The following is a 72,089-nucleotide window of genomic DNA, read 5'->3' as shown; positions in this document are numbered from 1 at the left end:
GGAATTTCCCAGGCAAGAATACTGGAGTGGGTCGCCATTCTCTTCTCCAGGGGATCTTCCCGGCCTAGGGATCGAATCCAGGTCTCCCGCACTGCAGGCAGATTTTTACCATCTGAGCCATAGGCTTGATCAGCTATATGTAACATATATCCCCTCCCTCCTGAAGCTCCTTCCCACCCCACCCCTTGTCCCACCCCTCTAGGTCACCAGAGAGCTGAGCTCCCTGTGCTACGCAGCAGATTCCCACTATCTATTTTACACAGGATGGTGTATATGTGGAGCTTCCCAGGTATGGCTAGTGGTAAAGAACCCACCTGCCAAGGCAGGAGACATAAGAGACATGGGTTCAATTCTGGGTCAGGAAGATCCCCTAGAGGAGGGAATGGCAACCCACTTCAGTATTCTTGCCAGGAGAACCCCATGGACAGAGGAGTCTGGTAGGCTACAGTCCATAGGGTGGCAAAAAGTCGGACACGACTGAATTGACTTAGCACCCACACTGTATATATGTCAATGCCAATCTCCCAGTGCATCCCACTCTTCTTTCCCCTCTGTGTCTACATGTTTGTTCTCTACATCTGTGCCTCCATTCTTGCCTTGGAAATTAGGTTCATCTGCACCATTTTTCTAGATTTAACATACATGCGTTACTACACGATATTTGTTTTTCTCTTTCTGACATTTCACTCTGTATGACAGTCTCTAGGCCCATCCAAGTCTCTACAAATGACCCTATTTCATTCCAAGGTCAAGGCCACTACTGTATTCCCCGTCACACTGTGTAAGGACTTGTCTACACTTGAAACGATTTGCTTAGCCTCCAAATGCCTTGCTAGAGACTAAGTTCCTCGCTGGCAGAGGCTCTGTCTGCCTGAGGCTCCAGGTGTCACTCAGTGCCCTCTACCGTATCTGTTGGGAGCAGAGCCCTTCCTGTTCCACTGACTTCTCATTTGGGCAACCTGCTAGGCGTCTAGTCTTTCACTTTAGCCAGGCCTCTGGTGCCCCTTCTGACATTCATCCTTACCTGGTCTGCTTCCACTATTTATTTTTTCAGCTGCACTGGTCTTCCTTGTAGTTCTCTGACCTTCTCTAGTTGTGGAGCCTGGGATCTAGAGTGGGAGGGCTTAGTAGCTACCCCGCCAGGACGTGTGGGATCTTAGTTTCCCCACCAGGGATCGAACCACTCCCCATTCCCTGCATTGGAAGGTGGCTTTCTTAACTACTGGACGGCAGGGGACGTCCCTCTGCTTCCACTCTTTCCCTTGAAACCATTGTTCAGTGCAGCAGCCAGAGTGGTCTTTGAAATGTAAATCAGGTAATCTTGATCTTAGAATAAAATCCAAAACCTTACCTATGGCTTTCTGGCCCAGCTGTGAACCCTGTGCACATCTATCCTCAGGTCTCCAGGCTCACGCCTGAGCTCCAGCCACCACACTGGCGCTCTCTGCATTTCTTATCACTCTAAGCTCTCTTCCACCCTGGAGCCTTTGAACAGCTGCTTCCTTTGCTCTTTGTTTACTTTAATTATTCTGGAAAAATACATGTACAAGGAAGCATAGACAAGCATGTTTATTATAGCATTGCTGTAATACAACAATTGAAAACAACCTAACGTCCTGCATCAGTAGGAGGAGCCTCCCCAACTCAGTCCATATCCTTAGTACAGTTGGTCCTCCATACCCACGAAGAGGAAGGTGATAGTCTTCAGAGTATTATGCAGTGGTTGGAAACACTGCAATACATGCTGATCGGGGTGTAAATTGGTACAGTACCTGCAGAAGGCAATGTGGCAGTATCTATCAAAATTAACAATCAAAAACCCTTTGACTGTGCAGTTTCCCTTTGGGGAATTCATTTTACAAGTATACTTCCATACAGAAAGTAATATAAGTACAAATTCTTTATTGTAGCACTCATTGTAATAGTGAACACTGAAAACAACCCAGGACTCCATCAACATCCATCCCGATTGGGTAAATAAATTATGGGGCAGTCATACATTTCCTGGTGGTTCAGACGGTAAAGCATCTGTCTACAATGCAGGAGACCCGGGTTCGATCCCTGGGTGGGGAAGATCTCCTGGAGAAGGAAATGGCAACCCACTCCAGTATTCTTGCCCAGAAAATCCCATGGACGAAGGGGTCTGGTAGGCTATAGTCCATGGGGTCGCAGAGTTGGACACAACTGAGCGACTTCACTTTCACTTTCATACAGTGGAAAACATAGTGCTGAAAAAAGGAGGAAGATGTTCTCAATACTCTGATGTGGAATCAAGATGTGGAAAGTCACTTCAAGGTGCAGAATAGCGTATAGATATGCATAAAATGGGAGAAAATAGGAATCTATATTCATATTTGGTTGAAATGCATGAGGAAAAGCTAACTGTAGTAAGAAAACTAACAACAGTGGTTACCTGTGAAACTGGTATGGGAATGGGGTAGATGAGGAGCAAGAATGGGGAAGAAAACGTCATTGCACCTTTTTACATACCTTTGGGGCTTTAACTATGTGAATATACTACCTCCCCCACCCCTACACACACAAAACAAGGAAGAAGTGGGTCTACATCTACTGACATGAAAAGGTCTGCAAGACAAATTGTTAAGAAAAACAAGCATGTTGCAAAACAACATGCGCTTATCAAAGTTTAGAAATACAAAGACAAGGGATTGGGAGATGGGCACAAGATGGGAGGCTTGATATTTAGGGGTGGCTGGCCAAAAGGGACTTTCCTTTTAGCTGTGTGGGTCAATTCTTTTTTTAGTATTCATTATTTATGAATTAACTATAAATAAGGGAATAAGAAAAGATGTCTTGTGTGGAGTACTGTCAGGTCGATGACCAGATCAAGGGTTGGGTACTGGGAGTAAGTGATTGAAATGGAGTGAAGGCAGGTTGGAACTTAGAAAGTACCAGACATGTTCAGCTAGGCTGTTACCTAGAGGAACACACATGGTACAAAGCCCCAGTGTAGTGTTCTGAGCTGGGCTGGACAGCATGGACAGCTCTATAAGAGATGAAGGATGAGGAGAACCCTCTAAAAGTCTTACTTAGAAGAGGTAGCTCCATGATTCCCATGAGGGCATGGTTGAAGATTCTAGAGCTGTGTGGTCTCCAGAGAGAGATGGCTTTTTCTGGTGGTAGAAGAGAAATAGAGGAGAAATACTGTCCAGTATGGCGGCCACCAACCACATGTGGTTCTTGAGCCCCACAACTGTGGTTTGTGCAACTGAGGAAATGAAATTTTGTATTTTATTTTGATTAACTTAAATGTAGTTGTGTGCATGCTCAGTGGCTCAGTCATGTCCAACTCTGTGTGGCCCCATAGACCGTTGCCCACCAGGCTCCTCTGTTCATGGGATTTCCCAGGCAAGAATACTGGAGTGGGTTGCCATTTCCTACTACAGGGGATCTTCCTGACCCAGGGATCGAACCTGCATTTTCTGCATTGGCAAGCAGATTCTTTACCACTGCTCCACCTAGGAAGCCACATGCTTATTTGTGTTTATCACATTGGACAACACAGAGCTAGACTGAAGCTTCTTGAGGAACTGGTTCTGGTAATTTGGGGCATAAAAGAATAAGTGGCCTCCACTAGAGATGCCCAGGGGTGGTGTAGTGGCCTTAGGAGAAGACCTGGATCCCACTGATGCAAGAAGAACAAAAAATTCTCTGAGGAAAAATTGAATATATAGGAGGTTAGATGGTATTTATGGGAATAAGGATCTAACATTTCCATCATTGCAGAAAGTTCCATTGGACAACATTCTGCTACTGAGCCCTTGAGATGGGCTGTGAGCATAAATACACAAAGACTTTGTCCCAAAAGAAGAATACAGAATATTAGTAACTTTTAATATTGATCACATGTTGAAATAATAATTTGCATATATTTTGTTATATAAAAATATTGAAAGTAATTACAAAGGGGAAGGGAGGATGGGGAAGAAGGATTAGGAGTTTGGGATTAGCAGATTCAAACAGTTATATATAGGATGGATAAACAACAAGGTCTTAGTGTTTAGCACAGGGAACTATATTCAATAGCTTGTGATGAACCATAATGGGAAGAATATACATATTTGCATAACTGAATCATTTTGCTATACAGCACAAATTAACACAATATTTTAAGTCAACTATACTTCAATAAAACTTAAAACAAGTACTTACAGGTGTTTCTTTTTTAAGATTTACTTATTTATTATTTTGGGCAGTGCTGGGTTTTCATTGGTACATGTGGGCTTTCTCTAGTTTCCCAGCCACTTCTTTTTTAATTCAGCTCCTAGAAAATTTTAAATTACACGTATGGCTTGCATTACATTTCTATTTGACAGAGTTGATATAAAAGTGCAGTGAGAAAGATTGAGAGGGGGATCAGGTCAGAGCAGGGCTGAGGATAATGGGGATAAAAGGTGCTTTAGTACATTTGGCCCCAGGTGGTATCTGGTCTTCTCTCAACTTGACAGGGAGGGCCCCTAGAGATCTGCTGAGGCCCTGGGGTCCCAGCATAGAAAGTAGTAGTATGGCTTGGGGTGTGGTCGAGGGCCTTCTTTGTGGGGTCGGCTCAGGACTTTCCCAGATTCTCTTTTCCCCGTGAAAATGTACTTCCCTCTAGTCTTAACTTGGGTGATAATATCTCTACATTCTATGCCTTTATATGGTAGAGTTCGTTCTGATTAATACCAGCCTTTCCTTAAATATGTGAAAAAGCTGCTCAACTCACTTATATTAAGAGAAACACAAAACAAAATACAAGGCAGTGTTTTTCCCAGAGCAGATTGGCTAAGATTAAAAAAAAAATTAAGTAAAAACTGTGTGGGCAAAGTACAGGATAACAGGGTTACAGGAATTTAGTTAATACACTTTTTGCAGAAGACAAATTGATAGTGTCTATCAAAACTTTAATTATTAGGTCTGACTCAGTCCTGGTATTCATTCTACAGATATACACAGTGAAAATAACCTCTCCAAACAGTATTCATTGCAGTAGTATTTATAAAAGAAATAATTGGGAATAGCTTAAGTGTTCATTACTGGATAGTGATGAAATATGTAATTTCAATAGGATTACGAGGTAATAATGTAACCTCACTACATAACAGCTGCTAAAAATAGTAAGGCAGAAATAAAGCAGATTCAAGCTTACAGAGAAGGATCTCCAAGATACATTATTAAGTTAAAAAAAAAAAGGAAAGAAAAAAAGCAAAGTGAGAACAGTGTAGGTAGCACACAGTCATTTCTGCGGTGAGTAGAACTCAATATATTTGTTCAGTTCTATGCTTATACATGTATAGATTCGTTTGAAAGATATGCAAGAATCCAGTAACAGTTGTGGTTTCCAAGGAGGGGAACTATATTATGGGGAGAAGAGAGAATATTTTTAAATTTTTCATGACGCACATATATTGGCAATCCAATAAAACTAAATAAAACATCTAATGACTTTTTAAGTACGGAATTACCTCTTATCGCAACATCATAAAGCATCTTTTGCCGACACGTCACAGTGTAACACTTGCCTGGTGCAGCTCTCTCTTTTTGCTTTCTGGGGAGTTAGATTTACTCTCTAACTACTTAGTAACTGAAGAGAAAAACGTAGGTATTTACTTATTTTTTGGCAAGTACAGTATCTGGATTGATCCATTTTTAGGTTTCCAGGACTTTGACTTCTTTCCCTTTTGTTTTGTTACTTTCTTCATGCTTAATCATTTCTTGTGAAGTTAATGAAAGTTTAAAAAAATATTTATTTTGAAAAATCAGAGTTCGCTGTTCTTTCTTTTACTCTTTGACAATCTCTTGAAATAAACATTTAAAGATCAATCGGGTGGAGACGGAGGTGGGAGGGGGGATCGGGATGGGGAATACGTGTAAATCTATGGCTGATTCATATCAATGTATGACAAAACCCACTGAAATGCTGTGAAGTAATTAGCCTCCAACTAATAAAAAATAAAATTAAATTAAATTAAAAAAAAAAAAGATCATACAGAATAGGAGTAAAACAAAATACTCGATGCAGGGTGCCCTCTAGTGGTTAAAGAAAACATTCTGGAATTCAAGAGCCCCTCCTTTTCTCAAAAATCAAGAACTTCTGTGTTTTTCTAAAAATAGAATTACCATATGTATATATGCGTGCATTCCCTGGTGGCTCAGATAGTAAAGAATCTGCCTGCAATGTGGGAGATCTGGGTTTGATCCCTGATTCAGGAAGATCGGCTGGAGAAGGGAATGGCTACCCACTCCAGTGTTCTTGCCTGGAAAATGCCATGGACAGAGGAGACCGGCGGGCTACAGTCAAAGAGTCAGACACGACTGAGCAATTTAACACTCACTTTTCATGCGTGTGTGCTCAGTCATGTCTGACAGTTCCACTCCTGAGTATGTGTCACTTCAGTCGTGAATATATATATTATATATATAATATATATATATTGGCTATCTGCTCTGTGCTATACATTATATCCTTGTAGCTTATTTTATACATAATGGTTTGTCCCTCTTAACCCCCAATTGCCCCTCCCTGCACAGTGGTAACCACTAATATGTTCTCCATATCTGAGTCTGTTTCTGTTTTGTTGTATTGACTAGTTTGTTGTGTATTTTAGATTCCACATATAGGTGATATCATAGAATACGTGTCTTTGTTAAGTTCTAAGAAATGCTTTTTATTAGTAACTCCTAAGTTCACAAAGGTTCCCTACTGCGATTTCCTCCATTAATTTTAGAGCTCTCTCTCAGACAATTAGAACCTCCACTCATCTTGAAACCACTCTGCCAGTTTGAGAGGCGAGAAGGGCATTTTCCATCCCAGTCCCATGAGCCAAATTGGATTTTCTTGTTCCTCATAATGAGTCAGTTTTCCTAACACCATCTGTTGAGCAATCATTCTTTCCCCCATTGAGCAGTGCTGACACCTTGGCTGTGTATTAAGTTCATGTGCAACAGGCCCTGCATTAGCTCCTCTAATCCACTGGCCAGACTTTCAGTTCTTGTGCCATGAGCACACTGTGTTTGTTTGTTTGTTTGCTTTTACGATGGCAAGAGGTCTGATGTTTTATTCTTATTCTTTATGCACTGTCATGTGATTTCAGTCCAGATTTTCACTTAATTCTTTCAGAACGCTTCAAGGCCAGTATTATTATTTATTTTTTTAACTTTTGGAGGTGACATTTAATACCATGATTGTGATGATCTAGGTCAGTATTATTATCTATATTTTACACATAAGGAAACAGAGGCCCGGAAAATCTAATTTCAATGCCCAAAGTTCATGTACTGTTAAATGGTGAAACTAGGATTTTAAACTAAGTCAGTCTAGCTTGACAGCGTGTGTTTTCCTTTCTACTACATGCCCAGTATATTAGCTCCTGGTATGATTGTTCTTTAAGCCCAATGAGGAGTCCTGACCAATTGGGAAAAGGGAAAAAATTTATCAACTCAGCCTCTTGGCAAACACTAGCATGTTCCTGGGTTTAATTGCCTCATTTTTTTCACATAGTATTATTAAAGCTCAAAGTTTTAAAAATCCATGTTCTAAGCTAGATTTAGGTCACATATATAATAATTTAAAAAATAAATCTCCAGGTGCTGGGAATGATGTAGTGTTTTCTAATTACAAGCAATTTAGCTCAATAGTTTAAAAGTCAGAAGCCTAGGACCTCACAGTATAGGAGACAGTGTTGTTATTACCCACTCTATTCCTTCTTTTAGCAGAACCCAGAGTTTACTCAGATAATATATGCCCTAATCAGCCAGGCGCTCCATGTAAACCCATCATGGTCATCCTACTCTCTTTGCCATCAGTTGGTTTAGGCATCAACTCATTTCTGACAAATAAGACATGAAGAAAAAGTCTGACGGGATGATGTCTAGGAAGCCTTTTTCTTAGTCTTAAAAAAATGATATATAAGCTTCCTGGAAGAAAGGAACATTTCTTCCTCTGGTTTGATGTTGGGAGCTGTGGTAGCCATTTTGTGACTGTGAGGCAAATTAGCCTGAGGAACAGGCTGACCCCCCTGAAGATGGCAGAGCAGAGAGATGGAAAGAATGTGGGCCCTTGATGAAACTGGGCTGCTAAATTAACAAGTTCTGGGAGAGTCTTGCCTCTGAGCTTCTTGATGAATGAAATAATTAAATTTCCTTATAACAAGTGATGACATTCCTGTGAGTTGTGACTAAAGGTATCCTGTCTTGTTGTTCAGTTGCTAAGTTGTGTCCAACTCTTTGAGACCCCAAGAACTGCAGCATACCAGGTTTCCCTGTCCTTCACTATCTCCAGGAGTTTGCTCAGATTCGTGTCCACTGAGTTGGTGATGCTGTCTAACCATCTCATCCTCTGCCGCTCCCCTTCTCCTCTTGCCCTCAATCTTTCCCAGCATCGGGATCTTTTACAGTGAGTCAGCCCTTTGCATCAGGTGGCCAAAGTACTGAAGCTTTAGCTTCAGCATCAGTCCTTCCAAAGAACATTCAGGGCTGATTTTTCTTTAGTTTGATCTCCTTGCAGTCCAAGGGTCTTCTCCAGCACCACAATTCAAAAGCATCAGTTTTTCAGCACTCAGCCTTCTTTATGGTTGACTGTTATAAATCTTTATGGGTGTATATATTTTGGGACCATAAAGGTATCTTGCACATGCTTCCTAAGATAAGGTAAGTATAAATCCTCAGTTATCTCTTGTGACTTTAAGTCAAGAATGTGACCCCTGTATGGGCGCCCACGTCTCCTGCCTCTACTCCGGGTAGGGATTGGGGGAGTGAACAGGGTGTGTCATACCATAGTCCCATATGTCTGCCTTCTATCCCATCCTCTCTTATCTGCAAGGAGCTTACTGTCTAATAGGGAACACAGAAAAATGACGTGACGGTGGGTGCAGACCTGCCTGGGACTAAGTTTAAAGCACACGGCTAGCTCAAAGGAAGGAGAGACCCACTTATCCGGGATGCATATCCAGGAACAGAATTGCTAAGGGGGGTTGGGGCAGGAGTGGGCTGAGGTGTCAGAGGAAGAGCCTAGAGTTAGGTATAAGAATTAGCTGGGAGCGGGGAGGGTGGGTTGGAGGAGCAGAATTCCAAGTTGAGAGGAGGTGTGAGTTAAGAGACAGAGATGGAAACAAAGGCCCTGGGGGGGTTGGGCCCCGTGGAGTGGCCGGAGCACAGAGTTATCAGGCCACAGAGAATGGGACTGAGAAGAAGGCATTTTCCTTTTCCCCCAAAGAGGTGAAGGAAAGAGTCTCCTTTTCTGTGTGTGTGAAGTGATATAATATGTGCTCCAGTTGAAGTATGAAAAAGCTTCTTTGTGAGTGAGTTAGCTATCCTATGTAGATACAGAAAATAAAATTTCATTTGAGAATTTTAGAAATGGGCCTTTGGAATGATTGTTCATTGGAGAATATTAAATGTTATCATTTTGTTTGTTGAATAAACAATAGACTGAGATAAAACAAAAGAGTCTATATTAAAAAGTAAGTTTTCTCCCACCCTAGAATCTTAAATTTCTTTCCCTGGTGGCAAGCACAGTGGCCAGGGTTTAAAAAATATACATTACCAGACGTAAAATTAGATAGTAGAAATTTGCTGTATGTTGCAGGGAGCTCAAATCCAGTGCTCTGTGAAAACCTAGAAGGTTGGGATAGGGTGGGAGGTGAGAGGGAGGTTCAGAAGGGAGGGAACATATGTATGCCTATGACTGACTCATGTTGATGTATGGCAGAAACCAACACAATATAAAATAATTATATTCCAATTAAAAATAAATTTAAAAAATCAAACAAAAATAAAGTAGATACTTTTATTTAGTTTTTAAAAAAGAAATACATGCATAAACAAACATGCATTTGGTATTAGCTATCTACTGCTGTGTAACAAGTTACCCCAAAACTTAGTGGCTTAAAACAACAAACATTTATTATCACATATCTCCTGTGATCAGGAGTCCCAGTGGCCTAGTCGGGCCCTCCAGGCTCAGGGTCTGTTACAAAGATGTCACCAAGCTGTCAGCTGAGAATGCAGTCACCTCATAGCTCCACTCTGGACTATCTGCTGTCAAGTTCCCTCAAGGCTTTGCTGGCAGGATTTAGTTCCTCACAGGCTGTTAGACTGATGGCCTCATTTCTTCACTGGTTTTTCGCTTGAGGCCTCCCTCAGCTTCTTACCTCATGGGCCTCTCCACTGGGCTCCTCAGAGCGTGGCAGCTGACTTCATCCGAGCAAATAGGTGACAAGAGCTAGAAAACTCAAGAAGGATAAGAAGGAAACCAAAGTGGTTTTTTTTTGTTTTAAAGAGAAGAACTTTATTCTTTATTAAGATACCATGCTAGAAGTTATGAAGAATTTCTGTTGGAACACATTTGGAAAATAGAGTAGCTTTAGTTTAATAACTTGCACTGCAGAGAAAATTGTTAAAGAAATTCATATCAAAGTCCAAGTATTAGTTCAATGTCCTGTATTTGATTCCATGATCTTCATAGGAAGGTCTTCTGCAATAGAATATGCTCCTATACAGCCGAGATATTTAAGGTTGCTTGATTTCCTTACCATTACTCCACTGCAAGCTTCTGGTGTAATCCCACATAGCAAGTCAGTCTTCATTGTAACAGGTCAGGACCGGCCTCGACCCCTTTTCCCCCGCGGCCTCTTTGTTGCTGGGCACATCCTCTCGCACCACGAGCGCCTCTTGCTGATCTGGGGCATCCTCTCTGAGAGTAAGCGGCTCTGCCGTGGGGAGGAGCAGCCCCGCGGGCTCGGGACAGAGCAGCCCCTCTCGCTGCTCTACCACCCCTTCCTCTAGCGCCGACCTGGAAATCTTCATAGCCGCAGTAAGGGTCTTCATAGCCACCTCGGTAGTTATGGTAGTCATAGCCACAGTAATTGTAATAATCTTCATATCCATAATAATCGGGAGGGTATCCATAACCACCTCTACCTCTACGCCCTCGGCCTCTTGTTGGAGGGGGCATATGAGGTGGACCATAATAGTAGTAATCATCATACATTTGATTCTTTGCAGCTTGCCTCTGAGCTTTCCTTTCTTTCCTTTTCTGATCTGGTGGCTTAGCAAAAACAATTTCAATATTTTCTCCTTCCAAGTCTTTGTCATTCATTTCTTCCATAGCCTTGACAGCACCATCTCGTTCATCAAAATGAATGAAAGCATAATCTTTTAATTTCTTCACTCGTTCCAGTTTCCCAGACTGACTAAATGCCTTTTCTAAAATCTCTTCTGTTACAGTATTAGCCAGGTTGCGTACAAACAGCACTTTTACCTTTGCCATAACCTCAGGATCGGGATCTTCTATAGGATCAGCCCATTCAACAGTTCCAACATTTCCCCAGACCTTGACTTTACCACTCATTAACCTACGTCTTGCCTGGGCAGCTGTTTTGTGATCTTCATATTCAAGGAAACAAAAGCCTCTGTTTTTTTTCTTGTCATCTAGTCTTCATTGTTGAGTGCTGGCTAGCTCCAGCTGTGGCAACCAGCAGCCACTTTCTAGCTGGGGTGTGTGGGCTTATAGCAGTGGCTTCTCTTATTGTGGAGCATGGGCTTAGCTGCTCCAAGGCATGTGGGATCTTCTGGGACCAAGGATCAAAGGAACCAAAGATCAAACCTGCATTTCCCATGCACTGCAAGGCAGATTCTTAACCACCGGACCACCAGGGAAGCCCTGCACATATTCTTTACTGCAGTGATTTCTCATATGGAGGGAAATATACTCCTACAAGTGGAATTGCTGGGTCAAAGGGTATGTTCCCTTCACATTTTGATAACTATGGCCAAATGGCCATCCCAACCCCAAAGCAGAAGAATTGTCTACTTCTCCACAGCTTCTTAAGGCATTGTTCACAAGTTTTAATGAACAAAAGGGAAATTGTAGGAGAAAAACTAAAAATCAAAGTCTAATAAGAGAAACAAATTGGAGTCATTAATTTTTAGTAACTAACAGTAGAACATTGGATAATTTGATTTGGATTTACCGGGGTATTGTCCTAATATAATATGTAAACAAGATTAAGGACTCTTGAGTTTAGGCCACAGTGCACCTGCTGATCATTTCTGGCTCTTGTCACTACAATCTTAGGTAACACCTCCCTCTCTGATATTTGTGTGGGTCACTCAGCAGTTAATTTCTTAGATTTCAGCCTCATTTGAGGACATGGCATTCATGAATATCAAGTCGAGTTTACACTGAATAATTATTTACTTTGGAAACGTTATACTTTCTGGCCATTTTGGTCTTTTCTATGGATGTTTCAAGCATTAGAAAGACAGGGAATGTTGGGGCCAAGAAGTCTTAGAACCCAGATACAGCTCTCCTCCAATTCCCTTCCAAGTTCTGGAAACCCTTCTACAATCAACTTCTCTCTGTGTGTTTTCATAGGGGAATACTTATTCTATTAAGGTAGATTATTCCATCAGTAAACAGCTCTAGAGGTTAAAAAGTATTTCATATATTGAGCTGAAATCAGAAATCTGATGGGGGAAAAGTCTTTGCTCCTTGTAGATGGCTCCCTTGGCTTCCTTCAGTCTGCTCTGCTCCAGGCCAATGACTTTATTCATTCCTTCTTCCCAGGAGCTGATTTCCAGATGTGCCGCCACACTGATTGCTTTCCTCTGAACACACTCCTAAGATTCAAAAAGATGTCAAACATGAGGGTACCCACACTGCCAGTCTTCCTGCTGATCCCACTTGATAGTAGGTGCACTTTGCAGACTGCTGAGTGAGATCAGGGATACTGACAAGGAGCTGTTGTGAACTCAGGAACATTCTGACAGTGTTCATAGCAGCATCATTCACAATAGCCAAAAGCTGGAAGTAACCCATATGTTTATCAATGGATGAACAGATAAATTGTGCTATAGACATACAAGGGACTATTATTCAGCCTTAAAAAGGAAGGAAATTCTGACACATGCTACATCATAGCTATAGCACAGAAGATATGCTAAGTGAAATAAGCCAGTCATGAAGGGACCAATGCCATATGATTTCACTTCTATGAGATATTTAGAGTAGTCAGATTTAGAGAGATAAGACTCCCCTGGTGCTACAGTGGATGAGAATCTGCCTACCAATGCAGGTGACAAAGGTTCAGCCCCTGGTCTGGGAAGATTCCACATGCTGTGAGCAACTAAGCCCGTGTACCCTAACTACTGAGTCTACACACCGTAGAGGATAGAGCTGGGCTCTGCAACAAGAGAAGCCACTGCAATGAGAAGCCCACACACTGAGGCTAGAGAGTAGCCCCAGCTCTTCACAACTAAAGAAAGCCCATGAAAGGCAACGAAGACCCAGTGCAACCAAAAATAAATTAATAACTAATTTAAAAAATTTATAGACACATAAAATAGAATGGTAGCTTTCTGGGGCTGGGGGGAGGAGAGGTGGGAAGTTAGTGTTGAATGGGCATAGTTTCTGTTTGGGAAGACGAAGAAATTCTGGAGATGGATGGTGGTGTGAGTTTGTACAACAATGTGATTGTATTTAGTGCCACTAAGCTGTACACTGAAAATGGTTAAAGTGGCAAATTGCATGTTATGTGTATTTTTCCACAATAAATCAAACTGTATCCTATCAATCACTGTTGCATCTCCAAACATCTGAAAAAAATAGTTGTGTATATGTCTAAGATCAATTATTCATATACTCTGCAGTTAGTTTTGGCTCTCTGCTCCGACCCTTGACCTGAAGACTTCATTCATCCCACCGTAAGCCTCTGGGAGACACGTGTATCACATGGCTCTATTTCCCTGGATGCAGCTGCTTAGACCAAGACTGAGCAGCTAACTTGAGTTGGAATACTAAGAGACTCTCAGCTGAGATTTTGGAATTTGGTGTCAGCAACTTTTTTGTTCGTCTCTGTGTAGGGCAAGAGGATATATATATTTGAGAGCATGAGGTACCATCTTCCACGTTCACTTATTCAATAAATGTTCATTGTTTGCCTATAGGTGCCAGGCACAGTAATAGGGGCTAGGATTCAGCCCCATTCCTGCCCTCCTTGAGAAGCAGGACAAGTTGGACTGAAAAGATATTACCTCTAATGTCATCTCTAATAGATTTTTGTTCTCTCTTAGATTTTGTGAGCTCTCCCTCCTTGATGAACATCACAGAATACCATGGTTTTCTCACGTTTAACTTCCCCCGCTACATTTTGTTAGCACATATTCTTTTTCAGCACCAAAGCTAGCACACTTGTTCAATGAAAGCTTGGTTGACAGTGACAGGATGTTAGGAGGATTTTTAATTGAGCACCAAGACCACTCAGAGAAGTTCCATGTATGTTCACAGAACACCTATGTAGAATAGTGTGAGAGTGTGTGTGTGTGTATGTATGCTCAGTCGTGACCGACTCTCTGCCACCCTGTGGACTGTAGCCCACCAGGCTTCTCTCTCCATGGTATTCTCCAGGCAAGAATATTGGAGTGGGTTGCCATTTCCTTCTCTGGGTGATCTTCCTAACGAAGGATAGTGGATGTTTTTATTTACTAGATGTAGCAGTGCCACCATGTGGCACAATAGTAAGTGATGTTTGCAGTCCATTGAGCCTGTCTGTAGAAATTACACACTTTTTGGCAGGGGTGGGGGGCAGAGTTGGAGAGGGGAGTATTCTGTGTGGCTTGCAGGAATCTCAGTTCCCCGACCAAGGATTGAACCCAGGCCTCTGCAGTGAAAGTGCTGAATCCTAACCACTAGACCAACAGGAAACTCCCGAAATTACACAATTCTCAAAAAGAATTTTTTAGATTGAGGAAGGAGATTTGTATTATTTCAAAATCTCCACAGGATGGGAGACTTTTCGGTCTGCTTAAAATTAGCAAAATTTGCATTTTCTTAAATTGAGACAGGACTGTGCTAAGGTCTCCATCCTGCTCTCTGAGAGCCTCTAGTAACTCCTAGCAGTTAGCCCCAGAGGTGACCTTTTAAGAGTAGGACAGATACCCTGAAAGTTCTGTAGATTCTTTAATGAGGTCTTCCCTGACTCCTTTTATGCAGTACCAAGCTTATATGTTCCTAAAAAACCACCTCTGCTGTGGATTTTTTTCATCAGCAAATAGTCATTGAATGCATGCATGTGCTTTTTCTGTTCTAGGCACGACAGATGCAGCAGTGAACAAATCAGACTAAAACTTCAGACTCTTCGCTTGTTATACTTGTTGTGACACACCTGTCTCCATTATGCCCTGTAAGTCCTTTGACAACAGAGATCTGTCACATCCTATTTCACTGGAACCACACCTTCAGCCCATTTAATTCCCCAGGAACAATTTCAGAACTCAACTGCTTCAAGAAGACTGTATTTATTGGGACCATGTCAGTTTTCTGGTAGGATCAAATCTGTGCCTGTCAGCCAGGGACAAAATACAAACACAGAAAGTTCATTTTAGATTCTATGGTAGACTGAATAATAGCCCTCTGAAGATGTCCACATCCTGATTCCCAGAAACTGTGGATCTTTTGTGGATGTGATTAATTTAAGGCTTTTGAGATGGCAGATTGTTGGGGTGGGCCCAATGTAACCACGAGGATCCTTGCAAGAGGGAGGTGGCAGAGTTGGAGAGAAGACTGTAAAGATGGAAACAGATGTCAGAGAGGAGAGAGGTTGCTAAGTTATTGGCTTTGAAGATGGAGAGGAGGCCACAAGTCAGGCAATGTAGGTGAACTCTAGAGACTGGAAAAATGCAAGGAAATGGATTCTCCTCTCGGAGACATAAAGGAGACAGGTGTGTCACAACAAGTACAATAAGCAAAGAGTCTGAAGTTTTAGTCTGATTTGTTCACTGCTGCATCTGTCATGCCTAGAACAGAGTAAGCACATGCACCCATTCAATGACTATTGAACCTCAAAAATGAACACAGGCCTGCTGCTACATTTTAGACTTCTGACTTCAGAAGTAGAAGATAATACATTCGTGTTGCTATAAGCTGCTAACTTTGAGGTAACTTCCGGCAGTAACAGGAAGCTGATATAGACTTCTGTCTTCCTTTTAATCTGCCCACTTCTCCCTGCTGTACAGAGAAGGACATTTCTACTCTGTTCACTTATTTTCCCAAGTCATGGAGGTGTCCTGGTGTTTTTAACACAAGACTGTAACAGTGTTTCTGTAATAAGGTTGTCTGACCTTTGGCATATCTTCAGGGTCCCCAAGTCTTCTATGAGAATTTAAAATTCTGCATTTTCAGTTCCATGGTTGACTAAAAATTTAATATATAATTAATACATATTAATTAATAATTCAACTTACAACCCCAAAGTCAGCCTCATCTTTAGAAGAATGCTAAAAGCATTCTCATTAAAGTCAGGAACAATTCTGGGATATCCACTAGTACCACTCTTACTTAATGTTATTCTAGATTCACTGGCTAATGTCATTACACAAGAGAAAAACAAAAGATAGGGAGAAAAGTAGGACAAGGGGAGATAAACTCATAGTTATTTGCAAATGAGATGCCCCAAAGAAAAAGTGAAAAACTATACAAATAATAAAGGAATCCAGAAAAGTGGTGGGTACAACATTCACGCATAGTAATCAATATATAAAATTACCTAGGACATGAATCAATAATGGAAAAATATCCTATTTGCAGTAACGACAGAAAAAACTTAAAAGCAACTAAGAATTAGGGTAACAAGAAACGTGAAAAGTCAACACGAAGGAAACAGAACAAAACTTGAAAAAGAAGAAAGGTATGCCGTGTTCCTTAAGAGAAAGGCTGACCATGATAGCACTGTGAAAACAGTCTCATGTGCTTAAGATCACAGCAGCTGGGTTTCTGTTACCGGCAACTAAATGAAATTATCAGAGAAATAGTCTTGTTCTATTTTTGTCTCCATAACTTCATTCTCCACCTAGCCTTTATATTACCTGGTGGGCCAAGCCAAATTCACCTTTGGACTGCCAGGATATGGGAAGTGAGTTCTCCCTAGGAGATGATGCCCTCTGCTCCTTGTCTGACTTGCCCCTAAGCACTTTCAGTCTTTTGTCTCATACACGCGCACACACACACACACACACATACACACACAGACTCAGGAATACCCATTTCCATAATACTCCTCTGGATTATCCTAGGTTTTACTATCTCGTTGAAACAATAATTGCTACACAGCAGGAGTCCCTTGGACTACAAGGAGATCCAACCAGTCCATCCTAAAGGAGATCAGTCCTGGGTGTTCATTGGAAGGACCAATGCTGATGCTGAAACTCCAATACTTTGGCCACCTGATGCGAAGAGCTGACTCATTGGAAAAGACCCTGATGCTGGGAGGGATTGGGGGCAGGAGGAGAAGGGGATGCTGGATGGCATCACCAACTTGATGGGCATGAGTTTGAGTAAACTCCAGGAGTTGGTGATGGACAGGGAGGCCTGCCTGGCGTGCTGCGATTCACAGGGTCGCAAAGAATCGGACACGACTGAGCGACTGAACTGAACTGAACTGAAGGGTAATCTTCTCAGGATCATAGCTAAAATAACCATTTTATGACCTTCAACATGTCACCAGCCTATTCTTGGGTTATATGTTTTTTGGACACCATTTTTATATACCTCTTACCTCTCTACATCTTGGGCATTGTAGCTTAAAAAAATTCCACTTCTAGGGACTTCCCTGGTGGTCCAGTGGTTGAATCTTCAAACTTCCAATGCAAGGGTGTGGATTTGATCCCTGGTTGGGGAACTAAGGGCTTCCCTTGTGGCTCAGTTGGTAAAGAATCTGCCTGCAATGCAGGAGACCTGGGTTCGATCCCTGGTTTGGGAAGATCCCCTGGAGAAAGGAAAGGCTACCCACTCCAGTATTCTGGCCTGGAGAATTCCATGGACTATACAGTCCATGGGGTAGCAAAGAGTTGGACACGACTGAGCGACTTTCACTTTCACACTTTGGGGAACTAAGATCCTACATGCTGCATGCTGCACAGCACAGCCAAGAAAGTTAAAAAATAAAATGCTAAAAAGAGATGTTTGTTTTTTAAAAATTCCACTGCTAATCACTATTGTCAAAGGAATTTTAGATAGCATCAATAAGTACATTTCTTTTGGTACAGGAGTGGAGAAATGGGAGAAGCTGTTATTGTCACTGAAATCTTACTTGTCAGGCTAGCCTTGTGGGATGGGGTGGGGTGGTGGGATGGGATGGGGTGGTAGGAGGAGGGGAGCAGTGGGGACAGGCAATCAGGTTAATCACAAAGATTCTTCCATTTCACACAGACCACACCCACTTTGGAAGCTGTTATCTGACTACTCCTAGAAGTGGCTAGGCTCTCTCAGAAGAAAGCTGTCGGATTTTTAGCTCTCCCTTCCTCCCTCCTTATTTTCTTTCTGCAGAGCCTGGCAGATGCTAGAAATTCAACAACTGCCAAATGAACACAAGGATAGGATTGTCCTTCCACCAGCCTATACCCTGAAGCCTAAAGAGCAGAAAGAAGCTGCTTAAAAATTCTCTAAGTGCCACCAAATAGGTAGGAGCAGTCCATTGGCACAAGAGAGAAGATGTTAGCTTTGGGGCAGTCATTTAAACAAATAATTATAATTAAATTATATTTATTTATTTAGGGCTGTGCTGGGTCTTCAATGCTGAGTGTGCTTTTTTCTAGCCGGGGAGTATAGGGGTTACTCTAGCTGTGGGGCACAGGCTTCTCATTGTGGGGGCTTTTCTTGTTCTGGAGCACAGGCTCTAGAGCACGTGGGCTTCAGTAGTTGCCTCGCTTGGACTCCAGAGCGCCGGCTGAATAGTTCTGTCCCTCAGGCTTAACTGCTCCTCGGCATGCGGAATTTTCCTGGACTAAGGATTGAACCCAAGTCTCCTGTATAGGTAGGCACATTCTTTACCACTGAGCCACCGGGGAAGCCCTGGTAAGGTCTCTATCTTTCAGTATGTATATTGTGAAATGCTTTTGTTTCAGCCTCTCCACTTCACCTTTTTCTCTCCCTTGGCTTAAAAGAAATTAAAACTTTTGTGTGTACAAAAGTCGCTCAGTCGTGTTCGACTCTTTGTGACCCCATGGGCTATACAGTCCATGGAATTCTCCAGGCCAGAACACTGACTGAAGTGGGTAGCCGTTCCCTTCTCCATGGGATCTTCCCAACTCAGGGGTCAAACCAGGTCTCCTGCATTGCAGGCAGATTCTTTACCAACTGAGCCACCAGGGAAGCCCAAGACATTTGGGGAGGCCCTTAAAAATATACTGGCCCTAGGCACTTAGCTTTCTATATCTAATGGGTAAGTCAGTTCACCTCGGTGCTGGGGGACTGACTGTTTTTTTTTTCCCTCTTCCTGAGGGTTAACCACAGAATATTATCTTTTTTTCCTCCTCTTTTCTGTATGTCCATTTTCTTTGAGTTGTTTTGTGTGTTTCAGCTGAATTTTTTTTTTTAATTTTTAAAAATATTTATTTTTGACTGTGCTGGGTCTTCATTGATGCTTGGGCTTTTCTCTAGCTGTCATGTGCAGGTTTCTCACTTCAGGGGCTTCTCTCGTTGCAGAGTACAGGTTCTAGGGCGTGAAGGCTTCAGGAGTTGCGGCTCCTGGGTTCCAGAGCACAGGCTATGTGGTTGTGGTTCACAGGTTTAGTTGTGGCTCACGTGGCATGTGAGATCTTTCTGGACCACAGATAGAACCCATGTCTCCTGTATTGGCAGGCAGATTCTTTACCACTGAACCCAGGAAAGCTCTGCTAAATGTTTTGATTATCACCTCGGCTGAGACTTACCACTGGACATGAGAAGTTCGAAAATGCATAGGCCTACAAGCAGGCCTGTGTGGGGCATTTGTCCACTGAGTGTGGTGAAGGCCTGGTGACCCCAGAGTCCCATGTGGCTCCCTCCCAGTAGATTGTTCCCAGACTTGCCTGTTTTTCAAGAAAAACTGGAAATCTTGAGTAGAAAAAAGTCAAGTCTCCTATTAAAACATGCTCAAAATTCAAAGAAAAAACCCTTCCTGCTTGAGCCAAACACAGCACCTCTGTGAACTGCATCTAGCACTACTTTATAGTCTCGGTCAAATGTAGCTGCAGGAAGAACCCTTAAAAACAGGTGTAAGAGTAGAGAACCGACACATCAGCAAGAATAGCATGGTTTTAGTGTGACTGTGAAAATACTAATTGCAGTAAATTGTATAATTTTCTTACTATTTATGTGTAGTCACTTGCTAATAACTGTGGATCTAATTAACAATTTCTATTACATCTATAAACATGTTTGTATTTATATGTATGATATCTCATCCTCCTTCATTTGCAGTTTGAGTAAACGGGCCATAATTTTAAGACTTATATGTTTGAAGGAAAACTGTTGTTAATCATGCTTTTGAGTTTTTAAGAGTGTACTTAATTAGGTCTTAATGAAGGCTTATGTTTAATTTCTAGTCAGGTCACATGTTTGACTTCCTTTGGGGCTTTACTGTATGAGAAAGAGAGAAGTCTATGTTCCTTTAAGTCTTTAGGAGTAAACATTTAATAAAGTAGGTGAAGTGAAAGTCGCTCAGTCGTTTCCGACTCTTTGTGACCCCATGGGCTATACAGTCCATGGAATTCTCCAGGCCAGAATATTGGAGGGGGTGGCTGTTCCCTTCTCCAGATCTTCCCAACCCAGGGACTGAACCCAGGTCTCCTGCACTGCAGGCGGATTCTTTACAGCTGAGCAACCAGGGAAGCCCCAACATTTAATAAAGGTGATTTTAATGTGAAATAGGACTTCAGGGGTTTAAGTGAAAAGCATGTACATATTTACTTCATAGTGACAAAGTCGACCTGAAGTATTGCCAGAACATGACTAGGCAGGGACAAGCCCACACTTCTCCCTTCATCTCAGCTGATGATTTCACTTTCTAATCCTAGATTGTAAACAGACAATTAAGATCTAATGTGATGAGTAGCTTGAGTGGGAAACAGGTTCCCATGGAAACAGAAGCAGAGTCTCTTCCTTAGGCTTGGTGGGGGAGGGAGGTCTGTTAAGCCTTCCTGGAGAAAGTCTATCTCCCTTAAGAATATTAAAAAAAAAAAACTGATTAACCTTCAATTGGAGGCCACGGTGAGGGTGGGGTGAGGGTGAGAAGTCTAGAATTAAAAATATCTGGGCTTGAAATTAAATTCAGTAGGACTGGAGGTTGCAAACCACCATTCTACTTCAGTATTTCGCAATGGAGCTTCCCGGGTGGCTCAGTGGTGAAGTGTGCCTGCCAATGGAGGAGACACCATTTGGCTCCCTGATCCAGGAAGATCCCACCTGCCACAACTACCGAGCCTGTGCTTGAGAGCCCAGGAACCGCGACTACTCAGCCCAGGTGCCACAGCTACAGAAGCCTGACTACCCTAGAGCCTGTGTTTTGCAACAGAGGCCACTGCAATGAGAAACCTGAGCACAGGAACTAGAGAAAAGCCCCTGCAAGGAAGACCCAGCACAGCCAAAAAAAAAAATAATAATTAAAAATTAAATATATAAAGATAGTCCATGATGGCCAAACTTACATAAAAGATATTTCGCACTTGTTACTTTCTGACCATTTCTTTTTTTTTTTTTTGCTTATTTGTTTACTACTTGTTCTACCCCCACCTGCTCACACAGAACAGGAGGAGCCCTACCTAGCTTGCTGATTCCTCAGGGCTTGGCACACAGGACTGTTAGCCTTTCCATGTGTCAGATCACCACCACTCCAACCTCCCCTCTCTCTCCCCCATCACCATCCAACAAACAAAATTCTCCTTCTTCTTCAGAGTTGGCTTAAATGCTTCCTTCTTTCTGAAACCTCCATCTCTTTACCCCATCCCCACCTTCAGAATTAATTCTTTAAGAGTTCCCACAGCTAGTGATCTTTCCTTGCAGCATCGGTTGAATTCTACAGTGTCACTTTGCTGTTCCCTTCTCCCCTCTATTCCTCATTAAATCTTAAATTATATGAAGATAATGTTTTAGTCATCTGTGTAAGCCTCTGAACACTTCGTGCAGGCTTTTACACACAATAAATAGGTAAGTGTGTGTGAGTCTCTCAGTCATGTCCGACTCTTTGCGACCCCATGGACTGTAGCCTGCCAGGATCCTCTGTCCACGGAATTCTCCAGGCAAGAATACTGGAGTGGTTGCCATTCCCTTCTCCAGGGGATCTTCCTGACCCAGGGATCCAACCTGGGTCGCCTACATTGCAGGCAGATTCTTTACCGTCTGAGTCACAAGTAAAGTCCTTTACACACAATACGGGGCTCCAAAATATTTTGAATAAATGAATTCAGGAAGGCATGAACCCTTCTTCCTCTCTTCCCCAAGTGCTCAGAACAATATTTTATAACTTTAAAAAAATCTGACCACATCACAGCCCTACTTAACTCTGTTGAAGGATGCTCTTCGTCCTTGGAATAGAATTCTAACTCCCTAAGCACACTGGTTACCTCAGGGCTCGCTTGCTCCCATCCACTTCTCCAGGTCTAGGAAAACGTGACTGCACAACAGGGCTGTCCTGATTCACGCCACCAGACTTTTATTTCCACGACTCCCTCTGCCTGGACTGTCACTTCAGTTTTCCTTGCCTGGTTTGGCTCAGGAATTACCTTCTCAAGCAAGCTTTCCCTCTTGGACTACAGATCCTATTAAGAACTTAGGTGCTCCCCTCCATTTGTGATTAGAAACGAAAACAATATCAAACCGTAAAATGTAACTTTTAAAATGACAACTTACATGATGCTAGATTTATATTTATTTAAAATATATTTTAAATATTATATTTATTTATAAATAATATTTATAATTATAATTTTTATTATAATTTTCCTATTTATAATTTTTATATTTTATAATTTATACATCTATAAACTATAAATCTATTTATAATTTTTCTTTCATTCACCCTCTCTCTGCAAGTCCCAGTTTTGACCCGAATAGTCTATCCAAAAACTCCACTGCCTGAGTCTCAGGTTGGGTCAAAGACTCCCCTCCTCTGCTTCCGGACACGACTCTCTTTAAAAGTAACTTGAACAGACTGTAAGTTTGCCTTCCCCAAGCAGGGCGTGAGCGCCAGAGGTAGCACGGATACCATCTTAATCCCAGGAGAGCCGGCCAAACCCAGCCCCGCCCCCTCAACCTCCCCGTCGGCTCCAGATTTATTTTCTGAGTTGAAGTAAAAGCTCCTCCCCAGCTGACCATTCATTTCTTCTTTAAGAAGTCTTTCCTTCCCCGCCCAGCACCTATCTAGGTTTGGGGCTGGAAAAGCAGTGAAGTAACAACCGGCCCGGAAAGGTAGTACAAAGATTCACTAAATTCTCCGGCCCTACAACAAAACCCGCCACGGATACGCCCCCAAATATTCAGTGGGCGGGCCCAGGAAATACTCAACACCGGAAGTCACGTGGAGCCGCTCTCCTTGATTTCCTCAAGTCGGCGGTCGACTATTCAGCCTTGCAGGCGCCTCTGGCGGGCTCCGCTGTGATCCAGCCTTTCGGTGCTCGACTCGCCCGTGCTGCTGCCGCCGCCGAAGGAGGGGCAAGGCTCAAGATGGCGGACAAAACGCCAGGCGGCTCTCAAAAGGCCAGTTCAAAGGTAATTTCTTAAAGGACTTCTTAAGTCAGTGGCTCTATCACTGTCGTCTGGGGACTATAGACGCTTCTGGCCAGCGGGAGGAGATTGGGGTCGGGGTCCGTGTTCTGGTCGCGACGGTAGGCCGGGACGCAGACGGACCGTGGTGCGCAGGTTGAGAGGCCTGGTGTCTCCCCTTAGTCCCAGCCTGGATTCGGCTCGAGACTGGGGGGGCCAGGACCGGTGGCGTGAGTATTTTGGCCCGAGCTTAGCACTGGAATGAAATCAGGGATTTAGATTAAAGTCTTAAATCCGGAAAACGCGCCGGGGTATTTCAGCTTGTTGCTCTCTTCAGGCCGCCCAGCGGAGCCTAGGAGAGGCGGGAATCGCTTCCCCGAGCTTAAGTGTCTGCCTCCCTTTCCTCGGCTCTTTGGTTTTGGATCTCACACGCTTCCGGCCTCCCCCGGTTTCCCTCACGTCCTCCGGGGAATAAATAATCTTTAGGGCCGTCAGTTGTGAGGGGAGGACCAATAGTGAAGGGACGCGGGGTGGGAAGTGGAGTTCCCCTTTGCGGTGATGCATCGCCAAGGTTAACGCTACGCTCTACACGTGGTTTTACCTCACGTAAGAGGAAGTATATTTGGAGGGCTCATTTCCCAGGACTCCGGATCTTCCGCATCTTCTGGAAAGAGAACTTCCATAGACTCGGAAGCCACCTAAGATTAGTAAATTGCTTTAGAGTTTACAGGGAACCGTGTGCATGTATTGTGGAAACTACTGAGCTGTGAAAGTAGTTTAGCGTTAGTTAGGTTGTGATTAGCATCAGATTCTAAGTTGCCATCTTGGACGGGTCCTTTAATCTACTTTTTGCTTTGAATTTCTCATCTCCAACACGGTATTGAAAGTAATAGGTCCTGCCCGAAGTAGTTGTTACGCTTTTTGATGCTGATCCGAGAAGTTGTATAATACTTAAAGGTTCTAAGGACTGTTACATCTTACGTGTGTGTATGATTGCAAGTAGGTTTTTAAGAAGTTACGTTTACAGTAGACGGAGCATGTCTGATGTTCAGTTTGTTCTAGGAAACGCAACCTGTTACATACTTGCTTCCTCAGTTTCTGTTAAATTGTAATCTTTATGCCGTTTGGTGAATGGTGTTTCTAATTAGTTCGTTATCGGTAATGGATTTTCCAGAGATCCTTCAGTTGTGTAGAAACTATGGTAGAGGGCTAGTTTTGGCTACTTTACATGCGGCGTTTATTTCTGGCTGTTTGTTGCCTCCCGAATACCTTTTCCCTTGGTGAGGAGGGAAATAGTTGAGTACATGATTTCCCACTTCCTCAGCCGACTCTGACAAAACCAGCCCAGGCCTGCTTACTCTTAAGGAACTGTTAGAAAAGCTAAGTGCGTGCTGAGACGCTTCAGACTCTCTGCGATCCTATGGACCGTAGCCCGCCAGGCTCCTCTGTCTGTGGGCTTCTCCAGGAAATAATACTGGAGTGGGTTGCCGTTTTCTCCTCCAGGGGATCTTACCGACACAGGGATCGAATCCGCCTCCCTTGTGTCTCCTTCATTGCAGGTGGGTTCTTTACCACTAGCGCCACCTGGGCAGGAAAGCTAGTGCATCCATAAAATTCACGGCATAAGCTTCGTTATTTTTGTTTTTCAAAGTAATATTTTAAGTATCTTCTATTTGAGGTTTTGGATACATTGAAAACATTTTAATGTGTATGTTCAGGCTTCCTTCTCTAATAATACTTCTCATGGTTGTGTGTGGCTATTCTCTATAAGTAAATTGTTAGATCTTCCAGTAATCTTTTCAGTTTATATTGCTTTTTAAAGTTTCTCTCTTTTTTTAATGTGGACCATGTTAAAAGTCTTTATTGAATTGTTTACAATATTGTTTTTGTTTTGTATTTTGTTTTTTTGGCCATGAGGCATGTGGGATCTTAACTCCCTGACCAGGGATGGAACCCTCACTCCCTGCATTATTGGAAGGTGAAGTCTTAACCACTGGAATGCCAGGGAAGTCCCCTGTATTGCTTTAGATTATCATCAGTTGATGCTGTTAAGAGATTTTCTACCGATGTCATTAAAATATCTCAGGACTTGACGTGATTTGCTCCATTAATATGGAGGGTGCATGTTGTAGTAGAGAGATTATGAATTTTGCTAACAAGATAATTGGATTCAAATCCTGACTTGATAATAAATCTTCTGTGCTATCAAGGCAGATTGCTTAACTTTTTCAGCCTTAAATTTCCTTGTTTGTAATATGGATGTAATCTCATTTCTACAGGATGGATGTAAGAATTAAATAAGTGAATATCTATAACGTACATTAAAAAACTTACTTTCCTCTCCCCTTTTGTTCTTAGAGGAAACAAAAAGTACTTACTTTTCAAAATGTCAGGATAAATTCTAAACCTGAGATTTAGAATCTGTCATCAGTTATCATAATGCTGCTTTTTATTTCTAACTCAGGTCTAGAATTTATTGGAGAGAGCATAAGATCATTTTGGTTTAATATTGCAGTATTTGGGATTTCTAGCCTTTGATCTCTGGTTTGATTTCCCTTCCTCTGGAGAGTGCAGATGAGTGACCTATTCTACCGTACAGATGGAGTGGACAGATTTTTCAGTTTCATGTTCATTCTTTGGTCATAAACTCCTGTTGATATGGGCTTGTCAATCATATTTCTAGACTCTGAGAAAAATGCTAATTTAAAAATATACAGGAAGATGTAATGTACAGCATGGCAACTGTAGTTAACACCGTGTGCATGCTATCTCAGTTCTGTCTCTGTGCGACCCCATGGACTGTAGCCCACCAGGCACCTCTGTCTGTGGGATTCTCCAGGCAAGAATACTGCAGGGGGTTGCCATGCCCTCCTCCGGGAGATCTTCCCCACCCAGGGATTGAATGAACCCTGATCTCTTGCATCTCCTGTATTGGCAGGAGGATTCTTTACCACCGAACCACCGGGGAAGCCCATAGTTAACAGTTTTAAGTATTAAGTTAAAAGCTGCTGACAGAGTAGATCTTAAAAGTTCTCATCACAGGAAGGAAAAAAAAACTCTTGTAACTGTGTTTGATAATGGCTATTAACTAGACTTAACTGTGGTGACCTTTTTGCAGTGTATACAAATACTGAGGCTTCCCTGGTAGCTCAGTGGTAAAGAATCCACCTGCCAATGCGGGAGACTTGGGTTCAGTCCCTGCGTCGGGAAGATCCCCTGGAGGAGGAAATGGCAACCCACTCCAGTATTATTTCCTGGAGAATCTCATGGACAGAGGAGGTCAAAAAGAGTTGAACATGACTTATAGCAACTAAACAACAACATACAAATAATGAATCATGTTGTAAACCTGAAATGCAGTGTTGTATGTCAGTTATACCTCAGTAAAATAAATTTTAAAAATGTGTGACAGGAATTTTTGCTATTGACAGTGACAAAATTATTTGACCTGTCTTAATTACAAAATAAAGAGATTAAATTAGATATTCTCTACAGTTTCTTTTGGACTTCCCAGGTGGAGCTGGTGGTAAAGAATCCTCCTGCCAATGCAGGAGACACAAGAGATGCAGGTTTGATCCCTGGGTTGAAAAGATCCCCTGGAGGAGGAAATGGCAGTCCCCTCCAGTATTTTTGCCTGGAGAATCCCATGGACTGAGGAGTCTGGTGGGCTACAGTCCATAAGGTCGCACAGTTGGATGCGATTGAGCAACTGAGCAGCAGCAGCGCAGTTTCTTTTAGCTTTAAAAATTCCATTAAGGGTGTATAGTCAAATGTTTTAACCTTTGTGTGTAGTTGTCCTAATGAAGACATGTCCTTTGTTTTCTGTGGAATTTTACTGTATTTACATTTTAAAGCCTGGCAAAGGTTTTAGGAATTAGCTAAGAATTTCCTGTGCATTTATTCCTGTGTCACCAGACTAAAATAGTGCTTTGGGGGAGTGGGGTCTTGGTGCCATGTTGTAGCTTTGATTTTGGGAGGAGAGACAAAGCGTCTATAATTGTTTGCTTAGAAAAATATTACGCATATTTCCTTTTATGAATCAGTTCATAAAAATTTTGATTTTAAGAGTGGTTTGCTTGGCACAATGGGGATGTGAAGAGAATGTGATATCCTCATTCCCTCTGCATCTGCTGTGCTGGTGATTCTGCAAGTATAGTGGAGTTGTGCGCCCTATTACTTTACTCTTACAGTGCTTTGTTTTTTTCTCATATTGTCAAAGCTTGGGTTAGAGAGGTAAATGAGCAAGGTATAAAATGCTGCTGGCTTCCTTGGATGCTCAGTTCTAAATTGGTGTGGGAACTATCAGTATGTTGATTGCTGATTAGTGAAAATATTTCACTTGCATGAAATAATACATGATGAAGATCCATTCATAGCTTGTGATCATTAGGTATGTATTATTGCCTGTGTACTTTTTTTGGTGGCAGCTAAAGATATATAACAATTAAATATGACCAAAAACTTCAAACAAAATACAAACCTTGAGAAATTAGCCTCTGTTGTTTGCCAGTTTTAAACTGAGTCTTCATTATGATATGATTGAAACTGTGAGATAAACATCTTATCTTAAAATATAAGGTGATCAGTTTTCTATGTGGAAGGCTGTTTTGAGGTGGAGAGAGGAATTAGGAGCTTTTGTTTTCTTGATTGGTGCTTTTTAGAAATTTTAGTATTTGTAGTGTTGGTTCTTGAATATGACTACTGAGACATGTTTTTAAAATGTCTGTCTTATTGGATTGAACTGATTTTTTTATTCCTGAAGCTTTGTTTTTCCTGGAAAATAAATCAACAAAAACGTTCGTTTGCCATGCAAGTTGAAGACTTCTGCCTCTCTATTCCTTTTTATAAAGAGCATCATTTTTGGAGAAACAAGCAAAAAACTTCCTACAGGATATTAAACTCAAAAATACTAATATTGTAAATAATTTGCCTCTTATACTAAGTAGCTTTAACAGCTTATTGTGTATCAGCCACTTGCTGGATATTTTGCGGAAATAATTTTTTTTTTTTTAAAGGAAGATGCATTTGCCAATAGCACTTGAGGCTGTTTGGTACTGTTAGATGTCTCTTCCTTGAGCAGTCAGTGTTTTTTCACTAGATTTTTCCTCATTTTAGATTAAAGGCAGATCATTCATAGTGTACTTAAAACTTTTTGTGTATTTTGGATGTAATTTTAAGGATAGTTTCAGGCTTGTTATTTAACATTATTAAATAGTGCTTGTCTCAGTGAGTTTATGAAGTTTTTTTGAGAGGTGGACTTTGGTTTGTCCACCAAAGTGGTATTCACTTTGGAGAGTGAGAGTGGTATTCAGCTAGGTAGCTGCTCCTTGTTGGTGAGTGGACAGCTTCGTATATATTGATAGTATGGAATGTAATTTTGTTGCGTGGTATTCAGCTAGGTAGCTGCTCCTTCTTGGGCAGCTTCGTATATATTGATAGTATGGAATGTAATTTTGTTGCGTAGGTACTTGTTCCAACCAGTTGAATCAGCAAGTGTATTGGGACTGTGTCACTTGGCAGATCTTGTGTTTAAGTCTGAGGACTAAAACATTAAATAAGATGACAGTTCAGTTTTGGGGAGCATGGTGTCTAGTGGAAGAGAGTCAATGTATAATAGTTCAAGGCAGAGCCATCCAAAGCATCTAAAAGTTTAGAGAAAGAAATGACAGCTGAATGGAGGGTGGGGTTGAGGGAGGCTTCAGGAATGGAGGCATTTAATTGAGTGTTTAGAACAATGAGCAGAGTTTTGAAGGGTAGACACAGGTATCAAAAGAGATGGGTGAAGTAAAGAAAATAAAAATCACTTGGAAATGGATTGCTAAATGGTCTCATTTAGCCAATTTATTAGGCTCTTGCATAGGAAATAAAAGTTTCTGAGATGGAAAGGTTAGTTTGAGCTAAATTGTGGAGGCTTTGAAACCTATGGAATAAGAGAGTCATGGAAAATTCAAGACAAGAAAGACCTTTAGGAAAACTATACTGGAGACAGTTTAAGAAGAATTTGGGAGTGAGGAGAATATAGATTTTTGCAGTGCTGTTGATAAATGTTAAAATTGCTCCAAAAATCTCACCTCAGATACTCTCTGGGAAGCTTTTCTAACGTCTCCACTCCCACTGAGATTCGCTTGTCCTCTATGCTCTTGTAGTGTAGCCACACTGTTTTACTCATCTGTTTTATTAGCTCCTAAGGGCAAGAGCTATGTCTTATTTTACTTTATATTTCTAATGCATGACACAGTACCAGTAAGTGGTTGCCAGTAAATGGGTTGAATAAAGGGAAGATCTGAACCATAGTAGTATCTTTAGAAAAAAGGGTCCTGGAGAAGAGTTTTAGTAGAGGTGGGATAAACAGAATGTGACTCAGTTTATTATGGGGGATCAGGAAGGAGTCGAGGATGACCCTAGTATAATGCTGCTGGCTAACGCTCGCTTTTATGGGCCCAGTGCTGTTCTTAATGCTTCACCTGTCTTTGTCCTTCACAACACCACAGTCAGCTTTATAGATGAAAGAACTGAGGTTTCAAAGCTGCTGGTAAGTGCTAAAAACAGGAAGTCTGATTCCAGAATCTGCTCTTAACATGTTATTACTTCCAGATTATGACTGAGAATTAGCATTCAGTGACAGAAATAAGGTCAAGAGGAGAAGCTGGTTTGGGAGGAATTTTATACATACTGGATTTGAGGAACTTGGAGACATTCAGGTGAAGATGTCCAGGAAGTTGTTTAAGAACATATTGGAACCCAGGAGAAGCACCAAGGTTGAAAATAAGAAATCGGGGTTCATTTCGGTACAATAGAAGTGTTGATATACTTCCTTTGGGAGTGATTGTTCAGCTTGCAGAGATGTGAGTTGATGCTTCAGAGGGTATGAGCAGGAAGGAGACAAATGGGATAGGAGAACAGATCAGGCAGAGTGGAAATACCGGAGCAGTGTTTCTGTAGGTAGCTTGGTAATTTGAAAAACTCAGGTGTGGGGGTTTTTCAATTGAAGTAAAGGTAGGAGCAGTCAGAAAAAAGTTTTATTTTAGTTGGTTTCATCTCTCTCCTCAGCAGCCTTCAGAATGATTTTTTTTTTTAAATTTTTTTTGCTGTCCTTCCCCACATTTGTATTACATGTCTGCTTTCTCTATCTTAAGATAAATTTTTCTTGTGTCTGCTTCTTTATTGCCTCAAACCTCCCTTATTTTCCCCTTTTCTTTCTTGCTTTTGGGTCTTTTTCACTTGGATGAGGAATTGTGCTGTGCACTGCGGAAGTTCATTAAACATCACTAATTTGGTGTTCTTCAGCAAAGACATAAAACCCAGACCCAAGACGAATAATATAGTACCATTCCAGGTTAAGTAGAGGCAGAGACATGGCTTCAAAAGTAGTGTTACATTTACTGTTTACCTGCACCATTAGCTCAAGAAGTTAGTTATTCCTTTCACTACTCTGCATCTCTTTAACTCTCCTCAAGCCTAAAAAAGTTTTATTCTGAGTGCTCTGTAACTGCAGCTGCTTATCAGTGGAAAATGTTTGGGTTGCAGTCAATATTGTCCAGTGCCATCTTGGGTTAACCAGCTGATGCGTTGTCCTATGCTGTGCTATTATGTTTAAGTCCTAGAAATGATGGTTTGGATGTGGCGGCACAAGAACAAAGGTCAGCACTTTCGTAGCTGCTCTTTCATGTGTATTCTTCTGGACAAACTTCAGAATTATTTTTGGCAATCCCCTTGTCCCCTTGCAGAGACTTCACTTTAGGATTTTGAGCTATGGAATGAAATTGCATTAAATACAAAAATAAATTTAAGTATAGTTGACTTTGTCTTAATAGTGAGTTATTTCTTTAGTTGGTTTCCAGGTGTTTTATGTTTTTTCTTGCTATTATGACTAGGGTGTTATTTTTTGCTACCTAGCGGGTTAACAAAGAGCAACTGGATGTTTTTTCCTGTTCAATTCAGTCTCTTGACTGAATTTTTTTCTTTTTTAAGAGGAGTTATTTATTCTTGGATTTTTAAGTGTCTGCAAATAGGCACATTTCAAACTGTGATTCAAAGTATGTTTCGCAGGGTTAAATTTAAATATAAAAAAAATTCCTCCCATATATCTTGCCTTTTAGGATAGGTTAGCAGGGAGAAGGAAGTGAAATAGGAGAGACACAATAAAAGTTGGGGACCAAAAAAAAGGTGGGTAGAAAGAATGGAGATGGGAAGTGGCTCAGTGCTTGGTTGTCTTGGGCTGGTTGTGCCTCAGTCCAGTACAGTGGAGGAGGAAATTGATTCAGTATGAAAATCTGATCAGCTGTTCGGAGCCTTATGTTACTACAAGATATGTGTGTAAAAAAGTACTGTGTGGACCCATAGGAATCTTGTTTGCTCTTTTCTGCATCATACAAATCTTCAGTTCTCTTAAAAATCAATGTGTTGTGCCTTGTTTTTGAAATCGAGTGCTCAAGTGAGATAATTGTGATCTCAAGTTTCTTGATTTCACTTTGAATACTTAAATATATGTAAAGTGAGTAAAATCTTACTACGCAATACCTTGAAAAATAAAAATGACTCAGTGACAGTTAAATTCTGGGCCTCCAAGTAAAAATTTCAGAAAGATATCTCACATTATTTAGTTTTATAGTTTGGCTTTTTCATCCTTAGATGCATAGTGAAAAATCAAATTTGTTATACACTATGTGTAGTCTGAAATTGTAGATCAACTTAAAAGATGAAATTTTAACAGTTGGCCTTATTAAAAAGCACTATTATTTGAAGACTGAACTTGACTGGCCCATTTATTTTGGATCACAATTTTTTTTTCTGTAAGTCATATTGCCTTTGTTTGATTTTATGAGCTGAGAAAAAATTGCTCTTAATTTGGAAAGATTAATAAGTCTGTATAACATGAAAAATACTTTGTTAGCATGATACTTTTTCTGATTATTTAAATGTTGATTTTTATTTTTAATACTTACAGACCAGATCATCAGATGTTCATTCATCTGGATCTTCAGATGTCCATGTGAGTATAAGAGCCAGTCTTTGTCTTTTTTCCTTAAAATTTAATTTCTTATTGTGTAGATCCCTACTTGATATATCCCTTATGATTTTACTTGATAAATAAATATGATTGCATTGTATGTGCCTATTTTCTTTAACCTTTTTTGCTAGATGTTTTGTGTTCTTTTTTCTGTTCTATTATTCACATAAGTTGGCCCTTTAAACCATATTAGAAACAAAATATGTATATTTCCTTTTTTTATTGTGCTTGTAAAATTTTGTGCATATATACGTGTGTGTGTTTAAATATCTCTTAAACAAGTTTTGCGTTTATACACAGTTCTTTTCACACTGCACAGTACACCTTTTGGAAATCCCTGCATGTCAACGGCTGTAACTCTAGTCTTTCTAATGACATCTTAACGTTGCATGCGGGAGGTATAATTATTAAGCTGGTTTCTTTGTTGGTGGGCCTAGATGTTTGGTTTAAAGCTTTTTGACATTTTGAATAATATTTGAACATTACCATTTGTTATTATAGCAGTGCTATAGAAGTGTGGTCTTCAGTGCTATAAGAGTGTGGTCACTGAGAATTTTTCAGGGAGTCTGAAATCAGAATTCTTTTGTAATAATACTAAGACATCATTTGCCTTCACTGTGTTGACACTTGGACTAATGATATAAAAGCAGTTGATGGGTAAACTGTTGGCACCTCAGCACAAATCAAGGCAGTGTCACCAAAATGTTCTGGTAGTTGTCATATTCTTCTCCACTGGGCACAGTAAAAATAAGCTAGTTTCACTTAAGAACTCTCTTGATTAGACAGTAAAAATGATTAATATTAAATCTTGTCCTTATGTACGGGTTCTGAGTGATGAAATGAGAGGCACTTCTACCTGCCAAAATGTGGTATTTGTCTTAAGGAAAAGTGCTTGTGGGATTAAGTTGTGAAATAAAACTGGTTCCATTTCTCATTGAGTGCTATTTTTACCTGAAGGTACAACTGATTCACAAGCTGGTTAATCAGACTTGGGTGTTTGGTGGACATTTTCTTTAAAGTGAAAGAAAGGTACCTGTTCCTTCAAAGAAGACAGCAATCTGTTTAGTGATAATAAAATTTGAACTTTCAAGTCCAAATTAGAGTTATTGAAAACTTTCTTTATTTAAGAACTTTTCTGATGAAATCAGTTATAGTATTAAGGGATGAGATTAAGGGGTCAGTAGTGATATATTTTGATAGTATATAATGAAGTTTGTCTGTATTGGAATGTTTGGGTGGTTTCTAGTTTCAGTACGACTTGTTTGATTCTTAAGAACTTATTTTCCTTTTCTTGAAGATGGATGCATCTGGACCCTCAGATAGTGATATGCCAAGTCGGACTCGACCTAAGAGCCCAAGAAAACATAATTATAGGAATGAGAGTGCCCGTGAAAATGTTTCAGATTCTCCTCATCAGAATATCTCAAGGGTAAGTATTGATAAAGGTTAGAAAGGATAATTAATGATTTGGATGTGTCCTTAATTGAATTTGGTAGTTAAAGTGTCTTGGTTTTGTATTTGTTTCATTTTGTACTATTTGAAAATAGCATTCATTATTCTCTTTGGGTTAACAGTAAATAAACTGATCTAAGGGAATGTTTTTTAAGTCATGTGTAAGATAATGTTTCATTTAAAAATTTTATTTAAAAAAGCCAAGGAGTGATTGTATGTAAAAAGGCTATTCGGTTTATTATTTGCCCCTCAGGCCAAACCTTTACTGAACCAAGTGCCAGAGGCCAGTCACTGGAAATACACAAATATTTAAAACACTTTTCCCTTTTTGGCTATGTCGTGTGGCATCCAGGATCTTAGTTCCCTGATCAGGGATCAAACCTCCGCCCCCTGCAGTAGAAGCACAGTATCCTAACCACTGAACCTCCAGGGAATTCCCAAAACACACTTGTCCTCAGGGAGCTTATGTGTAATCTCACCCTGGGAAGCAAACAGGAGCAGGTGCTATTCACTCTGCTGGTCAGTGCAGGGCCCAGGGCCACCCAGGCACCCAGAGGAGATATATTGCATGTATCTGCAAAATACTCTTGTACTCTTTTAGTCTTTTTAAAATTTCAAATAATGTTTTCTTGTCATGGTTAAATTTGGAAAATATAATAAAACAGTTATTACCAGCCAGTGTTGACATTGATAACACTTTATTTTTCTTGTTTAGTATTTGTAAGCATAAATATATATTTACTTCATTGAGGTCTATTTTATAGGAACACATTTTAAAAGACTCTCAGGTCTAATTTTTTTTATTTCTAGGAAAAATTCTGTAAGCAGACTTTTTAATGAATCATTATATTTTTTGAGTAAATAGTCCATGATTTCCTTAACCATTTCTTTCTTAGGTGTCTAAATTTAGCTCCTAAGATATAAATAAAATTGAGGACAAAAATTTTGTTTTGTAAAAATTTGTTTTTCATTGAATTTATGTGTAATTTTACCATTTGTTTAAACCAAAGAAGTTGAAACCAAAGGTGCTGAATGATGGCCAAACATTTTCCTGTCTATTTTGGAAAGAAATTAACTTTGAAATCTGTTCATGAAACCAGTAGTGACTTTTGAGTTAAGAACTGCTTTTATCTTTTCAGAGGGATTTAAGTGTAACTTTAAGGTATTGCAGTATTACCTTTCCATTATGTGTCTCACCAAGAGCAAGCCTGTTTAGTAACCAGGGGACTGATAGTCTTATAAGTAAGTCTCATTTTGGTAGATGAAAGAGGAATATTCAGATTTCAATTGTAGGTTAATATTTAGGCTGTATTTAATAAACATTCCTCTCTTTTAAAATTTTATGAATCAAAAGAAAACTTTATGAATCAAAATTAGCATTCAAATGAATGACAGATTAATTAAGAGTCTACAGTTTATTCACACCATATTTCAGAAGGAAATTGCTTCTAACTTACATAAATGAAGACTTCGTTAAAATTTCTGTTTCTCATTCAAAATTAATTGGTAACTGCATACTTACTGAAACCTAGAACATGGTATGTGGTATTTTCCCAGCAATGAAAATGAAATTATGTTCATAAATATCATTTTTATTGATGAAGAATGGAGTAATTTGCTGAGTTATAAAAGGAAGTGATGTGATTTTTGCACCGGAATTGGGAGTTGTAGATGGTAATAATTCCTGCTTTTCAAACGTGGAAATACATGCTCTTCTTCTGTATTTGAAAGTCTGTTTTCTATCACTGCTTATTTTACCCAGAAACATTTCTACTTTCCCTCCTCAAGTGCTTTTATTCTTCTTGCCAACAAGTAGGTTGAATGTGTTGTAAGCCTTAGTGTCTCTTTGTGTTTTATTTTTATTTAAAAATGACTTTTGTATGTTACTAACTCAATTAACTTGTTAATAACCTCCAGGTTATAGATAACATTGAGTTAGAAGACTTATAGGTAACATTGTGAATGTGTATGTAAAGGTGTATGCTTTTTACCTTTTCACAGCCTCTTCTAGAAAACAAACTTAAAGCATTCAGTATTGGAAAAATGAGTACAGCTAAGCGAACTTTGAGTAAGAAGGAGCAAGAAGAATTAAAGAAGAAGGTAATGCTTAGAATGTATTTTTAGTTATCTTTGTCAATCAAATGTATCTAAGGAGGCTTTAAGTGTATGGACAGTAGAGAAATGTTTTTCAAAGATTCTTGATTTCCAGGGTATTCTCAGCTCCTACCCCAGGTTAAGTCTATAACACAGGATATATTCAGTGAAGTCCAGCTTTATGCCTTTCCCCTCCATCATTTCCTCTCCTGTGTGACAGTTTTGATTATTTTCTGCTCTATTCTTCTTGTGTAAGCAAGTGTGTATAAATGTATGTTGTGGCTGCTTTTTTTTTTAGATGAACAGTATTTTGCTTAATACAGTACCCTTTCCTTCACTTTGCTTTTTTCACTTAACATTGTCTCTCAGAGATCACTGCAAGTATATTGAAGCGTTGCTTGTTCTTTTTTGAAGCTATATAGATATGCGATAGTTATTTACTAAAATTCTACATTCGCTGGAATCCCTATTGAGGGAATTAATGTTTTGGTCTTTTGTTGTTTCCAGTAGTGCAGTCAGGGTAGTGTTTTGCATTTGGGTTTACTCCTAGTATACTTTTAGGATATATTCCTGTAAGTGAGATTACTGCATTGAATGGTACATGTATAATTATAGTTATGCTAAATGGTGTTAAATCGCTGTCTATATGGGCAGGTCCATCTTGCATCCCTATAAGCAATGTTTGAGAGGTTGTTTCCCAATAGCTTTGCCAACAGGATTTTTTAAAGGTGTTTTGCCAATCTGGTAGGTGAAAAATGGAATCTCAAAGTAGTTTTAAATTTGCATTTCTCTTATAAGTAAGATTGAACAACTTTTCTTGTGTTTATTTTTGTGCACTGTCTGCTTATATCTAAACCAGTTTTTCTCTTAGAAGGATATCTGTTTTTAGAAATTCCTGTTTAAGTTTATTTTAACACTTGGGTGTGACACAAGGTACAGTGCTTTTTCCTCAGTTTGTGGATTGCCTTTTTATTTTGCTTCTGGTGTTTTTTTTCCATGCAGAAACTATTTTTTGTCATGGGCAGATTTACTACCAGTCTTCTGATTTCTGGTTTTTCAGTTCTGTTTTTTTATTCCAAGCTTAAAAGGAATTCCTTCATTTTTTTCTCATACCTACATTTTTAAAAATTAAATCTTATTGCAATTTCTCGTAGAGTATGATGTGAAGAATTGGTTCATTTTTATTATTTCTTTTAAATAGCTATCAAGTTGTTGAATACTGAATTTCTACGTGGGCTTCCCTGGTTCCTCAGTGGTAAAGAATCCGCCTGCAATGCCTGAGACGCGGGTTCAGTCCCTGGGTCGGGAAGATCCCCTAGAGAAGGAAATGGCAACCCACTCCAGTATTCTTAGCCTGGAAAATTGCATGGACAGAGGAGGGCTCTGGTGGGCTACAGCCTATGTGGTCACAGGAGTTGGACGTGACTTAGCGACTAAACAACAACAACACAAAATTTTCACATACTGTTGGATTTATTTCTATATTTTCTGTTCTGCTCTACTTGACCTTCAAGTCATACATGTTTTAGGGACATTTAGAATAGTTACATTGTCAGGGTTCCACTGAAGGTTTTTTCTTTAATGCAAACTGTCTGGAGATATTTAATGCAAACTGCTTGAAGCTTTTTCAAACTTCTAATTACTTATGTCTTTGTTGGTTTGTGAAAGAAATGTTTACAGTCACAATTAAATTGTTGTGCCTTAGAATTGTCATAAACATTAATAGAATAGTGTTTGTAGTCAGTTGTCATACAGTTGCACCCTTGAGTTGTCTCTAAACAAATTTATTTGGTGTATCCTTTATTTTTGTCCCACAGATTATTAGTAGAGGAGCAAAGTCCTTCTTAATTTCAACGTTAATTAATATCTACTAAGGATTAGGTATTATTGCCTAGTAGGAGTGCTTACTAACTGCCTTCCCCATTGGAGGGAGAGATTCTGTTTACATTATTCCTTGATGAGTTTCACCCTACGTACAATAATTTTTCTATCAAGTGATGTTAATATTTTCATGTGTATTTAGGAGGATGAAAAGGCAGCTGCTGAGATTTATGAGGAATTTCTTGCTGCTTTTGAAGGAAGTGATGGTAATAAAGTGAAAACGTTTGTGCGCGGAGGTGTTGTTAATGCAGCAAAAGGTTAGTGTGAATGTTACAGTCCTTGAGCAAACCGAAGTAGTCTTGGTTGAATGTCTGTAGGTAATGATGAAAAAAGTTTGGTTGCTTTTCAGTTTCATTTTCCTTTCTATCAGCACCCTCTAGTGGTGCTGCTTATTAGTAAAATAAATGGCCAAATGAGGATTAACGAGGAACGAGCCAGGGAAGTTTTTTAAATGTATAGTACCTTTCAAGTTTCAAGAGGGCAGAAAACATATGAAACATGTAAACATATGAAAAAATGTATTTTATAGTTCTGCTTTATAGTCCTAGGAGTGGAATTTCTGGTCATATGGTAACTGTTTGTTTAACCTTTTGAGAAACTACCATACTCTTTTCCAGAGTAGCTGTACCATTTTATAGATTTTATAGTTTTACTATAAAATGATTAAACTAGTATTTTTGAGAATAAGGTAATAGTATTTGAATGATCATATTTAGTCACAGGTCATCTGTCTTAGTACTAAACAGCATTTACTAATTTTTATTTTCAATAAAAATAGTGGGGGAAGAAAATCCATGTAATGTGAAATTAGTTTTGAAACTTAGTATTTTAAATTTCAGAAGAACATGAAACAGATGAAAAAAGAGGTAAAATCTATAAGCCGTCTTCAAGATTTGCAGATCAAAAAAATCCCCCAAATCAGTCATCCAACGAAAGACCACCATCTCTTCTTGTGATAGAAACCAAAAAACCTGTAAGTCGTACTTAAGTAAGTGACCATTTAGGTTCAGGGATGACGCTGCCAATAGTGTTTTCTGTGCTTCCACTGTAAGCAGGACTTTGGTTTCTTGTTTTTAATGCTTTTGGGAATAGATACTGAGTTTTGATGCTTAATCTTCCTAGACGAGCGATAACAAATTGGGACACACAGATGACACTCTATATGTTCATTGAGCAGTTAACCTTTGCTGTTACTCATAGTATATTGTAAGTTAAAACTTAACTATATTTTAGGTATAAATGTGAAATAATGGGATTGTCTTTTTAAGCAGTCCTGAACTTGGGTATTTAAATACATCAGCATGTGTGATATCAATTATTTGGAAGACTATGTACTCCAACAATGTGTCTGTTGCTTGGAACATGTTTGGTAATGTTCCAAGTAATCTGATAATTACCATCAGAACTAGTGACATTTTCCTTTATATATTCTTGGTGTTAGAAAATCTTTTATTTTTTGAGAGTGAAATTTTTCCTGGAGGATGGTAGGTAGATGTGGTCTTATCATTTGGAGCCAGATTTGATGAGAAAATGTGGTTATACTGAATAGTAAAACTGGTTTTTCCTATCTGACTCTGAAAACAATTAAAAAACAGTTTTATTTAATTCACATACCATAAAATTGACCCTTTAGAAGTATAAAGTGTTTTTTAAAGTATGTTGACAGTTGTACAACAATCACTAATCTCTAATTTCAAAACATTTTTATTGTCCCTGAAGGAAACTTTATACTTCTAGTTATCCCCAGCCTTAGTTTGGCAACCACCATCAGTACATTATTCCTCCTTTTGGTTGAATAGTATTCCGTTTTATGGATAATGCTGTGTATTGTTTATCCATCTCGATGGACATTTGGGTTGTTTCCACTTTTTGGCTATTATGAGTATACTTCTGAAAAGATTCATGTATAGTCTTCTGTGGACATATATGTTTTTTCTCTTAATATATATTCCTAGTGAAATTGTATCACCACTTGCTAAAATTTATTTTAGTCGATGCGAAGTTGTACCTAATTACAATTTGATTTGCACTTGCTTAGTGATGTTGAGTATCTTTTTATTTCTTATCCATTTGTAGTCTTCTTTAGCGAAGTGTCTTTTCAGATTCTTGGCACATTTTTAATTGAGTTGTCTTTTTATTTTTGAGTTCTAAGATTTTTACAGCTTTTGGAATCAGGTCTCTTACCAACTATGTTGCTTTCTTCCTTTGGGTTTTCTTTTGTCCTTTTTTGATCGTGTCTTTTGAAGAACAAAAGCTTATAATTTTGGTGATGTTCAATATATCAGTTGTTTTCTTTTGTTTTTCTTGGTATCATATCTAAGAAGCTGTTGCCTAATTCAGGCTCATGATGATTCACTATGTTTTCCTAAGAGTTTTATAGTTTTGGTTCTTATATTGAGATCCATGAATCATTTGAGTTAATTTTTGTATATGGAATGAGGTAGAGGTCCAATTTCATTCTTTTTTATGTTTGTATATTCAGTTTACCTACCTCCCTTTGTTAAAAAGACTGTTCTTCCTCACTGAATTAAGGATCCTAAAATAAGGATCCCAAAATAAAATAATAAGGATTTTAAATACGGATCTTTTAAAATAAGGATCCCCAAAACATTTTTGGAAGCAGTTTTAAGAGAGAAATTCCAGCAGGGTTGCTGTTTGTTTCAATAGTTCATTTCCTCCAAGGTGATTGTTTTGAAGAGTGCATATTTCTGGTAGTTGTTCATGGCAGTTATTTACATGACAATTCAGTTACTTTATGTTTATTAATTTTCCCGCCAGTGCTCCTCCAGCAGTATTCTGGCCTAACGATTGCAGACTTTTATTTAAGGAGAGGATAAAGTTGGTGTCTCCTTTACTTTAAGACTGCTGCTTGTTGTTTTAATAATTTAATTGTTAAATTCTTAGTTTTAGAGAACAGGAAGGACAGACAGTTGTAACAGAAGCATTCTTTCTTTTTAAATAATTAGATCATAATTGGCACAAAAATAAAAGTATATTTAAAGTGATCTGATTGTCAAACCATTAGTTTTGTTTAACCTTGTTTTGTTTGAAGTATAACTTATCATATCCTTCATAGCCACTGAAGAAAGGGGAGAAAGAAAAGAAAAAAAGCAATTTGGAACTCTTCAAAGAAGAATTGAAACAGTAAGTTTTATAGTGTTGAGAATGGCTTTCATAGGTATTTTGAGCTGATTCTTACAGATGCAGGTGTGAAGAATGTAGTCTACCAGTTTGTTTTTACTAACTGGCTTACATAAAGCTGTTTTAGATATTTTGTGGGGTGTACTTGACAGTAGATTAGCATTTTGTGCAGCATCTAGGTTGCTTGCATTGTATGGATTCAATTAAGTTGAATTTAACTAATGTCCAGAGTCCTGTTTGCAGTGGAAACAGTATAGTCAATGGGATAGGGGTGAGGAGTGGTCTATCTTAGCCAAGAAGAACAAATTTGAGTGTTTTTCATGTTGAATTTCCTTTTCAGCTTAAAAGTGGGCTTTATATTCTTTTGCTTATATGATATGTCAGAAATTTGCTCATGATTTGTAGCTGAGGGACACTTTTAGTTATTTGAAGATGACATCTGGATAAGTTCTGTTTTCAAATGTGAACAACCAAATTTTGGCTCATTATTAGTGATGATATATATTCTCAACAGAATTCAAGAAGAGCGTGATGAGAGACATAAAACAAAAGGCAGGTTAAGTCGATTTGAACCTCCACAGTCAGATTCTGATGGTCAGCGTCGTTCTAGTAAGTGACATTTATTTTAATGTTTATATTTGTGATGAACTATTCTAAAAACTAAGAATTGTTTTCTTTTTCTTCTTTTAAAGTGGACGCGCCTTCAAGAAGAAATCGATCATCTGGTGGTAATACAGTTTTTTGCTTTTCTAGTTCGTAGAAATTGTCCAAACTTTGTATTTTGCAGGTTATAATTGTTTTCCTCTTTGTCATAGTTCTTGATGATTATGCACCTGGCTCACATGATGTAGGTGATCCAAGCACCACTAATCTATACCTTGGAAACATTAATCCACAGGTAATGCTAGAAAAGTAAGGTGGATATTGGCTCATACATTGTATGCTTTTGTTGGGAAACTGCTTTGTCAATCAATATTAAAAAAAAAATGAATTCAAGAATGTGAAAGAAGCAGATTTGGTAGAAGTAGGTAGGAACTAAACTTACCTTGTGAAATTGAGCCTTACTGATGATGCGGGTCAAATTTTCTTGCTGTAACTATTGAGGACTTGTCTCCTTTTTATAGCTGGACTGCACTCTGATTGTGAGATGTTTCCCTAGGCACTGATTTTATTTATCAAATCAGGATGTGACCAGTGGTGGACAGTGTTCTTTTTAGACTGTCTCCTTCTGATATAGCCTGCCTCCTTATGGATTTCCTTTTTTCATTTTTTGTCTCCATAATAGCAAAATAATACTTCTGCTGCCTTTTATATTTTAATTCTTGCCCCTGCTATATTAACTGAATGTAGTGGTTGTTATGCATAATATCTTAAAAAAATAATACATGTTTTGGACCTCATTGCATATTTACCATTTTCCGTTTTGTCTTTTCTTGATTACACTGGTAGCTGGGTGCTGGAAAAGAAAAAAGTAATCAGGTCTTTTATTTTTTTCATTGCCAAGAAATATTTCCTCCTTGATTTTAAGTATGATTATCATTGCTGCCTAAAAAATGTTGGTAAATGCTGAACAAATCATTGTTGTAAAACAAATCATTGCTGTAGCTTACTTTAGATGCAGACTCTCAAAAGGAGGAATAATGAAGGTAAAGGTGTGTTTTTTATTTCTCCAGCCTCCCAGTGTCTTTACTTGGCCACTTCTGTAAAACAGAATGTTTCTGGAATGAAAAGGTTTATGAATGCCAATGAAGGCAGAATTTTCCCCTTGTAGAGGTCCTAGTACTTGGATGGAAAATTGTAGCATTGATAGGTCTCTTCTTATCTTGCAAAATTACTTTGCTTTTCATTGTATAGAATTCTTTTTTCTTTCTTCTTTGCATACTAAAAATATGTTACACCTTTTAATAGATGAATGAAGAAATGTTGTGCCAAGAATTTGGAAGATTTGGACCATTAGCCAGTGTGAAAATTATGTGGCCTAGAACTGATGAAGAAAGGGCAAGAGAGAGAAATTGTGGCTTTGTGGCCTTTATGAACAGAAGAGATGCTGAAAGAGCTTTAAAAAATTTAAATGGTAAGGAAGTCCATCATAGAATTCATACATTGTTTTGGATTTGAAAAGTTTCAAAACTCTAGGGGGAAAGTGAACCAGAAGTGGAAAGGTTAAACGTGGAAATTAATTCATATCACTAGAGATTCTTTGAGAGTTACCAATGTGACTTTTCTTTTCTTTCTTTTAGGAAAGATGATTATGTCTTTTGAAATGAAGTTAGGTTGGGGTAAAGCTGTGCCTATTCCTCCACATCCAATATACATTCCGCCTTCCATGATGGAACATACACTTCCCCCACCTCCATCAGGACTGCCTTTTAATGCGCAGCCTAGAGAGCGGTTAAAAAACCCCAATGCTCCCATGTTACCACCACCTAAAAACAAGGAGGATTTTGAGAAGGTAATTTAAAAAATGTACATAGGGCCGCATCTAATTTGTAAATACTAAATCTGTGGTAGTATTTCTTTTCAACAATTTTATAGAAAATGTGTGTGTAATTCTGTTTGGCAACTGTTAAAGAAAAAGAAATAACTTAGATGTGTTCCCTGCCTTTAGCCCATGGAAACCCTGTACTGGGATAATAGATCATATTTTTGTTTGTGGCCACCATTCCTTTTTTGACCTCTTATTAAATTTTTTTATTTTGTTTTGTTTCCTTTGTCCTCTGTTGTATCCAGGTTTGATTAAGTGTAGTATCTAAATTTATTTTGAGAAAGTGATACTTTGTATTGGTTAAGTGCCTTTTCAATTAGAAAGACTCTAGGAGTTAAATAGTTAAATTGTTTGGATGGCAACTAGCTAATAACTTCTCAAGATCTGAGGTATTAGAATATTTGAGAGCGTATGTGGTTTTTAAAAAGTTTACTCTTAAAAGCAAAGGGTGAGTATTTTCTTTTTATTAAACATAAAACCAACTTAATTTCAAATTATAAGAATTTGTTGGTTCTATTATGAATTAATTACACTTAAAAATGACAGGGCTGGTTTTAAAGGCTTGGGAACAAAGTAGCAAACTGTATGGCTAGAGGCAAGCAGTTAATTATTTCACAAATTAAAATCTTTATCTGATAATTCTCAGTGTAGTACCTATTTCAGTGCATTGATGTGCATTCTGGCAGGAATGTTCTGATTCTTTGCATTTGGTGAACGTTTATTGTTCACTGAACACATCCATTTGCATTTATGTAATTGCTTAGTGTATAATTACTTCAGATGCAGTGATTGCCTGCAAAACTTGTGATTAGTTGTGTAGTATTTTCAATGCATATGTATATTTTTGCTTGTTACTTGTTAACAATACTCACATATTCTATGTTTATTATCTGATGTGACTTCATATACAGACTCTGTCGCAAGCCATAGTCAAAGTGGTTATCCCAACAGAAAGGTACATGTTTTTCTTTATTATTACTGATCTAAATATAGACAATATCCCCTTCTGAATTTAAAAAAAAATAGTGTTGAGGAAAAGGTAGTATCTTGACTGAGCAATGGTTCCTTCCCAGTACTTTTTGGGGGGATATGTGAAGTTTAATCAACTTTAGTACACTTTGCAATTTTATGTCATTATCTTTTTTGTTTTTCTTGTTACCAATGTAGGAAATGTTATAGCTTTAGCAGTTAGAATGTGTTTAATAGATTTAATCTGGAGTTGCTAGTCTAATAATACTAGACTACTGTGATGGGAAAGTAGGTGTTTTAAATATATCTTAAATTTTAGGTGATGTTACATTTTGACTTGATCTGTTATTTTTTCTTGGTTCTGAATTGTCTGTGTTTAGTGTACAACCTTAGTTTGAGTTTTCTTTACTGAAAGTGTAGCTTTATTTTTTTCCTAAATGATTTTAAGAAGGAATTTCTGTTGTTTTTATGAACACTGGTCATAACTAGAATTTTTTTTTAATAAAAGTTTTTGGAATTCTTTTATTTTCCTTTCTTCCTTTTTTTCTTTTTCAACATAATGTTAAAGCGGAAGAATTCATGCTATAGGTATGCTCTTGCTCAGTCAAGCTAAGCCTTTTCCCAAACACAGAAACACAACACTGGTTGAATAATAAATGAACACAAAAGAATACCAAATTCTCTTTGACATTGGCCTTGGTGAGCAACACCAGCTGAACTGTCTGCGGCAGCGGGGGACCAGGAAAACATCATGGGATGGATTGGGAAAGTATACAGTTTTTGACCAGACATTGGTACGATCAACTCCAGTAAATGTGGTTTTATTATAACTGAGAGACAATTTTTGTTTTTTTGTTGTTGTTGCCCAGAATAAGATAATTACCATTTTAAAATAAAATAATGCACTTATATCATCTTTTTGTACTACACTGTTTCATTCTGATAGAAAAGTCACCCTTTTAAAAATAAGCACATAATCCTTAAGGATAAGTGATTACAATTCTTTAAGAATCTTGAATTTAAGTTAGCAACAACTAATTGTCAGATTTTGATTTTAAATAATCATGAAGCATTTTAGAACTTCTTTTAAACTTTATATTTTCTAAGAATAGATTTATCAGTTACAAGCCTGTTTAAAACTATAGTGGGTTTTTTCCCCCACTGGTAAAGAACTCATAGGGAAGTGTATTTGCAGCACTCAAAAAGTGTATATCCAGTATTAGTTTTACATGTGGCTCAGCTTATTTCTAAATGAGATTTTGAGTATACCTTTTGCTGTAAAGTCTTGACTCACCATTACAATGAATCCTTTGTTTTAAACTTGCTAAACCATTTTTCATCTATCTTTAATATGCAAGTTGCTTTTGACTTAATTCATAGAAGTTTCTGGATGTGTAGTATTTGCCCACCTAGTCATTAGTTTTATATATTATGATACACAAAATTTCCCTTCAGTTTAATTTGACGCATAGCAGTGGGAGCTTTGGGACTGAATCAGTACTTTACGTTGCATTACCTCCATTCCTTTAAAACACTCATTAGCCATATGGATGCTGAGAATACATTCTCATTTGGATATCAAGAACTGCATATTTGCAGAGCAGTTAGTAGCATTTGTGAAAGAAATAAATTTTAGATTTAAAATTAAGGGTTTTGGGGGTTTTAACAATATGAGGTTGAATTAATAGTTTTAATATATTGTTCCCCCGGTGTTAAACACTTACTAAACCTCCATGTGATTTTTTTCATTATATGGAGATTTTAATGTCCACTTAAGTAGGTTTGTCTGAGAAAATAATTATAATTACTATGAGATAAATTATTTTATTGTTCATGTACTCTGAAGCAGGGCTTTACAGAGCAAATGTCTTAAAAAATGTCTTATTCTATAACTATATATTTAATTTATATTCTGGCAGTTATATGAACCTTTAATTTGAGTTGGGAATGCTAAAGGTGTAATTTAGTGTGTGCCTTGTACCAAGAGCCAATATCCTTTTGCTTTTCCCAATTGTTATTTGCCAGCTTTATATGGTGGCAACTAATAAAATGAGAAATCAGAAGTAGCTGTAATAAACTGAATTATTTTTTCCTGGCATTGTAATCAATGTCTGAAATTGTGTTTGGAGTCTCATAAAGTATCAGATTTTTAAAATAAAGACTTTCTATAAACCCAGTCAACAAAACGACAACTAAAAAGTTACTTATATTTATTTTTTGCTTAAATATTGGGAAGTAATTGTTATGAAAAACGGAAAGGGAATATCATCATGTCCCGTATTTTGAAACATTTTGAAAAGAGGACTCCATTTGTTTAAGGCTTTGGCAATATAATTGCTTTATTGGTTCATAACACACAGACAGAATTATGCATGTCATAAACTATGTGAACTAGTTTGAAGTGTGATACAAAGGGATGTTGCCTCATTAAAGGTCAGATTCAATAAAAACTCCATCTGCTATATGTGTACCAGAAAAGTACAGGATTTGGATGGATTTTTTTCTTTAAATCAGCCTTAAACTTGTTAGTTTTGCATTTTTACAAACTGTAGTCATGTCTATAACATTTCAATATCACCAGAAAAGTGCTTGGCTTAGAAATGTTTTCTTTTAAAACTGAGATAGTGTGTAAGTGTTTAGATGGTTATGATAACATATAAGCTCTGAGTTACTGATTTTATATATTTGCAGCTTTCCAGTTAGTTGTGATTCATAATTTAATGTTTTGTATTTGAAAAATAAAGTTAAGTGGCATTTAGAAATTGAAATCTTTATTGCTATGAAGCTGTGTTGTGGTCTCCCACCCCCACCTTCCCTTCCCTCCCACTCCCTTATCCCCATTACCCTACTCCCTCTTAATGCACAAGGTATATTAACATATGCTCCAGATTACTTTCTTGGTATAAATTCTGTATTAGTCAGCAGGACAATCTTTTTCTGCACAATTATAGTAACTTAGGTCAAGTGTAGTTTTATATAGTGGTAGGTCTGAATCCATTTTCTTTAACTGTGTTGTTGTTGTAGGAATTTGCTCGCCCTGATACATCGAATGATAGAGTTTGTTGTACGTGAAGGGCCAATGTTTGAAGCTATGATTATGAACAGAGAGATCAATAATCCTATGTTCAGGTATGCATTTTTTTTTAATTGTGGTAAAATTTGCATGTAGTATACCCTTATAATTTACTGTTTTTACATGTACAGTTCAGTGGCAGTCTTTCATACCTGAAACTGTACCCCTTAAACAGTAATTCCATTCCTTTGGTCCCTCAGCCTCTGGCAACCACGTTTCTACTTTCTGTCTCTTTGAATACTCTAGGTACTTCATCTGCGTGGGGTCATACCTTGTTTGTATTTTTGAAACTGACTTAATTTCACTTAGTATATGTCTTCAGGGTTCATCTTTGGATGAACAGACACACACACACACTCCACATTCTGTTTATCCTCAGATGTGCTTTTTTAAAATACTTTAAAAATATTCCAAGAATAAAGTCCTGAAAGTATGAGGTTATTTTTGTAATGGGGTGAGAGGATAGTTTTAACACATTATTGACCAGAGTTGTATTATGGCCACAGGTGTTAGATAGCATTGTTTTTATCATTCTCTCGGAGGAAAATACTTTAAATTTTGTTTTTCACTGAAAGAGTCATAAGCAAGATATGGTAGAATAAATGAGGTTTATAGAAAACTACTTATCTTCTGGATAGTTATGATGTCTAACACATCCATTCACAGTTAAGTCATGTAAAAACTGCTGCTTTTGAAATTACATCTTGGGAAGACTTCTCCATTGCCAGACACAGTCCCTGACATATAAGTGTTCAATAAAACTGATCGTAAGACTCAGCATGATGCATATGTATCTTCTGAGTGTTAATATCAGTCAAGAGACGGTTTGGAGTGAGGGTGAGGATTTCTTTTCAGGGATCTTTGCTTTTGATTTTATTTAGAACTAAAGAGGCGAATAAAATTTCTCATTTGTTTTTACTTACTTGAAGGCAGTTCTGCATTAAAAAAAAGTGATGTTTAATTTTTTGTTTGTTTCTGTTTTAGATTCTTATTTGAAAACCAGACACCAGCCCATGTTTACTATAGGTGGAAGCTTTATTCTATTCTCCAGGCATGTATATAATCAGTTACTTTGTTAATTTTGAATCTGAGGTATTGGACCTTTCTAATAGCATTCTTGACACTTATTAGGGAGATTCTCCAACTAAGTGGCGGACGGAAGATTTTCGTATGTTCAAAAATGGATCTTTTTGGAGGCCACCACCATTAAATCCATATTTGCATGGGATGTCAGAAGAGCAGGAAACAGAAGCTTTTGTAGAGGAGCCAAGTAAAAAGGGAGCACTTAAGGAAGAGTAAGATTTTTTTTTTCCTTGTTTTATTTTCAGAAAGATGGTTTAATGGTCACTTTAATTAGTGGAGCAGGATGGGTTAACCTTAAAATAAAATGGGCTTTAGAATTTGTGACTATTTTAAATAGTTACATGTCTTAACATATGCATTTTCATTTTAAACATCTTGGCAAGCGTAAATATGTGTCCTGAACTTGACCTCTTCCTACTGATAAAAATTGATAATGATCTCTTAAGTGATGGCACTTTAGCAGTGGAATACTTTATATTCATACAGAAGTTATCTCAGGACCCTTAGAATTGTTGCTTCTCTGAGTGCAGCATAAAGAGGAAAAACTATTGTATGACTTAATGAAGTGAGATGGATGGCCATGCAGAAAGCTGCTCTAAGAAGTGCAGTGTGCAGCCACCATGGAAACATATTATTAGTGTTCAGCACTGCTACAGTGCAGTTAGCTTGGTTTAAGAAGCAGAAACAAATTTAACTATTGAAATGTTCAAAGGAAATTCTGTATTCCTGATTTGGGGGGGGAAAGGCTAAAATGATACTTAGCTTGTATAACTATATGCTTCATTGTGTTAGCCTATAAATCTTAAAGCTATTAATAGTTGCATTGGTGCATTGTTTGTAAGAGCATTGATAATAGAGAGTATATATAATTTGAGAGTATATTTGGTTCTAAAGATGTATGTTCATCATTACTTTTGCCCAGGGATCTGCATATACTTAAGCTCATAGATAGGCTAAATCTGGATGCCTCCTGTTTTTGTAAATGAAGTTTTATTTGAACACAGCCATATCTGTTCTTTTACTTGTAGTCTGTGGTTCCTCTGGTGTTAGAGTAGCAGAGTTGAGTGACTGAATGGCCTTCAAAGCCTCAATATTTACTGTCTGATCCTTTACAGGAAAAGTTTGTTAACCCTTGCTTTAGCCTGTCCTAATCCTATGCGGATGTGCTAAAGTAACAGACTTCAAAGGAAAGTGGAGAGCATGAAGGTTCTTTTTCAGTGTAATGGGGTAATAGAACTGTGATGTTCTCATGGACTCTTGAAAAAAAAAGACTAATTTTAATTTACTTAATTTATAAACTGAAAGTACTGAAGTAGGTAATTTATTTGTTCCTTGGAAAAGTGTTCTTCCCCATATAAGTTCTTAAAAAACCGTAACACATTTGGAGTATGTAATGCAAATCAGACTTAACACAATTTAGCCTTCAGAATTTTATCTGAGTGGGTTTTAAAGAAATTAGTTTGTGAGCAGTAACTGTAGTGGTATTTAAAATTTGTCTATAAATATTTACAAGTTTAAAAAAAATTGTATTCAGACAGAGAGACAAATTAGAAGAAATTCTGCGGGGGCTAACTCCAAGGAAAAATGATATTGGAGATGCAATGGTTTTCTGTCTTAATAACGCTGAAGCTGCTGAAGAAATAGTGGATTGCATTACGGAGTCCTTGTCCATCTTAAAGACACCCCTTCCCAAAAAGGTATGGGAGTGATTTTTCTTTATGGAACATTTAATTAAGAAAAAGAGGTAATAGCTGACTTCTGCTTTGATTGAAATTGGTTTCATTTTTGAATCAAGAACTTGACTGAAGAAATCTTTCCCATGTAGTTTTGTTTTCCTTTTGCCTGGGAAACGTAGGTTAGTTGACACAAATTATCAACAGGTTGAAATGTAAATGAATTACAACTTTTATTCCTGCCAAAGTCATGGTTGTGGTGATATGAATTTCTTAAAACTCTTCTAATTAGTGATAATTAAATTATAGCTAAACATTGGCCTTATGCTGTTGATTCAAAAAATTCAGTGTGGAGTTTTTGTTAGCTGCATTATTTGCTGTTTTCAGTTTTAATCCATTTTATGCTATCTTTTGGTATTCTAGATTGCCAGATTATATTTGGTTTCTGATGTTTTATACAACTCTTCAGCCAAAGTTGCCAATGCTTCCTATTATAGAAAATTGTAAGTATAGTGATGTAAGGTGATATGCCTAAAATAAAATGTTTAGGGGTAAGGAGCTCAGAAAAGAGTATAGAATAACTCTTGTTCAGTTCCCGACATTTCCTTTTTGGTGTTTATTTTATGAATTAGGGAAGCTTTTCTTTAAGAACTGGCTTTGAAGGGAAATTTAGAGATATCAGCCCTAATCTTAGCTCTGCTATTCCTTTTTCTGCCTTGGACAAGTTGCTTAACTTTTCTGTTCCCTATTTTATGGAACAAAGAGGTTGGACTAGATGGCCCAAAGTAACCTAGATGTAAAATTCCTTGTTAATCAAGGGAACTAGTTCTTAAGACTCTTTGGGGGCTTTTGCAAAAGAAAAATTCAGAATAATAGGAGTTAAAGTAATATATTATTTGAATTTCAGTTTTGAAACAAAGTTGTGTCAGATATTTTCAGACCTCAATGCTACCTATCGTACAATTCAAGGCCATTTACAGTCTGAAAACTTTAAGGTATGTTTATTGTTTGGTTATTTTTGCCCTAGTGTTTTAAATGGGATATGGGGTCTGGGAAGCACATTGGAGCGCTAAGACGACTGTAAGACATAACTTGGATGTTTCAGAAATTATTGGTTTAAAATTTACCACCATTTTTCCTTCAGTATTGGAAAAAGTCTGAAATTTTAAAATATGTGTAGTGTTTTGGGTGTCTGGTTTATTTTTAAACATTTTAATAAAATATTAGTCTTCACAAAAGACATTCAGAAGATGACTTGTTTTGTAGTAGTATATATGATTTGGCTGGATTAGAAGTATACATTTTAGTTATTCATGTTTAGAAAGTATATTCCGTTACTAATTTTTTTTTTCTAAACTTTGAAGCTATAGACCAACGTTAAGAAAAGCCAAACAAAATACTTTACTTATAGTTAAAAAAAATAGATATACTTCCATGGGCAGAACACTCATTAAGGAAATTTTTAGCTTGGGAAGATTCCCAATGACTCCACCATTTAGGGGATTCAGACAAACAACTCCATTAAAATTTTTTCATCTTACATTTTGACCATAGGACAGAGGTTATAGAAGAGTTTAAGGATGGGACAGAGAGAGGTATTATTATCTGACTCAGGAAGTGTGTCATCAGACCATGAAGGATTCAGATCAGAACTTGGCTACACTTGGATCCAGCTTTCATTCGTTTCTAGGCTAGTGTGTCCCAGAGTGTGTATCATTCTGGGGGGAGGGAACTTGAGCTTAGGTGACCAAGAGCAAGCAGTTACTGGGGTTTTTTTTATTATATTTATTCTTAGTGTCTTTCCTCTTTTAATTGAGAGGTAACATTGATTTAAAAAAATAATTGTAATGATAAAAAAATATTGTAATGATAAACAGTTATTTTCCTTAAATTTTAAAAAGAATATTGCTTTAAAGGAAAATTGTGATGGAAATTCAGCAAATTGTGATGGTCATTATGAGATGGTGTTTGATACATATTGTCCGGAATAATAATTCATTGTCTTTTTCCTGTTAGCAACGGGTAATGACCTGCTTTAGAGCATGGGAAGATTGGGCAATTTATCCAGAACCATTTTTGATCAAACTACAAAATATTTTCTTAGGACTTGTAAATATTATTGAAGAAAAGGAAGCAGAGGTAGGTATTCACTGTATTTGATTATCTTAAAATTTATTTCTGGGGATGCTTTGGAGGTACAGATATGAGTAACATTTCTTTGTGGAAAATATGTTGTCTGTTTACCACAAAATAGTGGATTTTTGTTGCTGGAATTGTTGGAGCCCAGGAGTTGAAATTATATAGAATTTTCTGTTTTGTATCCTTATGTAAAAATTGATAACTGGTATTTTATTTGATGACATGAAAAGATTTATTGTATATTAATAGAAGAAAAAAAAAGTAATAGAGCGAAATATGCAGCACAATTTCATTTTGTTAAACTGAAGATACCTATGTAAGTAAATATGTACCTGAAAAGATGTGTAACACAGTGGTAGCAGATTCTGTTCATCACTGTTCTGGTTTGTTTTTTTTTTTTAAGCCTCCTCAGTAGTTCTTGAATCCTTCATCTTCGTTTTCACCATCCTAATCCATCTATCGTATTTTTGCTTTCACTTCTACAAGATACTCTCCTGATTTGCTTCCCTACTTGAACTGCATGGTCCTTGTTTCAGTTTGTTTAATATCAACGTTTTCTCCTACCGTAGACCTCTGTACGTGTTCTTTCCTCTTTTTGGAACTTCTCTTGTCTCAGACCCTTTAGATCTCAGTTTGAGCATAAGTTCATTGAGCCTTCTCTGACCTCTTTAGGTAGAACCTACTTATTATACATTCTAATAATACAGTGCAGCTCTTTGTTGTATAAGTCATCCTACACTGTTGTGATTATCTGATTGCCTAGCTTCTTCTTCACTCCCCTGCCCCCTCCACCCCTCAAATTCTGCTGAGCTCTATGACAGGAGGGACTAAGGGACCAAAGCTCATTTTCACTCATTATTGTATCCTTAGTGCCTCATATGATACCTGGCGTCATTAAGTATATAGTAAATATTTGATAAATATTGTTCAGATGACTGCTTCTTTGTCAGACTGGATGATAAGAATATATTATTCTTATATCTGCACTTTGTACCTGGGAATGTGACTCTCCAGCTGGTTGGTGTATGTTGTTGTTGTTTAGTTGCTTTGCTAAGTCCTATCCAACTGTTTCTTCGACCCCATGGACTGTATGTAGCCCATCAGGCTCCTCTGTCCATGGGATTTCCCAGGCGAGAATACTGGAGTGGGTTGCCGTTTCCTCCTCCAGGGAATCTTCCTGACCTAGGGATCAAACCTGCACTGCCCCTTAGCAGGCGGATTCTTTACCATTGAGCCACCAGGGAAGCCCACTTGGTTTATACTGGATTGCAGTTAATGTTTTAGTGATAGGACTTTCCACACAAAAGAACATGTTACAATAGTATGTGTTTTTATAGGATGTACCAGATGACCTCGATGGTGCCCCCATTGAGGAAGAGCTGGATGGTGCCCCTCTAGAAGATGTGGATGGAATTCCTATTGATGCTACTCCTATTGATGACCTTGATGGAGTCCCTATAAAGAGCCTTGATGATGATCTTGATGGAGTGCCTTGTGAGTTCAGACTTCAGACTCATTAAATCTAGCTAATAAGTTTGTTTCCAAATCTCTTCATTTCTGCACATGCTGATGTTTAAAAAGGTTATAATTTCTGAGTAAGGTGTCAGTTACTAACTTTTTTCTATCTTTTATTTTTGACTTTTCAGAATTCACATACCCAGCAATACATTTAAGCATACCAAGAAAAGCGTACTCTTTCTGGTCATATTTGTGTTTTTTTTTTTGTGTGTGTGTGTGTGTAATAGTCAGCCTCTTAAAATACTAGCAAGTTTTTCCTGTCTTAATTGTCAGGAAACCAGAGGCAAAAACCTTATGTTCAGTTGTATGCATAATCCCAAGTATTTTGTTTTATCAATTCTGTTTTTATTATTAGTTTTCATAACTTATACTTTGTTTTCCTAGCTGCCTGAAATAATTTTTTGAATTAAGGATACCTAGTGTACCTCTTCAGTACATTTGAATTCTGTGTTAAAATACTGAATAATATGAATTTTATACTTTAAAAAATAATTAGATAAAGGTACTAAAGGGTTTTTTTTTTTACTTCCTCAACTTTTCCATTTGCTTGAAGTAACCACTTGTATGTTCTGGGTGTGTGTTTTATATATACACATATATATTATTTTTACTTACATTGATATTTAAAAATTAGCCTTCAGATGCAGGAAGTTGGAATAGTCATAATCGTTATTCTTGACACTAGCATTAGTAGGCCGTGTGTGACCTTATTTAGTTTTGCTTTTTAATAATATAGCGAATACTCATGAGCGTTTTAAGTCATCCTCTAGTAGTCAGAGTTAATGGCTCATTTTTCTTCCTTAGTGGATGCAACTGAAGATTCAAAGAAGAATGAGCCTATATTTAAAGTTGCCCCATCAAAATGGGAAGCTGTAGATGAATCTGAATTGGAAGCACAGGGTAAGTTAAAGTACAGTAAATGCAAATCTTTAGAAAATTGAGTACTTAAAATTTTACTGAACATTGGGGGGGAGTGTGTGTGGGTGTAGTTTTCCTTTTGTGTTTTAAAACACGTTTCAACCTTAAGACCCGGTATTACCATATTATATTTCTAGTGGCTAAGTTTTCTGTTGCTGTTAGAGTTTTCTTAGATCCTTCAGTTTGGATGCTTGGAGTAATCAGAAATCACTGAAAACCTTTCAGGTTGAGCCAATCCGTAGAAAATGTAGGTGGGATGCCTATTTGGAAATTTAGAGGTCAGTTTCAGAAAATCCAAATCACTGTGTCTCCTCTAGTGCTTGATTTATTAGATGCAGTTTAGATCTGCCTTTCATACTTGCTTGGACATGTATCCTAGTGTTATTGTTAATTTAGTATTTTGTGGGTTCTAATGAAACAAATCTTCGCATCTAGCACAGAAACAAAGAGGACTGTTATTTGTTACTTTGAATAAAATTATAGTGTAGGTGTGAGGAAAGAAATAGATTTAGTACATGGAAATGGCTATTCAAAGAAAAGATAAATGTAGATAACTTCTGTAATATAAGCTTTCAGTTCTAAAGCTAGGCTTCTACTGTGCTGCTGCAAAATGCTAATTTACCTTATGGAATTACATCCTGTTTTTCCTTCCATTCAGCTGTAACAACTTCTAAATGGGAGTTATTTGACCAGCATGAAGAATCAGAAGAAGAAGAAAATCAAAAGTAAGAATCTAGGTTTAGAATATATTCAGTTTCTTACTGCATATACAGTCTCTTTTTCATTAAGAGGTGTACTTGAATAATAGGGAAGAAGAAAACTTAACTCTTAAAAAAGCTTGTTTTAAGAGGATCATTTTTAGTTCTTCATTGTTTTTCTAGTGAGTAAAGAGCGTTTGCTTTCTGGTTTTGATGCATCTGGTTTCACTTTGCTTTTGAGTTTATTTTTCTGTGCTAGGTTATACATTCTCACATTGTAGTTACTAAATGGTTAACTGCATTTGTTTTAAATCTTTAAATCTTTCGGCTCTACAAAATGGTGATTTTTAAAATGGGAATGGGAAGGTTATGCTCTTTTGGAATGTACATTGCTAAGAAAAATAATGCATTCTGACCATTCTTTTTGTTATTTAAATGTACACACTTCAGAAGAACTAAAAAAAAAAAATAAAAGTGTAAACCACTTACTTTCATCATATAGAAAATTTATTATAGTTTTCAATTTTGCTGATTAGCACTGAATGCAATAGGAATTCCTGCTCCCAGATTCTGCAAGTTTATGTTGGTAGTTTTTTTGGTAACACTGGACACCTTTTCAAATCAATGCAAAGGAAGTTAATTAGTTTTTTAATAGGGAAAGAGAAGGCATCAAGAACACAAAGCAGAGGTTTCTGGGTTTTTTCTTTGTTTGTTTGTTTTCAAATGGAAGAGTAAGCAAAAGGAAAAGTCCCTTTATGTCCCAGCACAATTTGAGCATTTGTATGGATCTAATAAATGGATATTACTAGCATTTAAATTTAAGGAAATATGATTGATAAGCATTTGTGGAAACAGTTTGATATGATGAAGAAAACTTGTCTACAGTAGTGTCTTTCCAGAAACAGTGTGATCAGAACATGTCAGCAATCATTATGACAACATATTTGTAAAATATAGATGTTGTTGGCTGTCAGAAATACCTGACTGAGGCTGTTTAGAAGTACAGGAATTGGAAACAGTACAACTTGTTTGCATCTTTATGTCTGCAATCCCATCATTAGTTAACATCTCTCACTGTGGTAGGATCACTGTTTTTTAAAATGAATACCTGTTCTTATAAAATAGTTAATTTAAGGGAAATAAAGGGTAGAAAAGCCTTTGCAGAACTCAAGTATTGTTCAAGTGGTATTGTTTCTAAGCATACTAAATTTTTGCAGTAAGTTTGTTATTTATGTTAATGTTTGAAATGCGTATGCATTTGTGTTGATGGTAATCATACATTCATACAGGGAAGCACGGATCACTACGAGTATAATATATATTTTTTACTTTTCCTAGGAGTTCCAAATAAGTCATAATAAAAAAGAACTTTATGAAAGTGCAAAATAGGGGGAAAATGCTTAAATTCTGTTCTGTTTCTTGAAGTTTTCTTGCACCTCACTACTGCTCTCTAGTGGCTGAGTCCAAAAATACCTTTTTACCAAGAAGCTGCTCTTTGACACAAGTAATTTACTGTATTTGTGGCGGAAGACTGGCTTAAATATATATGTATGTATGTATGTATCACTAGTATTTTGCAGAAAAGTTCGAAATAGTACTTTAATTTTATTTGTAGTGAATTCTTTATGGGTTTAGAGTCTTGAGTTTCCATTTCTTTAAAAGTAAAAGAACAAGTTGGGGCTGAGATCTGAACCTAGAACTGGTAACTAAGAGCTAAAGTCAAAGCCATTTAGAATAGATTGCTTAAGCCTTAGAAAATTTAAATGATAACTGTAAAGTATGTATATTTTTAAAATCATCATCTGTAGTGTAGTTCATTTTAGAAGTCTTCAATAACATGATTGGTATTTAGTTTCTAGTTTCCTAGATTCTTCCTCTGTATAAAAATACGCATAAATTTAAAGCATAAATTATATAATGTTTTACATATTATTCTGTGACCCACATTTTTTTTTTAATTGAAGTATCATGGGTGTTGTTATTTCATGTCTGTCCCTACGTTTATCTGCTCTGTATTCATCTTGGTTGAAAGCAGGTAGTCTGATAAGTGTACAAGGAAGTTTATCAAGGAATATTTAGAATGGCAAAAAAATTTTTCTTGAATTTTTTTGAACTTGTCAATAACAGACAATTGGTTAAGCGCTCTTCACTTCATATGTCACACAATTTCATTAACTGTTTTGCATCTTTACTGACTGGCTCTTTCCAGAATAATCCTTCAGTAATCATCTGTTTTTACACACACACACACAGTTTAACCACTTAAAAGCATGTGAGGCACGTGTAGAACTATTTTGTACCATAAGACAAGAAATTCTTGTGTTCTAAAAAATAAGCTAAGAACTGTGCTTAGGAAGTTTCTGACAAATTAAGAAGAAATATTATATAAATTTTAGTTCAGAAAAGAGTTTTTGTTTTTTTTTTTAATCTTGGGTTTTGACTTTTTTCTGTTTTTCTTCCTCATGTAAATATTGTATTGAGTTATGCCTATATGTACTACTAATGATTTGTGGGGCTCTGAGAGTATAAAGTTTGAAAAGTATTTTATTAGTATTGTGCAGATGAGAAATTAGAAGGCAAACAGTATATCCTCTATTGTTATCTACTTTGCTTAAAATTTTCTGTGTGTGTCTTATTATCAGGTTCTAAAATAATTAAAATTTTATTTGGAAGGAATATGGTTATAATTGTTTTTATGTTGTTACAAATAGTTGTAAATATATACTAAAAGACTCCTTATTCATGGTAGAGTGTTAGTATCCAAATACCAACATATAAGGGCTTATCGGGTTCAAATATTAAAGAGAAAATGACATATTTTCTAGGCTATGCTGGTAATCATGTTCATATCACCACATTGTTTATGAGGAATTTTGTTTCAATATACATAAACATTTCTGAATTAGTTTGTACATAGAACACTTGTTTTGCTCAAATTTAAAATTTAACACTCACAAAGCCCAGTCTTGGAGCATACAAATTTTTTCTTTTAAGTCACTTCATTCTTTGTATTTGAAGAACATTGAGGAACACTTGTTAATCCTATTCTGGCCATGATGAGCAGCTTGTCACAGTTGCTTGTCTGTTTCCACTAGATTGCTTCTGGAAGAACAGGAGAATTTTTCTTCTTTGTATCCTTAGCTGTTGTAGTTAGTTTTTCATTTTCTTTTTATTTGACATACCAATCCAACCCTCATAATCAACTATGATGTGAAGTAATATGTGCTAATATTTAAAATTAATATATTGTTTTATTATTAAGGTTATATGTTAATTATTAATAGATAAGGCCTTTGCTGCTGTGTTGTTTCATAGAAACTGACTCAAACTCATGTATTTTCTAGTTTATAGACTCTGCTGAAGGAAGGGTAAACATTTGGCTTTTTAAACATTAACCATCATAAAATCACTGAACTACAAAGAGTACAGAAATCATTGATTATTCATTTCATTTAACTGCTGCATCGAAGGTTTCTGGCAGAAAAAAGCATAAAAATAACATTAACATAAGCAGAAGTTTTAGAAGTGTGATTATGTTGAAGCACAGATTTTTTCCGTGGAGAAAACATGAGTTTTATAAAATTGCCTATTATTTTGTAAAGAATGTTTTAATGATGAATTGTCCTCTTATGTTTTGTTAACATTACTTAAGCTTTAAGGCAATGAAAAATCAAAAAGGCCAAGACTCTAAAATGTAGCTTTTTTTCCCTTGTTGCCCTGACATAAATGTATTCTGTTTATTTCCAAAGTCAAGAAGAAGAAAGTGAAGATGAAGAAGATACTCAAAGTTCCAAATCTGAAGAACATCATTTGTACTCTAATCCAATCAAAGAAGAAATGACTGAGTCTAAGTTCTCTAAGTACTCTGAAATGAGTGAGGAAAAACGAGCTAAACTCCGTGAAATTGAGGTTAGTACTGCATTGAGGTTTACACTGTACCTTCTTCCACCTTCCCCACCAAACTGTGCTTCTCTTGGCGTCAAACCCTGGTCCATACTGCTCCCTCTGTCTGTCCATACCTGCTGTCTTCCTTCAGGCCTCGTAGTTCAAGCACCTCTTCTGTCTTGGTACCCTTTTTTTTTTGGTACCCTTTTCTTAACCTTCTGGATTTGCTTACTTCTCCATATTAATCTGTTAATGATTTTACATGTATTATGTTGTGTATATTTATGGTTTTTTTCCCTTGCTTGCTTATTTAATGTCTGTATTCCACTCTAGGCTGTGATTTCTGTGAGGATAAGGGACCCTTCACATGTCTGTTGTCTGTTCATGATTGTATCTCCAGTGCCTGGCACATAGGAGACAATCTGCAGATATTGGTGTAATAGATTATATCTCACCTTACGAGATCCATCATATTTTGAGCATACATAGTATGTAATAAAAGTGAATCTTTTCTGGCACATTCCAGTTATGCATACATCGTACTGTAGTAGACTCAGAATTTTTAAGTGCCTGCACAAGTGATGGGGAGAGAGTAGACATTGGGGCTTAACAATAAGAAGGGAGAGTCCAAACTCTCAAGACTTCTCTGTCTCCATGCTGTTTCATTTGGTAATGTCTCTTTTTAAATTTCCAAAGATATTCAGACATGTCAGTGAGGGGACGGTTTTGTAATGGGAGCCTTTCTTATTTCTTGCCCCCAGATGATGAAACGTTCCCAGTAAATGTTATCAATAGTGTAGCAGTCAGTCCAGAATCTCAAAAGTGTACATGAGAGTGAATTGTAATACTATGTCCATTCATTTAACAGTATTTTATATGCTTACTGTGTGTCTGTGCTTTTCCTTTATTAACTTACAATACCTACCATGTTGTAATTTTATTTTTATTTATTTATGTATTTTTTGTTGTGCTGGGTCTTTGTTGCTGCATGGACTTTGTCCAGTGGCGATGCACGGGATTCTCATTGCTGCGGCTTCTCTTTTTGAGAAGAAGCACAGGCTGTCGGTGTGCAGGCTTCAGTAGTTGCAGCACATGGGTTCAGAGCACAGGCTCAATAGTTGTGGTGCACAGGCTTAGTTGCTCCTGCATTGGTGGGTGGATTCTTTACCACTGAGCCACTAGGGAAGACCATTACCTTACCATATTAATTACCAGTTTTCATTTCTCCGCCACCAGCTATTGGGCTGGTACAAGTTCTTGCCCACCTCTTTCTCAGTATCTATTACCAAGCCAAAAACAGAGAAAGCATTTTGTTTCAACCTTACACAGAATCAGTATGATGTCAGTTATAAGTAGAGAGAATTTTCAGAATTAGTAAGTTGATTTATTTTTCCTGAGATATATTCATATACATTCTTTATAAATTTTTCAGGAAAGTAAGGTGTTGTGTTATCCCAGTGAATGCATTCACCTGTGGACCTTTTTCAAGCTGCTCATGACCCTTCTTAACTCTCAGAACTCCTCCCAGTCTTACTGAACTCTGCCTCACTGACCTGATAGAAGTACTGGAGTAGAAACAAAGACTGAGTTCAATTGAAAAAATGTATTTTCTTGATAATTGAACTGTTTTCTTACAAATACCAAAATAGACTATTTCTCAATGTTCTGTTTTCCTCTTGACTTTAAAGAAAACCATGTGATTTAACTTTTTGGTTAATTTGGATGATTCTACACTGTATATGTATGTATGTGTGTTGTACATGCACGTACATACACCAACACACCTTATGTATGTATATATATATATATATTTTTTTTTTCTCCCCTTATTTTATATGCTCTTTGGTAAACTGGCCTCTCTTTGCTAGATACTTAGTGATTGTCTTTCTTGCTCTCATAGTGGCTTACCCTCTCACAATTTACTTAACTCTTTCGGGATTTGGATGGTGAGCCAAATCTAATTTTAAAATGTAGAGCTTGGCTTTGTTTTAAAACTATCTCTTCTTTTCCCTTATTTACTCAAAGATTTATTCATGTGGAGTAAGGGTCCACAACTCGTGGCCAGTTTGACAGGGCTCATGAACTTTATTCATGTACTGTCCCTTCTCTGCCCCTAAATTCAAATGTCAGTTTCTGAATTTAGAATTCAGTGAATACCTTTTTATTGGCGATCCCGTAAACGAAGAATAAAGTTCTAATTAGTTTTATTGTATACTACAATATATATAGTATGTGTATAAGAAAGTGAAAAAGTGGAAGTGTTAGTTGCTCAGTCGTGTCCAACTCTTTGCGACCCCATGGACTGTAGTCCTCCAGGCTCCTCTGTCCATGGAATTCTCCAGGCAGGAATACTGGAGTTGGTAGCCATTTCTTTCTCCAGGGGATCTTCCTTGAAAGGAAATACTTGAGATGGCCAACAAACCATTGCATGGACTATTCTCTTTGTAGTTAGGACCCTTTGTGGCCTGTTTTCTGGGCACCCTGGACTTGTGCTTGTGCCTGAGTTAGGCCACATCAGCAGGAATTGTAACTAGGGATTGTATAATGATATTTCAAAAGGCACTCTAGGGATGCCTTTCACCTGAGTAACATTCAAGTTGTTTGATTCTTGCTTGCTTAACTTTTAAACTGGTTTGCCACAAATACATCTGTGGAATAGCCGTTTTAGTCACGGGAGGCTTCACACAGAGATGAACTCGAACACTTGCATTTCCCCCCCAACCCCCCACCCTCGTTTACCTTACATCTTACTGTCTTTTTAAATGGAGCTGTTAACAGACACACACAAAATGCAAGGACTTTTTAATAGTTTAAGGATAGAGAAGAGAACCTCAAAGCTCTGATTATAAATGATCCTGATAATAGAAGTAGAATTAGGTAGAAAAGGGGCAAAAATCAGGAAACTTAATGTTCATGAAGTAAAACATAGTGAAAATACCACTTTGAATGAAAGTTATGGCTTGTTTCCAGTCTACTGGAAAGCCTCATTGGTAGTGAAGGAAAAAACCTAAAACAGGTGAAGTCTAATTTTTTAAAATACAAGTAAAATAGTAGCATTTAGTCCATTTAAAGGGCATAACAGTGTGAAATAGGTTAAGAAGTTTGCATCTGTAATAGTTGCATCAGATAAGTTTGTTCCTTCTCACCGCCTGAAGTGAAACAGGATTTTACAGGTTTGGGCCTATAGTCCTGTGGTACCATCCAGGATCATCTCAGTCCTCATGCTATTCACTGTATATTTAGTTTGCTCACAATCACAATGCACACACACACATGTGTAAAGTCAGCAGTCTCCTGATAAACTATAGGTGGTCTACATTCCTTTGCAAATAATGCTGTAGTGAATACTTGTGTACAAAAAACTGTGCTCATATATGAATAAATTACAAGAAATGGAATTCGAAATCTTTCTGTTTTCTTTTAAATCACTATATACTTAGTGTCTTTAGAAGTACATTTTGAATATGGTTTAACCTTTTCTGGATGTCTTGATGCCGAGTGATTAGACTCCTGTAAACAGAGTGAAACTTCACTTCAAGCTACAGCTTTATAACCAGAATGCTGCTCTCTTTGATTATTTTAATAGTTGTTTATCCCCTGTGTTCTGCTGACTGTCTTATCTTGCTGCAAGTTATGCCTACCTTTAGTAACATTACCTTTCTAATTTGGGGTACCAGATACCAAATTCAGTCTCATCATATCAAAGAAGAGGTACGTTCTCAGGGGAAGAAGCACAGGCCTTGGTTTTCAGGTCATCTTGTGTGGCTCTACAGAGAGCGTGTGGGTCCATGCCTGATCACTTGAATTCTGCATAGTTGGACTTGTCTGACAAGTGACCTTCAGATTAGGGAGTTGTATACACTGATGTTATGTTTTGACTGAATCCTAATCAGTTACTGTTTTTATGTTTTATGTTGCTGTTTTTATGTTTTTCCTTCTTTTACACATGTTTCAAAGAAGAAAATATTTTTTTAAAGGAGCACAGCACTGCTTGAGAAGCCATAATGATAAAAAGATTTATTTTAAAAATGTCTTATTTCACAGCTCAAAGTTATGAAGTTTCAAGATGAATTGGAATCTGGAAAAAGACCTAAAAAAGCAGGCCAGAGCTTTCAGGAACAAGTAGAACACTACAGAGATAAACTTCTTCAGCGAGTAAGGAATAAGTATATGCAATTATGCATTTTTCAGTTATTTGTTTGACTGCCTGTAATATTGATATATTGGTGTATTTAAGGAAGAGAATATTTCAAATTATATCCTTTATATAAATGCTGAATATGGGTAGATAATTAGGAACATTTGGAATTTGATGTTTTATAGTTAGTTCAGCTTGGAAAACAGTTTCAGAACAACACCATGCTCTTTTATTTTGGATCCTAGTGGAGCATAACATGCTGTTAAGGACGCACTTTCAGAACTGGAAGGTCCTATGGAAAGTCACATTTGTGACCAACAACGCTAAGTAGTAGCAGAGAGACAGAGATGGAGTTAGGACTAATGTTCCATTGTGTCCAAGGAAGAACAGCAAGGGGTAGAATACTTCATCTATGAATTCTAAACTTTTGAGGGACCTTGTATTCTTGTACATCAAAAAATGTGTAGGTATATACAGGGAATTTTAACACAAGGAAGCCCACAGGATAGTTGTTGAAAGAACCCAGGAATTTTATTGATTGGTACTGTTATTAATTTTTACCCACATCTTGACTGTCATTACAAAGAGAGATGATGGAGAGAAATAGCAACAACTAGAAGGGAATTTAAAGTCATGCAGAGCTGTTCGCGTTGGTGGGAGCAGTGGCGTAGGAGAGCAGCCGTGGCGCGTCGCAGCACGTGGACTCCTGGCGCTGCTCGGCCGTGCGTGCCTGGGCACACACTGAGACCTGCTTTTACTCAGGGAAACGGGGTCAGGGGTCCGGTTTTTGCAGGATTGTGAATTAGATAATTGTGTGTGTGTATGTTAAGTTGCTCAGCTGTGTCCAACTCTTTGTGATCCCGTGGAGTGTAGCCCACCAGGCTCCTCTGTCCATGGGGATTCTCCAGGCAAAAATACTGGAGTGGGTTGCCATGCCCTCCTCAGGGGGATCTTCTTGACCCAGGTTTGAACCTGCATCTTTTGTGTCTCCTGCATTGGCAGGCAGATTTTTTACCACTAGCACCACACACGCAAAGAATTAAATAATAGTTAACATTAATTTTTATTATTAAAATGTATAAAATATCATACGTGAACTGTAGTCTGATTCCTGTGAAGTATCAATCAGGAAAATGTAACCTGCAGATCACCAGAGAAAGTTGGTCTCTTCAACATCACTTTGTAAATTTGTCCTCAGTAGTTGTATTTGGAAAAAAGATACATGAGATTGAAAAAAAAAAAAAAAGATGTTATATATCTGAACCCTGTTGAGTCCCTTTGGGGTTGGGGTGGCAAGTGTTTGATTTGCACGAAAGACTGCACCCTGAGGTGCCCACTGGCCCTGATGTAGTAACATGTTTATTACCATTTTAGTCTCCTTGCACTCCATGGTTATAATTGGAAGAAAGAGTGTGTTTTTTGAAGGCGTAGGCCAGGGGTCAGCAGTCTATGACCATCACTTCATTTTTGTAAATAAACTTACTAGAACACAGCCACGCCCCTTCAGTTATTACCTATGTATTATCTGTAGTAGCTTTTGGACTACGGTTATAGAATTGACAGACTGTAGCCCACGGCAGAAAATATTTACTACCTGGCCCTTCCCAGAAAACATTCTTCAGCATCTGGTATGGGCTTTTTATCGGATATCGATTAGCTTTCTTGATGCATACAAATCATAGAGAAGTTTAATTGTTTTGTTTTGTTTTTTAATTCTTGTTTTTGAAGAGCTCAGTTGGCTTTGTGGGTTCATTGTTGGTAGCTACTCCCTTAATTATCAATAGCAGTCATAATTTCAAGTGAGAAGTGGCAGTTGTAGCAGTTGGGGATAAGCAAATAATTTTTCTGGTTTACATAATTATATAGTCATGTAGTCAATTTGTACTTTTATAAATTAGGATTTATAATTTATACTTTTATAAGTTTCCACTATGATTGATACTTATTTTCCACTATTAGTAATAAGACTTTTTACTAGACATTTATTGTGAGTAGGTTTTTCTCCTTTTTAGTATATTACTTTAATAAGTGCTTTCCTTTGATTAAATCAACTTGCTGTGCAATTAGAATCACTATTGACAATTTTATTGTAGTCTGAGATGGAAAGGTCATCATATTGTTTTTCCAGTTTGTTTAAGTGAAGGGACAGCACTCTTAAGAGCCCTGACTCTGGAGCTTTGGCTCAGATCCTGACCTAATTCCTGTATGACCTTAGGCATGGCACTGAGCCTTTCTAAGGCTCATTTTTCATGTTTTGAATGAGGATAATACTATTCATAGGCATGTTTTAAAGAATTACATGCAGTGGTATATGGAAAGTTGTTCATTAATCGCTTGGCCTATGGTAGGCATTCAGAAAATACTTAGCCACTGTTGCTGGTATCATTATTATCATTCAGTATAAGTAGAGGAGTAGAAGAAATGACCAGCTTTCTGGAAGAGTAGGTATACCTTCAGTAGTAATTTTACAAATAGTTAACTAGAGGGGAAAATATTACATAAATGAGATTAACCAGATTGGTGTTTTTTAATGACTAAATATTTCTTTAAAAAAAAAAAAAAACAGGAGAAAGAGAAGGAATTAGAAAGAGAACGAGAAAGAGATAAGAAGGATAAAGAAAAATTGGAATCTCGATCCAAAGACAAGAAGGAGAAAGATGAATGTACTCCAACAAGGAAAGAAAGGTATAACATTTCTTATTTAATGCCCATGCAGGCTTTGGAATCATGTTTCATTTTGTAATATTTTCATCACTGGAACCAATAGATTGGAAAAAATATTTTTTGTGTGTGTGATAAACATGTTTGGCTTCTGCCTGCAGAAGGCAGAATTAGCTGAGCAAAGGGGCATTTGGCACTTGGCTTAGTTACCTGGGACACCATCCCTTTACATGGTTCATAAGGTACCTTAGCCTTAGTTCAGGGCAAGAATTCAGTTACAGTATTACGTATCGAACCTGAGGCTTAAATAACTAAGCAGCTTGCTAGATCTTACCTGTTGCCTCCAATATAAGCTTTTCTTCTGTGCTGAGGCTGCTACCTGTAAACTTGAGTCTCCCAGTCCTGTTTGTTAAGGGAGATTGTGTACTTAGGCTGTAGAGACGTGGTCCTCACTTACCTGTTGCCTCCAATATAAGCTTTTCTTCTGTGCTGAGGCTGCTACCTGTAAACTTGAGTCTCCCAGTCCTGTTTGTTAAGGGAGATTGTGTACTTAGGCTGTAGAGACGTGGTCCTCACTTCAAGTCTTCTAATCAAAATCATTTCTCTTGTAGTTTTTATTTCTTACTTTCACAGTTCCTAAATCTCTGATTAGTAGAAAAAGTTACTTTAGAATTGAGATTTTTCCTAATAAGAACCAAGCAAATGCAAATTAAAAAATTTTGGCTTAGTCACTCTTCATATAGTTACAAGATAACATGGTTATACTAATTGGTAAAGTAATCCATCACTTTTTTGTCATTTATTATTATCTTGATATAATTTCAGAGTTACAGAAAAGTTACAAGAATGCTATAAAGAATTCCCAGATAGCTTTCACCGTCATTCCCCCAGTGTTAAAGTATTTCTCCTTTTGCTTTATTTTCTTCTTCCTCTTCCTTTCTCCCCTCACCCCCAATCATTTAAGAATAACTTGCTTACATGATGCCCCATTTTCATACTTAACCACAGTAAAAGTTTCCAGATCAAACAAAAAGAAAAAATTTTCAAGAGCAAGAAATTAACATTTAAAAAACACTATTATCTAATCAGAGACCTTGATGGAATTTTGTCCATTGTTCCAATAATCTCTTAGAGCAGAGAAAAATCCAGTTTAGTTCAATTCAGTTTTTGTGTCGATCAGTCTACCTTTAAGACTTTTTTGTTCTTAGTGTAAAAGGCTTTGAATGTTGTTGGAAAATAACATTAATAAGGTTAGTGAAAATAAAGATAGTGTAAACTGATAGGAATTAGAAGCTAATTTAGTAGAAGGAAAATGGTATACCTGATCCTTTGCTCACTTATGGGATGTTTTGGGGGCTTTGTTCCATAGGAAAAGGCGACACAGTACATCCCCTAGCCCATCTCGCAGTAGCAGTGGTAGACGAGTGAAATCCCCATCACCAAAATCGGAGCGATCAGAGCGTTCAGAAAGATCTCATAAAGAGAGCTCACGGTCCAGGTCATCTCACAAAGATTCTCCTAGAGATGTTAGCAAAAAGGCCAAAAGGTAAACGCAAGTCATTTTTTGTAATATTTAAAATGCCAGTTTCCTTGTCATTCCACCAGCTTTTGAAAATAGTTTGTTTGACAGCCATTTTTGAAAGGATTTTAGAAAACCAAACAGATATACTTTTCATTTTAGATTCTTCCTTCCCATCTCCCCACCCCAGTCTCCTCATGACTAAAGCATAAGAAAGCTTCCAACACGTAAAGACTAGCCAGGAATTTTAAACATCAGTTTTCTGTGGAGTAAGAATAGCTGCTTTTCTTTCCTTTCTGTTCTTTAGTTTCTATAGAATATTCTTTGGTTTTTGTCAAGGCTGAAAGAAAAATACATGTTCCTCCCCACCCAGCAGTAATCTTACTAGCAAGTTCTTGGGTAGACTTGTGGACATAAATACCATAGACTGTGTTTCTTCAGCGTTTAATTTAGTGTGTTCTATACCTTTCTCCTCCAAGTTCCAGAAAGGTGGTTCAGAAGTGTTTTGTTTATCTGGGTGTTTTATAGAGTTTTCCTGAGAGCTGAAACTGCTTTTTACCCTAAAATGTTTTTACTGTAACCATTTTTTAGTGAAATTTTTCTATAACAGATAACTCTCTTTTTTCTGAATGATACTTGTGCATATATTGTATATATACATTCATGAAAATTATATAATTATTTGCTTTGGTAATTTTAATGCATGGCACTTACAGAGTGCTGTCTTAAAAGATTCCCTTGAATTTGCAATAGTTGGTGCTTTTCCTCTCAAGAAGATAGGCAGCAAAGCCACTGCGTTCAAAAGTTTTGTGAATGATATTGGATGCCATTTTGAACTTTGGCTTGTTAAAATGCAGATTTCGAGAGTTTGATTCAGTAGAGCAGTGGTAGGGCTCCAGAGTCTGTCTTGGCATGCATGCTACTGATAATCACTGGTGTGATGCATAGGAAGTACAAAATTTGTGTGTGTGTGAGTGTGTGCATATAGTAGGCACAGTATCAATTTGGAAAGTTTACAGCCTTTTTTATTTCAGTGACTTTCATTGTGCCCTGTTAAAGATCATTTTAGATAATTTAAGGATAGTTTGTTTTGATCATGTGAGTACTTTGGTTAAATTGTTTTTGTTTGTTTCCTCAGATCTCCATCTGGTTCAAGGACACCTAAAAGATCTAGGCGATCACGGTCTAGATCCCCTAAAAAATCAGGGAAGAAATCCAGATCCCAGTCCCGATCTCCACACAGGTCTCATAAAAAGTCAAAGAAAAACAAACACTGACATAAATTTTTAAGATGCTGTCACTTATTGGAAATGCGATTTTGTTTTGTGCCTGGACGGTCTGTTTTTTTAAAAAAACGAAAAACAAAAAATCTAATGAAAGAGCATTCCTGGGGTTTTTATTTGTTTGTGAATGCATGTGTAAACTCATAAGTAACTGCATCTGTAGACCTGTCGTTGTTTTATATTGTATAAATTACTTTTGTTGTGGCTGTTTCTCAAGATGAAATTTTTATTGTGCTAATGAATTTCATCAGAAATGTGTATAATGGATCTGCTGGCAGTAGTAGTATTTTGTTTTAGGATGTTGTGACTTAGAAAAAATAATACAGATGTCTTCCCCCCTTTTGTAGCTTTGACAATTTGAATTAGATTTCAAATAAAATCTGAACAGAAAACGTTAATGTTGTTTTTTTGCCCTATTGATGACATCAAGTCCCTTAAAGTCCTGCTAAGTGAGTTCAGCACTTCTGTTGTGTTTCTTACACCTAGTGCACTTTACAAGCTTCACTGTTCAAGTAGCTAAAGTTCTGTGTTTACTGAGATGACTTTCAAAATTTAGGGACCCAAGACTCATATTTGGTGGGCTTGCCAACCAATTTCTTGGGTAATGTTCCCTTGAGTAATACTAGTACCCAGAGATCAAAAGACTAGGCAGATATGCATGGTCTTCTGTTAATGGTATGCCTGGTTAAAATCTCTTTTTTTTTTTTTTCAAAGAAGCAGTATGATTTCAATACACTTAACCCATGTCTTGAGCAACTACTTATTTTCAGGGAAAAATTAAATTTCCATCTTTTGATTTAATTTTCTATCATTAGAAAATTTATGAAGGTTGCCCTTTTGTAGCCCTCTGTAGGCTCTTTTTTTTTTTTTGTAGGCTCTCTTTCAAAAACACTGGTATCAAAATAGTTCTACAAGGTTCTGTTTAAAGCACCTTCATTGGTTTTTTTGTTTTTAAAGGATTTAAGTTTAGCTTTTAAGTGGAATTTTAAAATGATACAATTTTTTACGAAACGTAACACCCAATGGTTTGTAAATTAAAGATGCAAAAAGTTGATTTAAACCATTTTCAGAGTTGAAATCTGTTGTACAGTAGGGATAAATTGCAGTGTGAGGAAGACATAAGAAAATTTATGTAATGTTGAACATAATATTACTATAATGTAATAAAGGGTCATGTAGACTTGAACTGACGCTACTGTTTGTGAACCTTGCTTTCAGTTTTTCACTTAGACACTTTTTACCATGATTTGATGGTTTTTACCTTCTTAATAGAGTAGCGGTTCTAATAACAGATTGTTCTGAGTTAGCTTTTTTTTTTTCAAGCTTGTTTTTTAAAAGTATCTTTTCAAGTTGTTGTACTTTGTCTTGCCTAGTCACAAAATTAAAAACCTATACTCATGATTCGAGGAGTAGGAATATTATCTGAGCAGTGAGGCATGTTATTTCCAAACTGGGCAAACCTACAAAAGCTGTAGAAATGTGCCAAATTCTTTTTCTTAGTGGTTGTTAACAACATGCACTATTGCTTGAAAGTTATTTCCTTATCATTCACTCTTTTGTTTGTCCATATTGGTAGGGATTTAGTTTACTAAATGTTGCTTAGAATAATTAAACATGAACATTTGGTGCTGGTTTCTAAAAACCTACAAACACAGCCATTTTTAAAGAATGTGTTTTTCTCCCTTGTTCACTGCCTGGGAGAATGGAATTTTATATAATTACCTTTGCAGAAATAACGATAAGGTTGAGTTGCTGGTGACTGTGGGCATTCCATCATTCATTGGTCTCTAGTATAGGCTTAGAAATGATTAGTCAGGAAGTGATTTTGCCAGTCAACATGCAAGTATGCTTATTTTTCTCTCTGTTAAAAAAGTAGCCTGGAGAAGCAGGAGTGAGTAGACATTGTTAGGTCAGTTTTGAGTGCTTGCTTGTAGTATTTTTTTCTACTGCAGTAGAATTTAGCAGTTCTTTTAATCTGCATCTAGATGTGTAACGAACATCATTTATTTTATGCAGTGGGTAAGACTGACTTCCTTTTGGGTGATGGATGGGGATTCTGTAGGCTTGATAGAATATGTATTCTGTGAAGCTTGCTAGTGTTCCTATTAGATTGTACTGGATTTTTTTTTTTCCTGGAATTGCAAGTGCTATTGTTAGATAATTTCCAGCTTTACTTAATGAGAAAATATCCAGAGTAAGTGTGTTTAGTTCTCTATGGATTCAGTGAAAGCTTAATGATCAGAGATTGGTGAATGGGAGGGGGGGAGATATTCTACCATATTTTTATAAGAGCATAATATTCATTGTTTCTTGTCTAAAGAACACTTAGATAGCAAAATTTCTGCAGGTTCATGAAAATGTTTGTAGGCATGGCTGTCCAGTTGTAGGAAATAGCCTGTTCCAGTTCTATGACATATCTATCCTCCCCAACAGCTACATGTAGGAGGAAATCCTCTGTTACCGACTCTTTATAAAGGGCGTGGCTTAAACTCTTCCCCTCCAGCATACACAGGGATTCCTTACTAGGTTAATACCATTTAATCTCTCTCTTTAACAGGTGAGAGAAAGTTAAAAAATGGTCATTTATTTCTTATCAAAGAGAGGCCTAAGGTTGAAAAGAATCATGTCTGTGAATCTTTTCTTTGATTTTGTATTTTCTTATTGCTGTTAGTAGGTGTATAGGCACTTCTGAACGGTGACATGTTGAGAAGTTAGAGATTAAAGAACTAAAACAAAAAGCCCTGACCCAAAGGAACGCTTCCATTTGGCTCAAAGTGTTCTTGCCATTTCTGCTAAAGTGTGCAGAAATTACTGTACACTGACCTAATTTTTCTTTATTGCAGATCATTCCTATGGGCTTATCCTGAGACTTTCATCCCAATTAAAGAATCTAAGAGGGAGGAAATGCTTATGACTTTTGCATTTTTCCCCCAAACTTTAATATTCTTGAGTAC

The 72,089-nt window shown here is 37.5% G+C and overlaps 2 protein-coding genes across 5 annotated transcripts; one reads left to right on the top strand and one right to left on the bottom strand.

Moving 5' to 3' along the window:
- Nucleotides 1-10,436: 10,436 nt before the first annotated feature.
- Nucleotides 10,437-11,451, bottom strand: LOC122445236 (heterogeneous nuclear ribonucleoprotein Q-like). Its single transcript, XM_043474185.1, has one exon. It carries the CDS (start codon nt 11,348-11,350, stop codon nt 10,583-10,585), a length of 768 nt encoding a protein of 255 aa, XP_043330120.1. The 5' UTR covers nt 11,351-11,451; the 3' UTR covers nt 10,437-10,582.
- Nucleotides 11,452-23,333: 11,882 nt separating this feature from the next.
- On the top strand, nt 23,334-69,527 carry LOC122445234 (U2 snRNP associated SURP domain containing). Of its 4 annotated transcripts, none has more exons than XM_043474182.1 (28): nt 23,334-23,521; nt 32,463-32,507; nt 33,823-33,954; nt 35,979-36,077; nt 38,095-38,209; nt 38,792-38,925; nt 41,029-41,096; nt 41,608-41,702; nt 41,786-41,818; nt 41,909-41,991; nt 43,002-43,167; nt 43,334-43,545; nt 44,490-44,533; nt 47,572-47,676; nt 48,605-48,671; nt 48,752-48,915; nt 50,238-50,400; nt 50,800-50,879; nt 51,284-51,371; nt 52,393-52,515; nt 53,853-54,009; nt 54,838-54,933; nt 55,610-55,676; nt 59,399-59,558; nt 63,579-63,689; nt 66,239-66,357; nt 67,703-67,879; nt 68,991-69,527. In XM_043474182.1, exons 1-28 carry the CDS (start codon nt 23,477-23,479, stop codon nt 69,127-69,129), a joined length of 3,087 nt encoding a protein of 1,028 aa, XP_043330117.1. In that variant the 5' UTR covers nt 23,334-23,476; the 3' UTR covers nt 69,130-69,527. The 4 variants fall into 4 exon arrangements, with proteins under 4 accessions (XP_043330117.1, XP_043330116.1, XP_043330118.1 ...); XM_043474181.1 differs by having other exon boundaries at nt 41,786-41,821; XM_043474183.1 differs by lacking the exon at nt 67,703-67,879 and having other exon boundaries at nt 41,786-41,821.
- Nucleotides 69,528-72,089: the final 2,562 nt, after the last annotated feature.

This window comes from Cervus canadensis, chromosome 7 (genome assembly GCF_019320065.1).
Source record: "Cervus canadensis isolate Bull #8, Minnesota chromosome 7, ASM1932006v1, whole genome shotgun sequence".
NCBI lineage: Eukaryota > Metazoa > Chordata > Mammalia > Artiodactyla > Cervidae > Cervus > Cervus canadensis.
Note: the sequence above shows the minus strand (reverse complement) of the source record. Positions and strands in the feature narration are given on the sequence as shown.

What these genes read in the sequence shown, in the direction of transcription:
- LOC122445236 (XM_043474185.1), bottom strand. Translation starts at nt 11,350, where the DNA reads ATGAGTGGTAAAGTCAAGGTCTGGGGAAATGTTGGAACTGTTGAATGG.
- LOC122445234 (XM_043474181.1), top strand. Translation starts at nt 23,477, where the DNA reads ATGGCGGACAAAACGCCAGGCGGCTCTCAAAAGGCCAGTTCAAAG. An exon ending in AGCTTTATTCTATTCTCCAG is followed by an intron (nt 48,672 to 48,751) that starts GCATGTATATAA and finishes GACACTTATTAG; the next exon opens with GGAGATTCTCCAACTAAGTG. An exon ending in ACTCCAACAAGGAAAGAAAG is followed by an intron (nt 66,358 to 67,702) that starts GTATAACATTTC and finishes TTTGTTCCATAG; the next exon opens with GAAAAGGCGACACAGTACAT.